This window comes from Tupaia chinensis, unplaced genomic scaffold (assembly GCF_000334495.1).
Source record: "Tupaia chinensis unplaced genomic scaffold, TupChi_1.0 Scaffold147282_1, whole genome shotgun sequence".
NCBI classification, from domain to species: Eukaryota; Metazoa; Chordata; class Mammalia; order Scandentia; family Tupaiidae; genus Tupaia; species Tupaia belangeri.
The window spans coordinates 3,087,823-3,139,625 of record NW_006207133.1 but is presented as its reverse complement, the minus strand read 5'-3'; the positions used below and the strand labels follow the sequence as shown (position 1 = coordinate 3,139,625).

The 51,803-nt window shown below is 46.1% G+C and overlaps 2 protein-coding genes and 2 pseudogenes across 5 annotated transcripts in view; 3 read left to right on the top strand and 1 right to left on the bottom strand.

Annotated features, from left to right (window-relative positions):
• The first annotated feature begins 14,533 nt into the window (after nt 1–14,533).
• On the top strand, nt 14,534–23,668 carry LOC102498106 (suppressor of cytokine signaling 2 pseudogene; annotated as a pseudogene).
• Nucleotides 23,669–24,891: 1,223 nt separating this feature from the next.
• On the top strand, nt 24,892–25,094 carry LOC114006362 (uncharacterized; annotated as a pseudogene).
• Nucleotides 25,095–43,907: 18,813 nt separating this feature from the next.
• On the bottom strand, nt 43,908–49,854 carry DBI (diazepam binding inhibitor, acyl-CoA binding protein). The gene is made up of 4 exons (XM_006169558.3): nt 49,732–49,854; nt 48,520–48,637; nt 45,801–45,863; nt 43,908–44,204 (listed from the first exon to the last, which is right to left on the bottom strand). The coding sequence occupies exons 1-4, from the start codon at nt 49,738–49,740 to the stop codon at nt 44,131–44,133; spliced, it is 264 nt and encodes an 87-aa protein (XP_006169620.1). The 5' UTR covers nt 49,741–49,854; the 3' UTR covers nt 43,908–44,130.
• Nucleotides 49,855–49,911: 57 nt separating this feature from the next.
• CUNH2orf76 (chromosome unknown C2orf76 homolog) overlaps nt 49,912–51,803 on the top strand; it is a 70,511-nt gene continuing 68,619 nt past the window's right edge. For 2 of the 4 annotated variants that reach the window (XM_006169549.3, XM_006169556.3), the window contains exon 1: nt 49,912–50,000. Coding sequence is in view for 2 of the 4 variants with exons in the window: in XM_006169548.3 (XP_006169610.1) it covers nt 49,965–50,000 (36 nt within the window). In the remaining 2 variants the exon portion in view is untranslated. The remainder of the gene's footprint in view (nt 50,001–51,803) is intronic. The other 2 variants (XM_006169548.3, XM_027768696.1) reach the window with 1 other exon arrangement.

The following is a 51,803-nucleotide window of genomic DNA, read 5'->3' as shown; positions in this document are numbered from 1 at the left end:
TAAGAGGTGGGGATGGACAGTGTCTGCCAGTTGTCCCCCTTGGTCCAAACTGGAATATGCTGAGGTATGCATCATGCCTTAAATCCTCACTTAATGGCTCTTACTGTTGGTATTTACTCTCATTCTCTGTTTGGGTACAGAAGTTCCAAATAAAGATATATGTTATGCTACACAACAGGTGGCATCACTAATATGGGCACCTTATACAATGAAGGCATGTATGCCTCTATCGGTCTTTCTAGCTATCATCTATTTATCGCTCCACCTATCTTTATTCACAGTAGAGTGTGTGCCCATGCATGTGAGGGAAAAAGAGAAAGAGAAAGAGAGAGATTGAGAGGCGCTCCCTACACAGGGTCTGGTCCCACCATAATCCTCTTCCTCCAGTGCTCTAGTCTGTAGGATCTCAGTCACGCAGCAGTGTGCATAGCGTGTTTCAGGTGAACTGTGGTCGCCCTGTGGATTCAGCTTTTCTTGAGCAGTGTGTTACTGCTGTGCCGCAGAGTCAGCTCTGTGCCCCGTGTAAGAAAACTGTTGAAGCCTAGCCACCAAGGCATGCATGGGAGGCCCAGGATCAGTTCTCAGGCCGACCTGAACATGCCAGGCATGACTGTAGGCACTTGTGTTCTTAGCTAACTGGGAGACTGGGACAGGAGGATTTTTGACCCAGAAGACCTAGCTGAAAATGCCTATTTCGGTTTCCTTTTCCTTCTCTCTCTTATAAGAGGGGCTAGGAGGGGCTAGAGGAGTTGAGAGTAAAAGTTATTGATCTCATTTGCAGGTGTGACATTGCCCTTGTATTCAGGCCAGCCTCTGCTAATGATCACCCTGAGTTTGTGCTCTGCACAGGGATTACCCAAAGCCTGCACTGCAGTGTTGCCCCAGGGAAATAAACCTGTTCCCTTGCTTCCTGCTCTCGATTCCTCTCAGTGGCTAATTAGCCCAGAGCCTCAAACACTGAACATTCTCTGCACTGCAGGCCTTGATATTGCTCTCTTGTTCTGGCTCAGGAGTTTTTTTCTTGCCTGAGAAGACAAGCCCATTGCCTGCTTCCTCTAGCTATTGAGGAGCAGCTCTCTAGATAATTTAAAGATAAAACAGAGAAAATTTATCTCTGCTCTCTGTCTTGTTCAAACTCTTGATCTTGGACAGCAAGTCACTGTTCTCTTGTAAGAACTTTCAGTCAGAACATTGCACCAAAGCACTTGTTGATGCTAATAGCCCTCCTAGCCCCTCAGTAATCAAATGTTTTACTCTCAACTCCTTTAGCCCCTCCTAGCCCCTCAATAATCAAATGTTAGGGAACATACCTGGCCAATGAACTGTGGTGTGCCCCCTGAGGTCTTAGGTGAGTATATTATCCAGCCCCCTTTCAGATTCTCGAAGGAGTCCTTCTGTCTCTCCAGGACATGCCCCATCCTCAGCCATCCCCCACACTGAACATGCAGCATTGTGTCAACTCTTCCCTAAAGCTCTGGTGGCTACAGGACCTGGCCTGAAACTATTTCCTGAACATTACCTCAACCAAAGGAAAGAGTTAAAAGAGACTACATCCTAAGAGAGAACTTGGCATGAAGAGTCCTTTGGAAGGTTTAGAGATATGGGGAAGATTAGAGTGGCTCACTTATTCTTTACCTCTCTTCGAAATCAGAACCCTGCATAGCCTCGGTCAGAGTCTGGAGACACAGTGCCAGTCGCCCATTTTAATGCATCCTTCAGGAGTCCCAGATTTATTTACGCCCAGATTAAATGCTCTAAGTTCTAAACGACTGCTGCACAGACAGAAAGTGTGTCCATCTCCCCCCTAATGTGGGAGGTGGCTGTGACAAAAGAGAACCAGAGTGGTGCTGGGAGAGGACAAGAGAGTGCCTGAGTAGGAAAGGGGTCTGGCTTGCCTGCCGGCCCTCGAGGGCCTCTGATCTTCAAAGCTAGCCTCATGCTATTGTCACATCTGGACCTGTCAAAGGTGGTCCAGTTCCCCTAGCACCTGGTGGCAAATATTAACCTCTTTGCCAGAGGGGCAGTTTCTTCTATACCTAATTCATAGAGAAGAGCATTCTGAATGAATTAGTATATTACAGAACACACAGTCAAGCAAAGAGTGGGCAAATAGATAGCTACACAAGTGAAAGGTAAATAGGTAGGAAAAAGGAGCCCACACTAGCACACTTGTGCTAATTAATGAGCCAAATTCGGTGTGTTCATGGAGGAATCTTTCACTTAGTCCTGGAGATAGTCCTCTCTAAATGACATTTGAAAGGGTCCGGAGTGCTGTTAAGTCATCATCAATGAAGTTCAAAGACATCTAATGTGAGGCCAGCCAGTGGTGTGGTGGTTAAGGCAGCTGGATCCCACATGGCTGACTGAGCGCGATTTGGCCTGGCAGCTTGGAAAACACATAGGGCTCATGTGTGCGTGTGTGCCCCAAGTCCTGATGGGAGAAATGGAGAAGAGATCGCTGTGTGATCATCACCCTGGAAGGTGCTTCCCCTTTTTTCCTTCCCTGTCCCCTGTGAGCACACGTGCACTATAGCAAATTAAGGACTTTTTTAAAAGGTTTTTGCCATAGGGCACATGTGCTCACTGGAAAGAGACAGAGAGAGGTAAAGTGAGAAATCATCCCCCTGGTGGATGACCACACCACAATTCCTACCACAAACCCTTCTCCTCCCTTTTCCTCTTGGGATTGTGGGCATGTAAACACACACACTGGTATGATTTTCAAGCCACCAGGTCTGGGACTCAAACCACAGTCGGCCATGTAGGAGTCCAGCACCTTAGCCGCCATGCCACCTACTAACCCCAGGAAAGACTTTCAATAAGACAGACTTTTCAGCTTCATCTGTCTTATTGGGTGAATTCTCACAGTGGAGTCCCAGCAAGCTGCATCTCAAATAATTATTTAAAGGCCCTTACATTTATTTATAGGCCTGAAGATGTGTTATCTCAGCTTGCAGATGTCCAAGTTAGGGAGAGGAAAGCCTGGAGCCCACCAACTCATTTGCACATGGGCAAGGTGGCTGTCAACTCCTTTGGTTCAGTTGCGGCAAGTTATCATACAGCAAATTTCATACATTCGGAATGCAGTTACATTGTCAAAGCATTCAACATGGAGTTAGTACTGACAAGGCATAATTATGAATGAAAGTTTAGATTCAATGAGAATCAAAACACTGCAAAATAAACACATAACAATTACCCACTTCTAGATCAAGCCTGGTCTCAGAGCTGTGGGTCATGCCATTTCTTGTCAAGAGAATTGAAGGCACTCCCTCCTCCATGGTACTCACCCAGCTTCAAGTCCTGCTCTGCCCTTGAGGTTCAGGATCCAGGGTCTGCCATATTCCTGTGGCCCTTTCCTGTGACCCTGAATCCCATGCCTGTGGTCACTTATGTGGTGGCAAAGTTTCCATGTGCCAGCCAGTATTGGGAGCAGTTGCAGTTCATTGTTACTCTGTGTATTCTCAGCACTGGGCTTTGTAGGCAGCACAGAGTGAATACTTAAGGAGTGGACGGATGGGTGGATGGATGGATGGAGAACGTGAGCAATGCCTGGGAGGAGAGGGAAGTAAGTGATGCAAAAGGCCTCAGACTCTGGGGACCAGCAGTTAGCATAATGGCTATGTTGCTGGACTCCCACGTAGTCGACCGCCGTTCGCATCCCAGACCCGGTGGCTTAAAACTCACGCCGGGCGCGTGTGCATGCGTGCCCAAGATCCCAAGAGTAGAATGGAGGAGAAGGGATTGCGGTGTGGCCATCCCCCCTGGGGGGTGATTTCTCGCTTTCTGTCTCTATGTCTCTGTCTGGCGAGCGCATGCACCCTATGGCAAAAAACCTCTCCAAAAAAAAAAAAAAAAAAGGCCTCAGACTCTGTTTCTGTTTGGGTCCATATTTCAAATGCTGAGCAGAAATTCCTTTGAGGCCCCACCATGGAGTAGAGTGTAGTTGAAAGGGTCATAAACCAGAAACCTTTGGCCTGGCACTGTGGGTGTTTTCTAGACTCCAGGCACTTAGGGACAGCTTTTGGTGCTTAGAGAAGCACTACCTTATCACTCCTGCCCTCTGCCCTTGCAGTCAGATTGTTCCAGCTCCAAGCATACATGGTTTCTTTACTCTGGGGGTTGCCACAGAAAGGGGCTAGAAAGAGGCAGTAGAAACATAGGAACACAAAATCACTGTGTGGAACAGTGATTCTCAAACTCCAGTGTGCATCAGAATCACCCAGGAGGGCTGTTAAAATCCAGAGGGCTGGATCCCACTCCCAGAGTCTCTGATTTAGCAGGTCTAAGGTGGGACCTGAGAATTTGCCTTTTATTAAGTTCCCAGATGATGCTGAGGCTGCTGGTCCGGGACCACACTCAGAACCACTGGTATAGAACACTGGACCAAGAAGACTGACTCTCTGCTGTCCAATCCCTCTGTAACCCACCTAGCCTCTGCCACGGTTTCTCATCTGTGGAACGTGATAACAATTCAGTCATGGTGAGAGTGAAATGCGGTGAGATGTGTAAAATACTCACCACAGTGGCTGGCACATAGTACGTGGTTGTGAGATTGTGATTTACAAGATATACATATATGCACATCTTTACATTTATAACTATATATAATAGATACATATATTGTTACAGATATATTTGGTCTTTTATTTGGTCATTGGGAAAGTCAGGGTGCATTTTTCGCATAGAAAAACAGGAAAAATATGTCATGATCTAATATGTGCTCCTGCTTCTTGGCGCACAATCCCTAAAATACTTGGCATCTCCAAAGTGATGTGGGTATTTTGTATGCTAATAAGTTAACACAAGGCCAAGGACTCCTAGATAGCCTCAGAATGGGGCTAGTTGCCCGCTTCACAACTTCCGTGGAGGGGAAGGGGCTGAAGGGTGAGTTGATACCAATGGCCAATAAGTTCATCAGTCTTGTATATGTAATGAACCTCCGCAGAAACCCAAAAGAACAGGGTTGGGGGGCTTCTGAATAGTGGAGGTTCCTGAAGGGTGATGTGCCCAGAGAGGACAGGAAGCTCTGTACTCCCGTCCACACGCTCTGTCTCCCTTCATCTGCATCTTTGTAATATCCTTTATGATAAAGGAGTAAATGTGTCTCTCTGAGATCAATAAGCTGCTCTAGCAAATTAACTAAACCCAAAAAGGGGGTCCTTGCTGTACAGTCATTTGGTCAGAAGTACAGGTATCAACAATTGGTCTTCTATGTATATTTGATCCTATTTCTTGGCACACAACCCTTAAAACAGTTGGAATCTCCAAAGTGATGTATGTTTTTCACAATGACTGAATTGTTATCATCATTTCACAGACAAGAAACTGAGGCAGAAAGAGACTAGGTGGGTCACAGAGAGATTTTACAGCAGAGTACCTGTCTTCTCCTTCTTGGTCTGATGTTCTGTACAGTGGCATCTCAAGTGGGCATGGGCCGTCTTATCAGTCTGGTGGACTCTGTAACTACCTCCAGGTAGAAGTGTCAGAATTAAGTTAGAGGACACCCAAATGGTGTCCACCCCAAAACTGGTTGTTGGTGGGAAGAAATTCCCACATATTTTTTTAACTAGAGATAACAGAGATGTTCTGTGTTGACTATTGAGTGAGAGAGTGTCTCCCAAGCTTGGGATGGCAGGTGTATAACATAGGAGCAAGCCTCCATAACCTCTCCCATGCAGACATCAATAATCAATCAGAGTTTTCTTGCCAAGTTCTAAATATGGCTTATGAATCCTCTCATTTCTGTTCTTTAATTGCTGGAGGGTGTACATGCTCATGACAGAAAAAGAGAGAGAATAAGAAAGAGAAGGAAGGCACCCTCACAATGGGGCATGGTCATGCCACAATCACTTCTCCTCCATTTCTTCACCCCATCAAGAATTTTGAGTATACATACACAGACAACCAACATGTTTTTCAAGGTGCTAAGGCCTAGATTTGAACCATGGTTAGCTTTGTGGAATCTGCTCCTAATGCACAGCACTTAACCATTACACTACAGGACCAGCCCAATAATCAATAATATATATTTTTTGGAGAGGTTTTTTTTTTTGCTATAGGACATGTGCACTCTCCAGAAAGACAGAGAGAGCCAGAAATCACCCTCCGGGGGGGATGGCCATACCACAATCCCTTCTCCTCCATTCTCCTCTCAGGGTCTTGTGCACACACGCACACACACCTGGTATGAGTTTAAGCCACCGGGTCTGGGACTCGAGCCACGGTCGACTACATGGGAGTCCAGTGACATACCCATTATGCCAACTGCTGGTCCCAGTTTTTTAATTGGCTCAACACAGTACTCCAGGCAGCCACTACTGATCACTCAACTGGATTCAGCATGCATATTACAGCCTGCTTGCTGTTCTGGGCTGTGAGGACCACAGACCCTCCTTGCTGATGGTCAAGCTGAGCCGCACATCTTCTTCCCTATCCAAGAGACACCAGGTAGCCTCTGAGTGCTAGGTGGGCAGAAAGTCCACAGGAGGAAGGGAGGAGTGTCTGCTTGGCTCCAGGGATCACAGAACTGGCCCAGTAGGAATCCCCCAAGGAACCATGATGTTCTTTGCCAAGCACTATGAAATGCTGATACATTCAATTCCCTTGGGTGAAACAGGAAGAAAGAACTAGCTGAAAATCTTGCTCCATGACATGAACATGTGGTTGTGTCCCACAGAGAAACAGGCTGATGAACATGTGGTTGTGTCCCACAGAGAAACATAGGTTCTCATGGCCAGGTGGGTGGCATAGTGGTTAAGGCAGCTGGATCTCATGTGGCTGATTGTAGAGTTCAAGTCTCAGACTTGGTTGCTTGGGAAATGTGTGGGTGCATGTGTGTGTCCAAAATCCTGAGAAGAAAATGGAGGAGAGGGCACTGTGGCCATCATTCCCAGGGAGTAATTTCTCACTTTTCTGCTCCCTCTCCTTTTCTCTGCTTCCAGTGAGTGAGCACACATACCTTATAGCAAAAAAAATAAAAAAATAAAAAAATAAAAAGGAAGGAAGGAAGAAAAATAGGTTGTAAAACCAGTAATTATTTTCAGATTCTATCAATATTAATTTTTTCCATTAACGTTTTAATCTGCTGCTATTGGGGACCAGCAGTTAGCGTAATGGCTATGTTGCTGGACTCCCATGTAGTTGACCATGGTTTGCATCCCGGACCCAGTGGCTTAAAACTCACGCCGGGCACGTGTGCGTGTGTGCCGAAGATCCCAAGAGGAGAACGGAGGAGAAGGGATTGCGGCGTGGCCATCCCCCCTGGGGGGTGATTTCTCACTTTCTATCTCTCTGTTTCTCTCTCTCTGTCTGGCGAGCGCACACACCCTATAGCAAAAACCTCTCAAAAAAAAAAAATCTGCTGCTACTAAGGAAAATTTATGGAGAATATAAAAAAATCAAGACCATTCTACTTACCAGCTTGGAAGTGACACAGTGTGTGGCAGAAGAAACGTGGGCTGTGTGGCCAGGCAGCCCTGGTGGAGCCCCTCAGGTATAGGCTAAAGTGATCAGCTGTATAGGCCTACCTCAGAGGTTTCCTAGATGGGGGACTCATTTAAAAAAAAAAATTAAGTTTATTTTATTTCTTTCATGAAACAGAGTGTATAAGAAAGAAAGATACCGAGAAAGGGGAGGCACCCTCGACAGGGTGCCCTTATCTATTTATTTTTTATTGCCAGAGGGGACATGTACATGTGTGCGTGAGAAAACCCCACGATGAGACCTGATCACAGGGCAACTCTTTCTTCTCCAATTCTTCATCCCATCAGTATCCTGGGCCTTCCTGGGATGTTTTTCAAGCGGTTGGGGGCTGGCTGAACCCTAGTTGGCCATGTGGGATCCAGCTGAGTCTGCAGGGCTTAACCACGGTGTGACGAGGCGAGCCCATCTTTCTCTCTTTCTCTCATTCTCACATGTGTGCACAAACACTCTATCATAAATAAGGGGGGAAAAGCTCTCAAATAAGTAAGCAAATAAATAAAAAAGGAGTCACTGGGTCAGCTACAGTGGTTTAGCCGTGGAGTGCCACTCTGGTGCTGGGTCCCTGGGTTTGGCTCCCAGGTCAACTGTGCCACACTGAGCACACACACCTGTGTTCGAGCGGCTGGGAAGGCTGTGGGGGGAATTGCAGTGTGAGACCCTGTTAAGGTTTCTTATCTCTCTCCCTCTCTTATAAAATACATTCTTTTTTTCTTAAGAATTATTTTTATTTAACTTTATTTATTTATTTAAATTTGATCAAAGAGGGCCAGAGTGAGTGAGAGAGAGAGAAAGTGAGAAAGCAACCCGCCAGGTCTGGGACTCGAACTGCAGTCAGCCATGTAGGAGTCCAGGGCCCTTAACCACCACACCACCTGCCAGCTCCTAAAATACATTCTTACTTAAAAAGTTATTTTGTTCAAATCAGTATCCAAACACAGCCCATGGACTGAAATGTGTTAATTTGTTTCTTAGGGGCTCTTCTCTCTGTATTTTCTCTGGCATGCATTTTAAATTATTTATTTATTTATTTTAATGGAAGAAAGAGACAGGCCTTCCCCTTCACCTCTCAGCCAGCCAGGATCACGGGCAGGTCCAGTGTGTTCAGAGCAACGTGGGATCTGAACCCAGGCTTCCTTGTGGCCCCACCACCATCCAGTGATACTCTACCATGTAAGCCACTGTGGGGTTTAGCATAGTTTTTTGTTTGTTTGTTTTGTTTGACAAAAATGGATTGTTTGCCTTGTAGAGTTCATGCCAACCGGCTTTTTAAGTTGCATCTCTGTGGAGTACTTTAACATGTTCTTCCTCTCCCCCTGTACTTCCTGTGCTGATAGTTAGGTCTGGAGTTGTGCTCAGATTGGGGTTATCGTGGACTGTTTGGCTGGAAGACCCAGAGGTGGTGCAGGTGGTGCAGGTGGTGCAGGGGCCATGCAGGTGACTGAGGACTCTTGAGGTTAGAAACAGTTTTCATTTTGTTTACGTTTTCTCAGAGCCTCACTGGCCTGCAGTGTGGGAGGGCTGCTGTACACCTTTGCACCCAAAGACAGGAAGCTCAGCAGCTGCCTCTCGGGTGTGAGCCTGGCCTCCAATTGCTCTAGGCCTCCGGGCCCAACTCCGGGTGTGAGCAACTGGAATCCCTTCAACCAGTGAATGCGGTGCTTGGTCTGTGTCCAGTCTCTTCCTGCTTCTAAGCCCTCCCCAAGCCTGGGCAAGGAGGTTGAGCCAGCTCCAGGCACCTCTTTCCCAGGCTCTCCCTGTGCCCAGTATGGACAGGAGTGTGGCAAGACCAAGTATAAACTCTCTACTTCCTTCTCTTGGTAAAAAGTCCCAGGGGAGGTCCAACTTCAGCAGTGCAGGCGGCAGGGCGTCCATTGTGTGATACTGAAGCCACCTGGAGGACTGAGGTTCGGACCCTGAGTCAGCCTGAGGAGCGCACCAGCAGCATCCGGCTCTGGCTGGCTGGAAGGCTGAGGGCAGGATGGAAGGATCACAGTGGGACAAACCCCCCCCCTCAATAAATACACTTAAAAGCAAGCACACGAGCAGGCAATGTGGAGTGTGAGGATGAGGGTTCTGGGTGCACAGCCCAGCTTGGCCCTTCACCAGCTATGCACCTTGGGCAACTCAATTAACCTCTCTGTGTCTCAGCTTCTTCCTTTTTAAAAAACAATGTCAAGGTTTTTGCCATAGGGTGTGTGCTCTCGCCGGAGAGAAAGACACACACAGAGAGAGAAGGGAAGTGAGAAACCACCCTGGGGAGGATGGCCATGATGTAACCCCTTCTCCTCCATTGTCCTCTCAGGATTTTTGGCATGCAAGCCACCTGCATGATTTTCAAATCTCTGGGTGCAGGACTCAAACCATGGTCAGCCATGTAGGAATCCAGTGCCTTAACCACCAAGGCACCTGTTAGTCCTTCTATGTCTCACTTGTTTACTCCGTAGAGCAGGGATCATCCTAGGACCCACTCTGGGTAATGGCATGAGTAACCCTCCTGGTGCATGGTTCCCAAATGCTCCTCAGTAGTCCTCATGACCAGCTGTGTAAGCAGCCTGATTCCCCCGGGTGAATCTGCAGGAGGTGCTGGTGGAAAAGATTTGGAGCGGAGGCTGAGAAGCCCTCGGAAGGAAGGGAGCACCACCCAGTGCAGCCTCCATGGCGCTCCGGGGCCTGAGCGCGTGCTGTGAATGAGTCGTCTCTCTGGTGAACACTGCCTTGTTTCCCCAAGTCTCCACCTGGAAAGCGGGTAGTCCTAGACAGCATTAAATCCCAAGCATTGCTGAGGAGGCCCTGGCAGGAAAGGGAAAAAAGATGCGGAAAATGGAGGCTTGGGAGGGGCCAGTTCTCCCATCCTTGGGGAGCAGCTCAGGGCTGCCCCAGGATGTCTGGAGGATGGCCTGGAGGGACGACAGGTCTTCAGAGTCATTTTCAAAGGGAGGTGTGAGTGTGTGCTGGGAGAGTGGCCAGTGCCTATGGAAACGTCCAGGGTGAGATAGCGCATGCCTAGTTAGAAAACACTTTCAGGAGCCAGCAGATGGCATAATGGTTATGTCACTGGACTCCCACAAAGTAGACCATGGTTCAAGTCCAGTGGCTTAAAATTCACCCTGACGCTTGTGCGAGCGTGCCCCAAATCCCGAGATAACTGAGGAGAAGGGATTGCAGTGTGGCCATTTCCCCCCTCACACTTTCTGTCTCTGGCCAGCAGCACAAGCTCCCTATAGCAAAAATACCTCTTAAAAACTTTCAAATGATAAGAATTTCCATTTGGAAAGGAAAATTAAGCAAACAAACCTACAGCTTTCCAACACAGCCTTTAAAAGTAAAGCTCAACCATGGGAACCAGCAGTTAGTAATGGCTATGTCGCTGGACTCCCACGTGGTCGACCGCGGTTCGCATCTGGACCCGGTGGCTTGAAACTCACGCTGGGTGCGTGTGCGTGCGTGCCCAAGATCCTGAGAGGAGAATGGAGAAGGGATTGCGGCGTGACCATCCCCTCTGGGAGGTGATTTCTCGCTTTCTGTCGCTATGTTTCTCTCTGTCTGTCTGGCAAGCTCACGTGCCCTATAGCGAAAACGTCTTAAAAAAAAAAAAAAGTAAAGCTCAACCAAAGCACGGCAGTGTAGCTGTGATGGGCTTTCAAGCAAGGGAGTCTACTTTTGTGGCGGGGACAAGTTCACCAGTGTCAACCAGGTGAACGAGCGCTGCTGGCTGGGCCAGTCCAGGCGTCGGCGCGCCCTCTGGAGGTCGAGATCCCAAAGTACAGCGCGGGCCGAGCCACCCAGCCCTCTCGAGCCGCCTGGACCCTCGCGCAGTCTGGACGCCAATAGCCTCAGGAAAGCCAATCCAGAAGGAGGCAAGACGTAAACACAAGAAAAAGCCCTGGGGTAGTGGTCCGGCTAAGTGTGCACTTTTTCTTTTTTTTAAAGACTGAGTTTTGTTTGTAAATATTTTTTCTTTTCTCTCTGTCTTTTTTTCTTTTTTCCTTGAGAAGGAGAGGACCTCTCCCTCTCCGCTCTCAGTGCGCGCGCCAATACACACACACACACACACACACACACACACACACTCGGCAACAGGGTCTTCACGCTTTGATTCACCGCAAGCCTCAGCAGCTGAGATCGTCTGCTTAGGAGGAAGGAGGACCTAACCCGGATCCGGACCCCGGACTTCCCGTGTCGTCCCTCGTCTCTGAAATGTTGCTAGGGCTGCAGCACCAGCTGCCCCGGGTTGCGCCTTTTTTTGTTTTCCATCACCACTGAGCCTCACCATGCTCTCCCTCCATGGAGTGTGAGTGTGGAGGGAGAGGAAGGTGGATAACTCCCTGAGTAAGGCCACCTTGGACTCTTCCAGTCTACAGGCCTGTTGCAAAGATTTAATCTCTTCAGAGAAAAAGCTTCCCAGGGGGACTCCTCTGAAGAAGCATCCCCTCACTGCTTCTTCCCAAGGGGTAGAGGGAGGGAGTAGCTGGGGCTGTTTCAGGGTCCTCACTGGATCTCAACCCATGTGTGGGTTTGGGGATTCAAAGCCTTGTGAAGGCTACCTGCTCTTTCAAGCCGGTCTTCCAAGTCCAGCCACGTCCCTTCTCTAGCCCTGCTCAGACTCCTCTCTGGAAGGAGTCAGCACCTGGGTCATTTCCTGGGCCTGGAAGCTCCCCCTGCTGGCCCTCAGCCCTGCCACTCTGACCTCCCAGGCAGGGCCCTCATGCCTTCCCAAGACCTAGCTGAATGCAGAGGAGGAGCCACCAGTTCTACCCAACCACCAATCACCTGAGTCTTTTGCTCCTGTGGGGTCTCTCTCCCTTCTCCCTATTCAGCCCAGGAGGAAAAGGGGAAGACATGGGGCTCACCCTGAGCCCCGCTCTCCCTTTACCGTGGGCTCCCCTCCCAACACCTACCTAGGGGGCTCTCCTCTGTCCAAGGAGTGCAAACAGCCCTCGGGGCAGATTCTGTATCCCTTTCTTCTATAGTTTATGTTAAGGGTCTATTCTCAGTCTTTCTTCTTTTAAGATTTACTTATTTTTTAAATAAGAGAGTACAAGTCTGAGGGAGAGAGTTTTTTGTTTTGTTTTGTGTTTGTTTTTGTTTGTTTTCTTTTTTTTGTTTGTTTCTTTCTTCCATGAGAAAGACAGAGACAGTCTGTCTATAGTACCCTCAATAGGGTCCTGACACTACAGTCCACACCCAGCCTCAGCCAGCCCCAGATCACTGGTGATGTGCACTCAGGGTATTCAGGGATGCCTCTGCACTTGAACTAGGAACCTTCCCCTGTGGGATTACCTCACAACATAACATTTTGCAGCTGCATCCCTGTCTGGCCCCAAGACAGGTATTTCATTTTTAAAAAATAATTATTTAATTTTATTCATCATCATTATTATTGTTTTTTAATTTGGCCACAGAGAGAAAAAGTGAGAAAGCAAGTCACCAGGTCTGAGAATAGAACCCTGGTCGATCATGTGGGAGTCCAGTGCCATAACCACCATGCCATCTGCCAGCCTGAGACAGGCATTTTCAATAGGCTGTCATCATGTGGTGACTCTCCTGCACCAGCCTGGGAGTTAGCCAGGACTGCAATCCTGCACCGCCTCGCCTGTCTGCTCAGGTGGAGCTGCAGGCAGAACCTGGGCCTCTCCCGTGGCTTTAGCCACTGAGCAGAGCCCTCCCACTTCACTGCTGCGGCTAGAACCTAAGTGTTGCTTTTGGTAAGTAACGAGAAGCTTCTGGAAATCAGGAAACCATCTATCTCCCCATAAAGCCAAGCTTTCGAGATGGTTGTCTTTCTAGGATTAAAATTAGTTTGAAAGGTGAGCAAAGATATATTCAAAAGACATCTCTTTTCTAGGTCCGCAGCTCCAAAAAATTACTTAGAGGAAGTATTTTGTGTAATTCTAAGTGTCCAGGTTTTCTACTCTAATATAATTCCACACTAATAGGAATCAGGACTCTGGCATGTCCTGTGCATGTCCTGGTAGCAGGACAAGAGCAGGATGGGCCTAGAATATTTTGTTGTTAGTCCCAAAGGTTTCAAAGACGTAGTGCTAAAAGGCCAAAGGAAGCTTTTGGCCAAACTGCAATACTTGACAACAATTTATCACAATTCGCATGTCAAAATTGAATAATAATTGCAGTTTTTTAAAACAAATTCTTTTATTTAACTGTATTTATTTATTTATTTAAATTTGATCAAAGATAGAGTGAGATAGAGAGAAAGCCGCCAGGTCCAGGACTCGAAACATGGTCGGCCATGTGGGAGTCGAGTGCCCTTATAACCACCATGCCACCTGCCGGTCCCATAACTGAAGTTTTTAAGAACAAGTTTTGTCTAAGGCAACAGGAAACTAAAGATACCCTAGAAATGGAAAGGCTTCTATCAAGTATATGAAGACAGTGCTTTAAGTAAACCTCAACGTAGCGAAGGTTTGTTTCTGAAGCTACGCTCTCTGTTTATTGGTTGTCAAAGATGAACTTGGAAGTGTGAGCAAGTACGGTCTGACCCGGGAAGAGAGGGGAGGGCCCTACCAGCCTTGCTCACACAGAGCCACAGGTAGGAGGGGTGTGATCCAAGAGGCAGCCTTGCTCACACAGAGCCACAGGTAGGAGGAGGGGTGTGATCCAAGAGGTTGGGTCGGGCAAGTCTCCACAAGGGAGCCAACTGCCTGCCAGGATTTCATTCCTCAACCTCTGGGGGTGAGCTCTCCCCTCATCCTAATTAACCAAAGTCCTGCTAAAACAAGCATGCGTTTTCCCCTCCCCCTGCTCTCTCTTTTTCTCCTTCTCCTTTCTCCTCATTTTTCAGCATCTTTTTACTGTTTCCCTTGAAGGTATCAAAATAAGCATTTCTACAATCCCCAAAAAGTAAAATAACAAGTGTGAGGATGGTGATTATAAGATGGTGTTGGTATTTTAAAACAGGTTTAAATGTAAATGTAGTAGTTAGTTTTGTTGTATTTGTGGGTGTTTTGTTTCAGTTTAGATCTTTTTCTTTTTAAAGTTTATTATTTATTATTGAGGGAGAGAACAAGAGAGGAACAATAAGACCCCCAATATGGTTGTCACCGAGATCCTCCCTTCAGCACTGCAGTCTGTCAGGATCAAGAGTGTGCCTGGTGAGTTAGGGAAGACCCTGGACGTGAACCCTGCACCTCCCCCTATTGCTCCAGCATCACATAGCAGCACCACCCGACTGCCTACACCACTGTGGCTGGACCCGAGTCTCTTTCTTAAAGAGCCAGATAGTAAAACTTTAGGCTTCGCAGACCATATCGTTTCTGTTGCCGCTACTCAATTGCACTGCTCTAGTGAAAGCAGTCATAGATAAGAAAGCAAGGGGCAGCTATGTGCCAATAAAACTTTATTTTTAAAGTCAGGCAGTTTACTGACTCTGGACTAGAATAGTAGACATTTCCAAAATCAGTCACAATAAAATATAATTGTACTGGGTCGTAGGAAAAGTCATGACATATTTTTGCATAGAAAAACATGGGAAAAGATGTCATGACTTTTCTGATGACCCAATAGTTGAAATTGTTTAGGAAATTTATTAAGTCTGTCATCAGTGTTCAACTTTTTAAGACACTTGGTTCTGTTAGTGTGGTTTATTAAACTTGTGCTGTGTTTAACAGAGTCAGCATTAATGACCCCACAAGCAGTGCTAAGCATTCCTTTCCACTCGCAAAAGCCTTTCTGATATTAAAATAGCCTACCGATTGATGTTAAAGAGCTGAGTCTAACTTCACAAGTATTTCAACTGGTAAAGGAATTCTCATTAAAGGGGTGTGGCAGAGCCGGGCTGGCTCCTGAGCAAACCCGTTTCCCCCTTTCTCCTGGCACACGTGGCTGGATTACATTTCCCAGCCTCCCTTACAGGGAGGGTGAGGTGCCTGAGTTTTCCAGCCAATGGAATGCTGGCCCATAAAAACACTATCATCTTCAAAAACAAAACAAAAGCCACTGTCATCTTCGTTCCCAGGCCGAACACAGAGGGCTCCAAGTCTGGAGGAGAAGGCACAGGTGGGATCTGGAAGCAGCCATCCACTGAGCAGGAACTCTGGTTGGGGCTTCCTGTGCATTAGCAATAACATTTTATGGTATTGAGCCACTTAGATTTTTGACTCAGCTATTACAGTGAAACTTTTTAAAAAGTTTCCTTCTGTCTTTTTTTTTTTTTTCATGAGTGAGCAGAGCAGGGAGAGATAAAGAGAGAGGCACTCCAACATGATCTTCATGCTGCAATCCACCCCCAGCGCTAGCCAGCCCGAGCGTGGGTGTGTGAGTGCCTGGTGTACCCTGGGAGCAATCTGGGTGTGAACCTGGAACTTCTTTTTTTTTTTTTTTTTTTCTTGAGAGATTTTCGCTATAGGGCACGTGTGCTCGCCAGACAGACAGAGAGAGACATAGAGACAGAAAGCGAGAAATCACCCCCCAGGGGGGATGGTCACGCCGCAATCCCTTCTCCTCCATTCTCCTCTTGGGATCTTGGGCACACATGCACACACGCCCGGTGTGAGTTTTAAGCCACCGGGTCCGGGTCGCGATCCACGGTCGACTACGTGGGAGTCCAGCAACATAGCCATTACGCTAACTGCTGGTTCCCAGAACCTGGAACTTCTTATGTGAGATTGCTCTGAAGAGATTTGGGCTTTTTAACTCCACCATTGTCCAGTCCCAAACAATAATATCTCTCTTTTTTTTTTTTTCGAGAGAGGGTTTTTTTTTAGGGGGCGTGCGCTCACCCGAAAGATAGAGAGAGAGGAAAGTGAGAAATCATCCCCCAGGGGAGACGGCCCCACCGCACTGCCTTCTCCATTCTCTTGGGATCCTGGACATGCATGCACGTGAGCCTGGTATGAGTTTAAGCCACCAGGTTCGGGACCTGAACCACAGTCGACTACATGGGAGTCCAGAGACATAGCCATTCCACCAATTGCTGGTCCCAACAATAATATCTTCACTGTGATGGTGACAGATGGCAATGGAGATTTACTACTATGCTTTGTTTGGGAATACAATACTTGGAGGGTGTGGAGCTGAGGAAGACAAGGAGTTAGGATTTTGCCATCTATCTGTTCATCCCTTCAACAAATATTTACTGAGCATTTCTGTGGCTAAGCTCTGAGGATACAGAGAAGTTACCGCCCTGTCTTCGAGGACTTCATGTAAAAGGGAGCAGACAGTTGTGCTGACAAATAATTGCCCTACAGCATTTGATGGAAATGTGTCCATGAGGTTGGACAGAACTAGGAGGGCATTACCAGCTGGGGAGAAGAGGAAAACGACTTTTTTCAAGGCCATACCAGAGTGCCACAGCCTGGGCCGAGTGGGAAGAGGGAGGTGGGGGTGGGAAGGAGTAGCAAGAGGTAAATCAGGGTCCCTGCAAGCCCACTAGCCACCAGACAGGTGGCAAGAGGCAGGCACTAGAGTTTAGGCAGTATGAGCTCTGTATAAAAAGTGCAGCGTTCAGTGCAGATCTACTCTTACAGTGCAGTTTTCAGCCAATTAAAGAAGCTGCTGCATACACAGTGGCCAGGCAGGAGGACTAGAATGACCATGCGGAGATAACGGTAACAGATTGCTCAATCGCAGTTCTTCCCTTGACCGCCAGAGGGAGCTCCAGTGCTTCATGTAAGGTTCTTTTTTTTATTATTATTTTTTTATTTTGTAGTGGGTAGCATGGTCTCAGGAGAGCGACATTGAGAGAGAGAGAGAGGGAAAGTAAGACAGCACCCAACGAGGAGGGATGGCCACACCACAATTCCTCCTCCATTCTCTTCTTGGGGTTTTGTGCACACATGCAACACACACCCAGTGTGTTTTTCAAGCTGCCAGGTCCAGGATTTGAACTACACAGTAGGTCATGTGGAATCCAGTAACCTTAACCACCCTGCCACTATTGGCTCATTCTTTCAATGCATGTGTTGGAAGTCTATTGTGTGCCAGGCACAGTTCCAGTCCCACTGTCTGGTAGGCAGTCAGGGGCATCAGACTCGTAAGCAGATCATTTAGATTCCATGCATGTGGTTAGTCCACAGATAGACCCATGCTTAGGATATCATAAGAATGCAGAGGAAGACTCAGTTATATCTTCTTTTCTCTGTCCTTATTTTTGGAATTTGTGCAAGTCCTTCTCCCTCCACACAACACTAATCACCCTCCGTATTGAGTTGGAGCCAGCCACTTCCTCCATCTGAGCACAATTGGTTTCACTTAATCGTCATAGGATCCTTCTTCAAAGATTAATAAATGGAGTTTCAGAGAGGTGATGTAGCAAGTGGCAGAACCTGGATTCGAACCCAAGCCTGCTGGCACCAAAGTGAATCCTGTACTTAAACACCTGCCCTCGGGCTCGCTCCCTGAGGCTGCACACTTTACTTATCAAGTGCCAAGATCTTCTTTCCTGGCCCTAGTCCAGGCCTAACTTTAGTTTCTTTATCAAAGATCACTTGACTATATTTATGAGGGTCTACTTGGAGGCTCTCTATGCTGTTTCATTGATTTGTTTATTCCTTCACCAATACCACACTGTCCTCATTATTGTAAACTTATAGTAAGTATTGGCATCAGATAGTGTCAGTCCTCCAACTTTTCACTTCCAGTCAATATTATGTTGGCTCTTGGAGGTCTTTCATCTCTCCATATAAACTTTAGAATCAATTTGTCAATATCTATAAAGTAACTTGCTGGGATTTTGATTGGGACTGCTTTAAATCTATAGATCTAGTTGGGGAAGAACTGACATCTTGAAAATATTGAGTCTTCCTCTCCATGAACATGTAATATCTATTTAGTTTTTCTTTGATTTCATCAGAGTTTTGTAATTTTCTTTATTAAAGTATTATATGTATATTTATTAGACTTACAACTAGAATGTATTTTTTGTACTAATATAAGTGGTATTATGTTTTTAATTTAAAATTCCACTTTCTCCAGTTCCACTGATAGGAAAGTAATTGACTTTTAAATATTAGCTCTGTATCCTACAAACTTGCTATAATCATTTATTAGTTCCAGTAGTTTTTGTTAATTTTTTTTCTGATTTTCTACATAGATGATCATGTTATCTGTGAACAAAATAGTTTTATTCCTTCTTGCCCAGTCTTTATTTTAAAATTTCCTTTTTTTTTTTTTCCTTATTGCATTGGTTAGAACTTCTAGTACAACGTTAAAAAAAAAAAAAAGTAGTAAGAGGGATATTCCTGCCTTGTTTTGTTTCCTTAGTGGTCAAGTTTTGAGATCTTCACTATTAAGTATGTGGTTAACTGTAGATTTTTTTGTAGGTATTCTTATCAAGTTGATGAAGTTCTCTCTCCATTCATAGTTTAGTTTTGAATTTTATCAGGTACTTTTTCTACATCTGTTGGTATTTTTTCTTAAGTCTGTTGATGTGGTGGGTTACATTAATTGATTTTCAAAAGATATAAAGAAATAATTTTTTTAAAAAAATCTCCTTTATTCCTGATAGACTATGTGTGTGTGTGTGTGTGTGTGTGTGTGTGTGTGTGAGAGAGAGAGAGAGAGAGAGAGAGAGAGAGAGAGAAAGAGAGAGAGAGAGAGAGAGATCCTCCATGGGTCTGGTCATGCTACAGTTCTCTTCCTCTAGTCCTCCAGCCAATCAGATCTTGGGCACTTACACACTTGCCTTGCATGTAGCCGGCCAATTGGTCACCAAGTGGGATCCAGTTTCTCATGAGCAGCGCATTATCTTTGTGCCACAAAGTCAGTCCTCACTGATTGATTTGTGAGTGTTGAATCAGCCTTGCATACCGGGAACAAATCCTCTTGGTTGTGGTGTACATAATTCTTTTTATACACTCTTGGATTCACTTTGCTAATATTTCATCGAGGGTTATTACACCTATGTTTATGAGATATGGATCTGTAATTTATTTTCCTGTAATGTCTTTGTTTGGTTTTGGTATTAAAATAGTACTGACCTTAAAAAATGAGTTAGGAAGCCTTTGTACATGGGTATCCCCCCCCTACACACACACACACATACTCTCTCTCTCTTGCTCTCTTTTTAAAATTTGCCAGAGGCCATGTGCACTCCCCTTTATACTCTCTTAATGATGTTTCCTGTTATTTAAAATTCTATTTCATGGAAAAAGTTTTTCTTTCATCCCTGAATAAAAACACGATCCCTCCCATTTGCCAGGTTCCTTCTGTGTAACAAAGTGTCCTTAGATGGAGTGAAAGAAGCCACACACAAAAGAATATGAATGTACAGTTTTATCTAGATGAAGTTGTAGGGTGGACATAGGTAATCTATGACAGGAAAAAGACATCAGAGCAGCATTTACTTCCGGGAGGGAGCATGACACTAAGTGGGAACTTTCTGGACCATTAATGTCCTACATTTTGATAGCGATCTAGGTTGTGCATGTATATGGACTTGTTAAAACTTATCACATGGTACACTTAAAATGTATGTATTTGGTTGTATATAAATTTTGTCCCAAAGAAATAATAGAATTGTAAATAAACATTGGACTTCAGTGAATAATGTACATGCCTAAGTATTTGGTAGGAGTCATGCAAGCATTGACAATGTATCAATACTTCAAAATGCATTGAAAAATATTTCAGATGGCTGGATAGATCAAGGGACGAACGAGTGGATCCATACACAAGGAATCTTTAAAAAGTTTATGGAAAATTGGGAACCAGCAGTTAGCGTAATGGCTATGTCACTGGACTCTCGACCACGGTTTGCTTCCCGGACCCGGTGACTTAAAACCCACGCTGGGCACATGTGCGTGTGTGCCCAAGATCCCGAGAGGAGAATGGAGGAAAAGGGATTGCGGCATGGCCATCACCTACGTGGCCATCCCCTCTGGTGGGTGATTTCTCGCTTTCTGTCTCTCTGTCTCTCTCTGTCTGGTGAGCGCACACACCCTATAATGAAAAACCTCTAAAAAAAAAAAAAGAAATAAAAAAAAAGTTTATGGAAAATGAATTTTTTCCATAAAATAATAACTATGGAATAACTATGCATGGATTTTCAAGGGTTTTGTGTTAGAATAAACTCATACTTTAATTCCATTTTCTACACACCTTTTTGAAGTCCCTCATATGACCAAACAGCTAGAGTAAAATGCCATGATAAAATCTATGCACTGATAGATTGATGTTTGCTGTCAAATTCTTCCAACTTTTCTGTATGTTGGAGAAGTCTCATAATGAAATGGAGAGGAATAAATAAATAAATGGAATGGACTTTAAAGATTAGAGTGATTCAAAGAATGATTCCTGTTCTGGCCTCGGCCATGCAGCCTTCTGTGCAGCCTCTGGCCTCCTCTGTGTGTCCAGTATCTGTCCTGGGATCTCTGTGCTAGAAAGTGGCTTTGTTCCCCAAGAGCTGGAATGCAGTTTGCCAATGACTCATAGTCTCGGCCCAGACAAGATCTCCAGGTTCCTTTCCAAGCATTTGAGCCTTGATTATTAAGGAGGTTTGCTTCCTCCTACTCCTTGTAGTGACTTTAGAAAAGGCCTGGCGTTTGCTTCCTGCTGTGTGTTGCATCCAACCTACCCTGCCCTGCTAAAGAAGAGGCCTTGCTCTGCCTCCCTGGGAAGAAATAAGGACAGGAGTCAGCCCCGTAGTGTAGTCATTAAGCATAGGAAGCTGGATTTCACATGGCTAACCAGGGTTTGAGTTCCACCTGGCAGCTTAAAAGACACACTGGGCAGCACATGTGCCTTGGTTCCTGATGGGATGGACAACTGGAGAAAAAAGAATTGTAGCATGACCAGGCCCTTTTGGGGAGTGATTTTTTTTCTCTTTCTCTCTCTTTTTGTCTTATGGACACATATGTGCTCTCTGGCACTAAAAATATAAAAAAGGAAAAGAAAAAAGGATGGAGCTTTCCAGGGCAGGCTCAGCCCCACCCAGCACCTCTGCTGACTCCAGAGGGTTCCTAGTTAAGGCGGGGACTCTTTAGGGTTAACACTCATGACCTGCATTAGTGACCTACTGCTCCGTGGCAGAGCTGGAACAGAAAGAGAGAAGAGTCTGTGAACAGCTCCAAAGTCCAACAAGAAGAACAAACATTCAGAAATCATGCAAGGTAGCCCAAATGGAGGGAGGGAGAAAGGGAGAGATGGAGGAAGGGTGGGAGGGAGGGAGAGAAAGAGAGAGAGACTTTGCCCCTGAAGCAGAAGCCACTGAAGAGAACTTTGGAAAAACTTTACTTCCAAGAACCTGAAAATGCGAGATACGATCTTTCATAAACTGACTATTAAAACAAAACAAAATTTTTTTAATACTAGGGAACCAGCAGTTAGCGTAATGGCTATGTCGCTGGACTCCCACGTAGTCGACCGCGGTTCGTGTCCCGGACCCGGTGGTAATACTAGAGGGTATATATGTATGCGCAAGAGATAAAGAGAGAGAGAGACAGAGAGCACCTCCCGATGGGGCCTGGTCATGCAGAGGTCCTTTCTCCTCCACTTCTCTATCTCATCAGGCTCTGAGCGCATGTATGCCCATCTGGCACCTTTCCAAGTCCCAGAGCCAGTACTTGAACTCCATCAATGATGTGGGATCTGGCTCCCTTTGCACACTGCTTAAGTACTGATATTTGAGGAGAGATTTCTGACTGTTCTTCCTAGACTAAGATGCTTTCCCAGGGACCTGGGAGAGTCACATCTACAAACATTAATCTTGCCCTAACAGACTGCTTTGGTTTGGTGATCAGGGGCAGCTCCTTACATCCTGACCTTGGCATAGCATCACCAGATACATAGCCAGGCCTTAGTGTCTACATCCAGGTGAAATTCAAACTTACTTTTCCTACCAACTCTAAGTCTCTTTTAGACAAAGACTTACATATTTAACTAATAACTAACCTAATAATTTCTAAGCTCACCTATAACCTATGAACCTCTGCTTCCAGATGTCCTGCCTTATTGGGGCACAAGAGATAAAGAGAAAGAAAGAGAGACAGAGAGCACCTCCCGATGGGGCCTGGTCACGCAGAAGCCCTTTCTCCTCCAGTTCTCTATCTCATCAGGCTCTGAGCACACGCACACACCTCTGGCACCTTTTCCAAGTCCCAGGGCTAGGACAAGCCTTACATGCATTCACCGCTTTGTCTCCTGCTCTCAGATCAGAATAAAAGAACTGCTGCCTCTGAACACCTCAGGAGACACTTTCATGTTTCTCCAGATGTGGTCACGCAAAATCATACTATGAATAAACTGTTTTATAATGATAATTTCTACAGGCCTCAGCAATTTCCATCATCAGTTTGGGGGCCAGCCTTAAACCAATCTTTAAGGCCTATTCCCACTGGATCCACAGGTGATCTGTGGGTGACCCTGTCTGCATCCATCCTCTTGGACCAGGGAAGGAAGAGTCCGCAGCTCCCCAATCCCTCCCTCACACTGCCACCATCTCAGAAATAATCGCAGCTCCCCAATCCCTCCCTCACACTGCCATCTCAGAAATAAAGCAGGGACTCGTTTGGGGGTTCCTGTTGACTTTCAGGAAGGACATGAGCTCCTCTTTGACTTCAACTTGGGAAGCCACCTTCCTTTGCCATGTGAGCCTTCTCCTTTGACCCCGTGTTGCCTTAAGCCCTCTGGGAATGGCATGGAAGGGACATGGGGCCAGTGAGGGGCCACTGGGTTGGCTAAGGAAATGTTCCCAGAGGCAGTGCAGCTGGCCAAGGTCCTGCAGGAGCTCAAACAGGACGGTACTAGGGAAATGTGGCAGTTGGTAAAGCCAAAGACAAATCAAAAGAGGCACCAGAATGAACTTTCTTGATTAGGGATAGTTTGCATTCAGACTGCCTGCTAACAATATCTGTTAAAATATCAGCTGGATCAACTAATCTGTGAATTGAATACAAGATGGGAAATGTGGATTGGACTCTACCATAGGTGTCAGGTCCAAGCTTAAGCACTTTGAAAGTGTGGCTCATCTGATTGACCACTACCTTCAGATGTGCAAGGATAAGCAGACAGACCCTGAAGTCCCCCCACCACCACCCCCTCCCCAGTGGCACTGTTCACCTTTATCTGACCAACCTCTCTGCTGTGCTTTTGTAGATTCACCATTAGCAAATGCAACAGTACCTTCTGGGGTCTACCCTTGTCAACAAGACTAAAAGACTGCTTGGAAGAATATATTAGATGGGTGCAAAAGCAATTGCAGTTTCAGACTGTGGATTTTAAAGCATTATAACTAGGCTAAAATACATCTTTATTACTAAAAGTAGGAACCATTACAATCAAGACATTTTTGCCAATGAGAAGTAAATTTGTTTATTCCTGTAGCATAAAAGCCCATGCTTCAGCGTTTAAGAAATTTTTGGAAAACATCTTCTGCATCCGGCTGGTTGTGGAAGCATTTTCCCAGCAAAAAATTGTCCACATGCTTGAAGAAGTGGTAGTCGGTTGGCAAGAGGTCAGGTGAAAATGGCGAATGAGGCAACACTTTGTAGCCCAGTTCATTCAACGTTTGAAGTGTTGGTTGTGTGGTGTGTGGTCAGACATTGTTGTGGAGAACTGGCCCTTTTCTGTTGACCTATGCCAACTGCAGGCATTGCAGTTTTCGGTGCACCTCATTGATCTGCTGAGCGTTCTTCTCAGATGTAACGTTTTGCTGGGATCAGATCCCATCAAACAGTGATTGTGACTTTTTCTTTTTTTTTGGTGCAAGTTTGACTTTGGGAAGTGCTTTGGAGCTTCTTTTTGCTCCAACCACTGAGCTGGTTGGGTTTTCATATAAAACTCACTTTTTATCCCATGTTACAATTTGATCGAGAAATGGTTCATTGTTGTTGTGTAGCATAAGCGATGATACTTCATAACAACAGTTAAAAAAAAATGTGGTCAGTTCATGGGGCATCCACTTACTGAGCTTTTTCAACTTTCCAATTTGCTTCAAATGCCAAACGACCATAGGATGGACATTGAGTTCCTCAACAACTTCTCATGTAGTTGTAAGAGGGATCAGCTTTGATAATTACTCTCCATTGGTCTTTGTCAACTTCAGCTGGCTGGCAGTTAGCGCCTCCTCTAGGTCCTCATCTCATTTGCAAACTTCTTCAACCACCATGCACTGTACGCTAGCCATTCCTGAGCCAAATGAGTTGTCGATGTCATAAGTCCCTCTGCTCTAGCACCCACTTTAACCTCAAATAAGGAATTGTTCAGATTTGCTTATTGTCTAACATAGTTTCTATAGTCTGAAATACATATCAAATAAAGAGCAAGTAGTCGTTCAGATTTGCTTATTGTCTAACATAATTTCTATAGTCCGAAATACATATCAAATAAAGAGCAAGTACTAAGTCCTTAGTAAAACAACGGAAGAAGTGCACATTAAAATGATGTATAACGTAACTGCATTTATTTAAGAATGTATCCAAGATCAAAAGGCAAATTTCAACAGTGTAAACCCATAGCTTTGCACAGTGGCAGTGTCGTAGCCGATGAGGTTTATCTGAGGCGCGATTATTGCTAATTGAAAACAGTGTAAACCCACAATTACTTTTGCACCAACCTAATCAATTCCGGGGACATGTATTTCTCTTTTTCTAAACATGCCTCGTATAGAGTATCTCTGAAAGCAGTTGTGTAAAAGAGAAGAGAAGCTTGAGGGACTGCTCTGGATAACTATGTGGAACTCCTTCTAAGAGCAGCTAAAGCCAGTCAGCTGCACAGTCAGCTATGTATTTCAAGTTCCCCCAGATATTTTCACCCGAGTGATGCTTTTCTTCCTAAGGCTGACCAAGTCCAGTTAGTCCTTTTAAAAAGGCAGGATGTCCCAAGCAAAGACTGAAGGAGCAATTTATCAGAATTCCTTGCCTTTCTGAGGTCCCTCTCTCTTCATGGAGAACTCCACGCAGGAATACTGAAGAGGTGGAGGGAATCAAGGTGACACAGGCTTGACTTCAAGATTACATGCTTGGTGGCCAGAATCCATTTTAAGACATTTTATATTTTGCATTCTAATATACCTAGGAGTTTGTTAAACAGATCATGCTTGTAAGTATTTATCCTTCATTTTATGTAATTAACCGAATCAACAACAACGAAAAGTGACCTTGAAATTGTGTATTTGTCTTTTTTTTTTTTTATTTTTTGGAGAGGTTTTTGCTATAGGGCGCATGCTCTCACCAGACAGACAGAGAGAGACAGAGAGACAGGAAGCAGGAAATCACCCCCCAGGGGGGATGGCCACGCTGCAATCCCTTCTCCTCCATTCTCCTCTCGGGATCTTGGGCATGCACGCACATGTGCCTGGCGTGAGTTTAAGCCACCGGGTCTGGGACTCGAACCGCGTTTGACTAAGTGGGAGTCCAGCGACATAGCCATTATGCTAACTGCTGGTCCCTGTATTTGTCTTTTTACTATATGTATGAACTCTCTCGTGTAAATGGATTACAGTAGTGACCCATTTTAAGGGTGCTTTATTTCAAAAATATTTCCAACTGGTGCAAGTGGAAATGACTTTCTCTTTTCCTCCAAGGCTAAAGATAAGAATATCATGTTATACAGTTGCAGCTCAATCCCTGTTAATAAAAACCAATGTTGATAGAGACAGTTTATAGTTTACCCTTTGAACTAGCTGTTTCCCAACTTGTTGCTATTGATTTTTTTTTAAAAAAGAGGTTTTTGCCCTAGTGTGTGTGCGCTTTCTAGAGAGAAAGACAGAGAGAGAGAGACAGAGTCAGTGAGAGGGAATGTGAGAAATCACCACTTGCGGGAGATGGCCACACCCAACCCCTTCTCCTTCTGGGATCTTGGGCATGCATGCACATGCACCTGGCTTGAGTTTTAAGCCACCGGGTCCAGGATTCGAACTGCGGTTGGTCATGTGGAACTCCAGTGACATGACTGTTACACCATCTGCTGGCCCACCATTGTTTTTTCCAGAATGCATTGAAATTCCAAGCTGTCTTTGAATCGTCTAACCATGATGTCAGTGGTTGTCTCCCTTCCACCATGTAGAATATTTGATTTAATTTTCTTGCAGATATAGGGGCAAGCCTGTCTGCTTTTCAGTGTTTATTTACTGCTGTTATGATTTCATCAGAATGTATTAAATCAAAAAAACCTGACTGTAAAAAATAAAAACAAATTTTAAAATGATATTCAACGCTACCAAGCAAGTGGTGAGAGGATACTTTATCCACTTTCATGACAGGGCCAGAGAGTAGTGCCTCTGTGAGGCAATCCCACATGGGAAGGTTCCCAGTTCAAGTCTGGACACCTCTCTGGGTATGCTGGGGCATAATCCCAAAGGCTAGAAGTGGATCGCCGTGTTGGAACCCTTTGGTGGTTCTGTCTCTCTCTGTCTCTTTCACTCATGATAAATAAATAAACCGAAAACAAAAAAATAGACGAAGAAAAAAGGTCTGGTAGACACCTGAAGTTTTTGCCTATACAAAAAACAAAAACAAAAACAAAAAACAAACAAATAAACACAAAGGATGTCATGGCAGCAATAATTTAGCAATGCATGTTAAATCATCCATTTTGGATGGATAGATTATATCTAATGATTATATCTATTCTAGGGGCAAAAAAATTCTTAAATATCTACATATAAAGATGCTTAAGAAGTTATAATAATAGAAAAAATAAAATAATGCCTATCAGGACACTAATTAAATTACCATTTAACAATATGATGCAAATATTAAGCAGACATTTTTCCTAATACACTTCTAGGGAGAAAAATCAGGTTATAGAACTTTATATATGATGTGATTCCCACTACACACATGATTCCCATATGCTAAAAGATTATGAAAATATTTTTAATCTTTTTCATAGTTTTCAGTATTTCATAAGTTTTCTACAATGTGTGCATTAGAAAAAATATTTTAAAAAATTACACACTCCGCCCCACCCTGGTGCTACAGTTGGTGAACTTCAGCACTAAAAGCACTGAAAGTCATTGTGGGTTCAGATCCCTGGGTTGGCCTGAAATCAATTGAGTGTGTCATGTGTGCCCAAGATCCTGATGTGCTAGAGGCCTAGGGAAATGGGATCAAGGTGCTAGAGGCCTAAGGAAATGGGATCAGGTGCACTTCCCTCTCACTCTTTCTCTTTTATACACATGTGTACTCTTTATCATGAATGACATTTTAAATAGATGCAGGCCTCTGGAAATGGGATAAGGAAGAAGATTTCTATCTGGGAATTAAAAATGTGATGTGCTTAAGAAAATCGTAAAAGGCTTCTTTAAAAACTTTTACAAATTAATTTGCAAAATCTTTTTTTTTTTAGAATAATGAGGGGTCTTAAAAGGTTTGTAGAAAGGTATTCTGGAAAAACTATGCATGAATTGAATTTTTTAAAGAATTATTTTATTTAACTTTATTTATTTATTTACCTATCTATTTTAATTTGACCAGAGAGGGAGAGAAAGAGAGAGAGAGAGAGAGAGAGAGAGAGAGAGAATGAGAAAGCAAGCCACCAGGTCCAGGACTTGAACTGCCGTCAGCCATGTGGGAGTCCAGTGCCATTAACCACCACGCCACTTGCCGGCCCCTGATTTTTTGTATTTACACCATGGCTCATACTTCAATTCCATTTCTCAATGAGATTTTTGAAGTCCCCACATACAAAGACAATACAAAGCTCGACTTAGGATCACGTTGGGAGTGCTAGGTCAGCGAGTAAAAGGAACAAAGATGCAGCTGCTGCAGAGCAGAGCGCGGTTGGCACTAGGCTGGAGCAGATGTGTTGCAAAACTTCTGAGAGTGTAATTGCAGGCAGGGTTGCAAGCGGCCATAGTGGCAAAGGTAGTTGCTGCTGCTCTCTTGCAACATAATGGCACTAGTGACACATTTCCAAAATCCATGGGGAAAGTGAAGGGTCACTGGAAGAGAAGGAACAGAGAGAGGGACAATACCATTTCTAGAGCCCATACTGTCTGCTATTATGATGGGAACTTCACAAACATTGTTCATCTTCTAACCCATAGAGCAGACCTCTATGGATGTGAGATATTGTGATGATGTTGTGTAGTCAGGAAGCGACAGAAACCCCTCTCACAGGAACTTAAACAAAAAAAGAGATGGATTGTTTCTGTAATTTCCAGAGGATTGTGTACTTGCCAGGGAGAGAGAGAGAGAGAGAGAGAGAGAGACCCCCTTCCCCATGGCATGTGGTCATGTTGCAATACAAGTAAGTCCCAACATGTAGATCTGGGGGACATCCAAATTCCAAAACATGAACCTTTGGGGGACAAACCATTACTCAAACCATCACAACCTCCATCTCTTGGCTTTTCCTCTTGTTTTGTGTCAGACTCATTCTCTCCTGGTAGATGGTGTACGGAGTGGCTGCAGTAGGCTTTCGGTGGGTATCAGTCCCATCATTACCTCTGTGAGGGTTGCATTCCTTATGGGGGCCTTCAAGGAGTTTTCTTGCCCTTTCTAGTTTCTAGAGGCTGCCATGAGCCTTGGCTTGTGGCCCCTTCTATCTTCAAAGCCAGTCATGGCCAATTGAGTCACTCTTATATTACAGCCCTCTGACACCAACTGTTCTGCCAGCCTCTTCCACACTGAGAGAACTTTGTGATTACCCTGGGCCCGTCTGCATAATCCAGGATTATTTTCTATGACAAAGTCAGAGGATAGCAACCTTGCTTTCCTCTGAAACCTTAATCCCCTTTGCCATGGACCTAACATGTTCACAGGTTCTGGGCATCAAGAAATCAACATATTTGGAGAGATCTCTAGTCTGCTAATTACAGGTCTTTACAAAAGAAAAGGTTCCTGTTTGTCCTTCCTTTTTCTTCCCTACTACCTTGAATGGACTCTTGGTGTGTCCACTTTTGGAATGCAGTACTGTGATTGGTAGAACCACCTTTTGGCAGTTGCCCAAAAGACAGAGGAATTGTTAACAGTAGAATGGGAGAAGAGGTGGCATATGGAAAAACATCAGAGGTCCACTGCAGGTGTTGGTGTCCACTGCACTAGCACTGCATGACCAACTGCCCCTGGCTCCGTAGCTCACAATGACATTTGCTCATCTACTTTTAGCTCATGGGTCTCCAGTTTATGGTGGCTCTTCCAGACTTATCTGGAATCAGTTGGATTTGACTCTAGGCTATGGAATGAGGTTCAGGTGTGTTCCGCCTGTTTCCCATCCACCTGGCATCAGCTGTTCCTTGGACATTCTTCTCATGGCTGAAGGCAGGAATACAGGAGGGCGAGACAAGCAAAGCAAGCACATTCAAAGCTCTTGTTGTGGGTCAGCTCCAAGGCCTGTGGTTAAGACAGCTAGATTACAGTTCAAGTCCTGGACCCAGTGGCTTGAGAAACACGCCAGAGGCATGTGTGTGTGCCCAAAATCCTGAAAGGAAGGAGAAATGAAGGGATTGGGGCATGACCATTCCTGATTGGGGGAGAAGTACTTTTTCTTTCCCCTCTCACTGTTCCTCTGTCTCTCTCTCTGGCAAGCATATGTACCTTTTAACATTAAAAAATTATAATAAAGGACCAGCAGATAACATAATGGTTATGTTGCTGGACTCCCACATAGTCTACTGTGGTTCGAGTCCCAAACTGGTAGCTTAAAACTCACACCAGGTGCATGTGCATGCATGCCCAAAATCCCAAGAGGAGAATGGAGGAGAAGGGATTGCAGCATGGCCATTTCCCTGAAGGGTGATTTCTCACTTTCTGTCTCTCTATCTCTCTCTGTCTCCCTGGTGAGCACACACGCCCTATAGTAAAAATCTCTATTCAAATATATATATTATATATTATATAATATATATATAATTTATATGTTATATATTATATTTATTATGTATATATATACATACATACATAATAAAACAAAAAGCTCTTGTTTGCATCATGTCACATATTAATACCACAGCAAGTTACATGGAGTGGGGAAGAGCACCTCATCTATTCCAGTGGGTACTCTTTAAAGTAGCACAGTGAGGGGCACAGACACATTGTTCTTTTCTTTAAAGTTTTGTAAAAAGAATTCTTTGTTTTTTTCATGAGTGAGAGAGACTGAAAGACAGCGAGGTAGCACCCATAACAGAGTCTTGATGTTGTGACCCACCCCCGACTATGGCCAGCTAGGATCATAGCATGTGTGGCCAGTGTACTCAGGGGAGGTCTCCAGACATAAACCCAGAACGCTCTCATGTGGCTCAGCTTCATAGAGCATCGTGTAGTTATATGTCTGGGGGTATAGCATTCTTCACAGGGAGGGTGCGAAGGGCTGGGGACAGTCATCCAATATTCCTCAGTGGGCCACCAGTGAAGGAGTTTCGTAGGGCTCTTTCTTCAGGCCTGCTTGACCTGGAGGAGTACTAAGGTGATTTACTTCCTCCTGCCTCCTATTACTTAAAAGATACTGTAAACAGGCCTTGCTGTGGTGGCACAGTCAATAGGGTGCCGCTGGCACTAATGGAACCACATGGGGAGATCCTGGAGTCCAACCATGTGGACCTGAACACAACGGGTGCACCCATGGGTCTGCCTGTGATCCCGACTGGCTAGAAGGCTGGGGGAAAGACTGTGATGTGGTAAGACTCTGATGGAAGTCCCTGTCTCTCTCTCAGAAAGTAAATGTCGGGGGATGGCAGATGGCGTGGTGGTTATGGGCACTGGATTCTCACATGGCCAACCACGGTTCAAGTGAACCTGGAGGCTTGTTTTCTCACTTTCCCTCCTCCTCTCTCTCTTCCTCTTTCTGGCCAAATTGAAAATGATAATGACAAACAAAGTTAATAACATTCTTAAAGATTAAAAAAAGTAAATGTGGGGGGGTAATGATTTTTATTTAGTTAGTTAGTTGTTATTTATTTATTTTTAGTTTGCTATAAGGTATGTGTCCTTGCTAGAGACAGAGAAAAAGAGAGGAAAAGTGAGAAATCACCCTCAGGGGGTATGGCCACACCACAATTCCTCCTACATTCTCTTCCTGGGATTTTGGGCATACATGTACATGTGTCTGGCATGTGTTTCAAACCAACAGGTCCAAGGCTTGAACTATTGAAGCAGCCATGTAGGATCCAGCCGCCTTAACCTCCATGCCACTTGCTGGGCCCCAGTGAAAAAAATTCTGAAAAGACAGAAAAATGCAAAGATTAATCTGACAAATACTGAAATGTATTCATAATTCAAAGTTTAGAGATTCTTCTTACTCAAAAGAATTCTCCACACTTATAAGAATACTCTTTTTCTACAACTGGAGCATCATATTTCTGAAATCCTCAGATAACTGTAAATGCAATAATTTCTGTCCCAGAATTCAAAATTCCATACACTAGAATTTATTAAACTTACCTTACATGGCTGCAATCCTAATTACAGTATCTGTACCACTTAGGAATGGCATTTGGCTTCTTGTAAAAGTGTCCTGAAGAAAAGTGGTTTTAACTCATAAGAATCTGGGACTGGCAGGTGGCATGCTGGTTAAGGGTGCTAGATTTCCACATGGCTGACTATGGTTCAAGTCCCAGACCTGGTGGCTTGCTTTTTCACGTTCTCTCTCTCTCTCTCCCCACTCTCTGGTCAAAATTTAAATAAATAAAGTTAAATAGAATAATTATTTAACTCATAAGAATCTATTCTTTTACAGAAAGAAGAAATCTGGTAAGCAGCCCTGGAATAATCCAATACTTCAGAGACAACAGGAATCAGGATCCCTCTGTCTTTCTGTCTCCATTCTCAAGTTCTCCTCCTGGTTCAATACATCTGTTGGAGCTCCCTCCATCAGGGTTGCTCCTGTGTCTCTTTATACCTTCCTTAATACACATGTATTTTTTCGAAATCAGGGACTTAGAGAGGATGACCTTTGTGGACCAAGGAGGATGTTCTTTGGTCAAGAGCACTAATGGTGGAGGTATGATTGTGACCTAGAACTTTCCAGCTCCCGTGCCTATGCCCTTTTCTAGATTATTCTCAACTAATCTAGAACAGAATTACAGAATTACCTAGAAACCTGATAAAGCATTGTTCTGGGTGTATCTGTGAAAGCATTTCCAGAAAAGATTGACAACGAATCTGGGTAGACTAGTTAGGGAACATCTGCCCTCAATGCGTGCAGACATCATCCCATCAGCAAGGGGCTGTGGAGAACAAACGCAGAAGATGGTAGTCCTCTTGAGAGAGAGCAAGATAGACGACTTCTGCTACTTTGGAACCCAGAATTCAAGGCTCATCTGCCTTTGGACTGCAAGGCTTTCAACTAGTGCTATGGATCAGCTTTTCTGCTTCTGTGGCCTTCATACCTGAACTCAACCAGGCTCCCCACATTCTGAGATCTCCAACTTACAGGTAGCCTATTGTGAAACTTCTCAGCTGCTGTAATTACATGAGCCAATTCTCTAATAAATCTTTTCTTATACATCTATGCATATCCTATTGGTTCTGCTCCCTCGAAAACTCTAAGTAACACAGATTTTTCTTTTTAAGGTTTTTCCCACAGGGCATGTATAGTCACTGGAGAGAGACACAGGGAGCAAGATACAGTGAGAGGGAAAGTGAGAAATCACCATGATATTTGCAAGACACAGAAATGGTTTATTACCTGTTGCTGATAACATGTATAGTATTCTCAACTGGACTGGTCGCAGAAGTATTTTGTTTTGGGTAAATTCTCTTTATAAACTAAATTATATACAGTGACTGAATGTTTAAAAAAAAACAGGGGCCAGCGGTTGGTGAAATGGCTATGATGCTGGATTCCCATGTAGTCAACCGCGGTTTGAGTCCTGGACCCGGTGGCTTAAACTTACACCGGGCGCGTGTGCATGCGTGCCCAAGATCCCAAGAGGAGAATGGAGGAGAACGGATTGCGGTGTGGCCATTTTCCCCGGGGGGTAATTTCTGACTTTCTGTCTCTGTCTTTCTGTTGAGTGCACATGCCCTATAGCAAAAACCTTTCCAATAATAACAATAATAATAAGAATAATAGATAATAGTAATAATAATCTGAAAAAAAATGAAAAGCTATTTTATGATGATGATGTGGATAGTAATGTCTTTGTTTTGACTTGCATGGTTGCTGTGCTGGAAAAAGAAATGTAGTACACTGTAAAGATATGTGTGATTAAATGTAATATAAAATTTTTTTAAAAAAAGAGAAAAAAAAAAAAAGAAGAAGAAATCACACTCCCTCCCCAAAGGAGGAATGGCCATGCTGCAATCCATTCTCCTCCATTCTCCTGTTGGGATTTTGGGCATGTACACCTGCATACACACCCACCATGAATTTTAAGCTGCCAGGTCTGGGACTTGAACTGTGGTTGGCCAAGTGGGTGTCCAGGACCTAGCTACTTCAACTGTGGAAGGCTGCACATTAGATCTTGCACATGAACAACTGTCCATTTTGTTCCCTTATCCTAACATGTCTGTCTGCATCTGTAATGTCTGCTGGCCCAATGAAATGTGAGCAGATACAATCCCACCAGAGTGTTTGAAAAGATCAAACACTTGTTTTTATCAGTTGTATCTGTTATCTTCTGGGGAAAAAAACGTGCCTTACACAGCTGTTGGTCTAAGAATGAAGAGACATATTGAGCAAACCTGAAGTCATATCTCAACCTAGAGTCAAGCTCAGCTGATCTCAAAGAAGCCCATGAGGATCATGGTTGAATTGCAGACCTGTAAGCGAGAAAGACATGCTTATTTGTGTAAGGTAGTGGGTTTGAAGGGTGGTGATGGTATTTGTACAGGACGTTACAATAGCAAAAAACTGACTAATATGCTCATAAGGCTGGTCAACTCAGGAAAAAGAGTTCAGGATGCTGTTTTGTGCTCATTCTACTGAAAGTGATGAGAAGTGAATTTCATATCAGTGTGGAAAGGGAACGTATGGCGAACAGTTATGAAAAGGTCCGGGATAGATCTGGCTCCTAGTGCAGCTGGATCCAGAACCCAGATGATACTGTAAACCTGGTGTTTCTTTCCATCCACCAGTTGCCTCTGCTTCTACTCGAGGATTGGTATCCCATTTTGCTTTGACAAACAGCTTCTTCCGTGCCACTAGGAAAGATGGCAGAAACAGCTCTACTTTATTATTTATCTATCTATTTATTTATTTAGAGAGTTTTTTGTTATAGGGCACATGCATTTGCCAGAAAGAGAGAGACAGAGAGACAGAAAGCGAGAAATCACCCCCCAGGGGGGATGGCCACACCGCAATCCCCTTCTCCTCCATTCTCCTCTCGGGATCTTGGGCACGCACGCACGCGCGCCTGGTGTGAGTTTAAGCCACCGGGTCCGGGACTCAAACTGCGGTTGACCACATGGGAGCCCGTCAACATAGCCATTACACCAACTGCTGGTCCCCAAACAGCTCTACTTTATAATGTTTCTACAACTAGAGATCCTAGAAGGTGGGTGGGCTTTTCATTTGGGCCTGACAAATCAAGGTGCTCTATGGTATGGGATTGGTTCAGAGATGGTTCAGGTAATCCAAGCATTCAGCCTTCCCTGGATTTTGAGGCTGAGATCCTCAGGAAAAATATTCTCTCCTATACTCTAGGGTCCTGATGCCGGGAATAGAGATGGCAAGGTGGGGGTGGGAGATTACTGTTCAAAAGAGTGACACTGGGGGACCAGCAGTTAGCGTAATGGCTATGTCGCTGGACTCCCATGTAGTCGACTGCAGTTCACGTCCCGGACGCGGTGGCTTAAGGCTCATGCCGGGCACGTGTGTGTGCGTGCCCAAGATCCCGAGAGGAGAATGGAGGAGAAGGGACTGCAGCATGTCCATCCTCCGGGGTGGGGGGGGTGATTTCTCGCTTTCTGTCTCTCTGTCTCTCTCTGTCTGTCTGGTGAGCACACATGCCCCATCGCAAAAACCTCTCAAAAGAGTGATACTGGTGCAGGCACAAGTGAGCACAAAAGGCATATAGTCTAAGCTAGGGAGAAAGTCTAGCTACTTCATCTGTGGAAGGCCGCATGTTAGATCTTGCACATGAACCACTGTTTGTCCATTTTGTTCCCTTACCTTAACATGGCTGTCTGTGTCTGTAAACCTGCTTGCTCTTCCCATGAGAAAATAGCTTGTGCTAGCCATACAGAAAACCATATCCAGGATGACATCCTGTACCTGCTACTGTCTTTGCTAACTAGCCCGAAACATTTTTGTTTAGCAATGTAACTGCTTACATAGAAACCCCACTCCTCTCAGAAATAATTAACCTACTGATTCAGCTTCTGTAACTGCTTGCATAGAAACCCCTGGTAACTGACCCCCCCTATGAAAAGACTGCTCAGACTTTGGTCGGGGCTACAGTTCTGACTCTTGCTCCCCCCTCCCTGCCAAGCCTCAGCCTGTGGTCACTGGCCAGATAATAAAGACTCCCTTTAAACTTAATCTGGCTTTGGTGGTTGTTCAGTTCATTCGGTGGCACTCTACAACACAACTATGACCTCTCAATTTTTTTTCGTAATTGCTAGAGGGCACATGTGCTCACCAGAGAGAGAGAGAGAGAGAGAGAGAGAGAGAATTAAAGAAAATACCCTCAATGGGGCAGAATCATGCCGCAGCCTTTTTTCTTCATTCCTCCTTCCCTCAGGATTTTGGGCACACACACACCTGAAGTATTTTTGAAGCCGCTAGAGCCGGGATTTGGATGTTGTCAGTCCTGTGAGGCCCAGCTCCCATAACTACTAAACTACATGGCTAGCCCAAACCTCTCAAATCTTGAAGCCCTAAGAAAGAATTGACTCGTTGTTTTATTTATTCACAAGTCTTTTCAACTAATAATAGCTGCCATGAGTTGATGTTTCTATTGTGTATTAAATCCTGAGGATTTAATAAAGATAGAGGTTGTCCCTATTTTATAGAAAAAAGACCCTGAGACTCAGAGAAAATAAGAAATTTGCTCAAGGCTGCAAAAGTGGCCATACTGTGATTCAAAGCCCAGTCTACCTCCAAAGCCTATGGTCTGTCCACCCTGGGGTAGTTTGGAGGTTCCCCTCCCAAAGTCATGTATTTGAACTTGGATGTATTGTGAAGGTGTTAAGTAAAAGCTTACTCTCTATTGGAATCCTGGGGTGGGGGTTCTGGGTGTGATAATGCCATGAGGGCGGGGCCCCATGGTTGAGTTTTGGCTGACCTACAAGCAGAAGGAATAGGACCAGAACCAGAGAGAAACTCATGGGTATAGACCATGTTCTGCTCTGCCAAAAGTTTTGTTTCTAGCACTTTGTGATTGTTTTGTACTTCTTCTTCTCCAGGATTGTGAGTTTTGCAAATAGATCTCTATTTTCTCTTTAAATCGCCCAATCTAAGGTATTTCTGTTAGCAATGCAAAACATGGACTAAGACACACCCCAACATGTTGCCTGATGAACCAGGCTGGCCACATCCTTTGGGGTCACCCTTGGGCAAAATGATGTTAAAGACAAGGTAACGAGCCTAACCCTCCCCCCCCCCACCTCCTTGACCCTTCCACTTTGTAGTCCCCCTGTTTCATTTGGCAAATCTCCCTGATGTTGATGCCCTGGCGTGGTGGGCAATATCTCAGTGTGGCTACCTGGGCAGAACTGTAGAGGGTTCACAAGAAACTAGGCAAGCACGGGTTAATAAAGAGGGTCCAAGATGACCCTTATTTAAGGATATACATAAATCTGCTCAAGGGTTAGGGCCCAAGACTAGCTCCCAAATGAGTTTTTTTTTTTAGAATTATTTTTAATTTAACTTTATGTATTTTTATTTACTTATTTTAATTTGACCAGAGAGGGACAGAGTGAGAGAGAGAAAGAGGGAGGGTGATAAAGCAAGCTGCCAGGTCCAGGATTTGAGCCACAGTCAGCCATGTGGGAGTCCAGCACTCTCACCACCATGCCTCCTACTTTTACAACAGGGAAAAGAGATACTCCAAACTACCTCTGGTACCACCTCTGGCAGGCAATCACTGTAGATGCCCTGCATTCCTGAGAAATGACCAGCACACTAGAGTTTGCAGAGTTCATCCTTACCCTCCCCCAGTGATCGAGACTGTAAAAAGGAGACCCTCCTCACCAAAAGGTCCAAACCTGCAAACTTGCTGAGGTTTCACCTGGGTGATTCTCACTGTTACTGCTAGGCGCTCTCACCCATGCGCTGTACTCTAATAAACAGAACTTCTGCTCTTGCTCATGTTTCTATCTCTGGAAAATTCTTCTACTACTCACACACCAGCCCTACTGCCCCACTGCACTGCTGCAGCATCCAGAACTCTAGTTCCTTCACATTTCCCATCAAAGCTGTGCTAACTCCCGCACCCTTAGGGTTCCTGATCTCTAACAGAGATGAACCCAACCAAGTAGTCACAAGACAGCGTCCCAGTACAGATGGTGCACTCATACGTGAACGATAAGCTCCTCAGGGCTTAGGTAGAAGAGACAGTCTATGGGCAGCCGTGCATGGCTAAGCAGGCATGTCTGCTTCCCGGGGTGCTTCAAGAAATCATTCACATTGGGTGGCTTAAAACAATCAGTATTTATTCCTTCACAGTTCCGGAGCCCAGAAGTCCCAGATCAAGGTATCTGAGGGTTGTTTCCCTATGGAAGGCTCTGAGAGAGGATTGTTCTATGACTCACTCCTGGCTTCTGTTGGCTGCTGGCCATCCTGGCGCTCCTCAGAGTGTAGACACATCACTCCTGCTTCTGTCGGCCTCGTCTTCATGTGACCTTTTCTGTCTCTGTGTCTCAGATCTCCTCTCCTCTCTTTATGGGCAGCAGTTATTGGATTAGGGTCCACCCTTAATCCAGGATGATCTCAAGACCTTTATCTTAATTATATCAACAAAGATCCCATTCTTAGATAAGGTCACATGCACAGGTGCAGGGGTTGGGACTTAGATCTATTCTGCGGGGTGGGGTTGGGGGTGCGGGACTAGTTCAACCCATTACAGCAGAGGATTCAGGAGCTCCACGCCCTTAGGCTGTACAACATTATCTTGGCTAAGTGCAGAATCTTATGCTAGCCTTTTCTTTGAAGGTGGGGTAAATTTCCTTTTCTTCCTTCCTTCCTTCCTTCCTTTCTTTTTCTTTCTCTTTCTTTCTTTCTTTCTTTCTTTCTTTCTTTCTTTCTTTCTTTCTTTCTTTCTTTCTTTCTTTCTTTCTTTCTTTCTTTCTTTCTTCCTTCCTTCCTTCCTTCCTTCCTTCCTTCCTTCCTTCCTTCCTTCCTTCCTTCCTTCTTTCTTTCTTTCTTTCTTTCTTTCTTTCTTTCTTTCTTTCTTTCTTTCTTTCTTTCTTTCTTTCATGAAGGAAAAAGCGAGAGAGGCACATAGACAACTCTCCCAACAGCGTCTTGATGCTGTGATCCACCTCCAGCTTAAACTAGCCCCAGATCATAGGCACACACATGCCTGGTGTGCTCAGGGAGGTCTCTGGATGTGAACATGGGACCTTCCCATGTATGCCATCCTCATGGAGCACTGCATTTGGCTGCTGCACCAGCACTGAGCCTACTGTGCTATCTTTGACACTCAGTACATTTCTCTGTAAAGGTTTTACTGTTCCATAAAAAGGAAAATATTTGTAGTTGAGACCTTTGTTCACTCATTACTTAGCAAGGATACTTACTGAAAATCATATAGCATAAGAAAAAGGTGTACACCAGGACCAGCAGTTGGCATAATGGCTGTATCACTGGACTCCCATGTAGTCAACAGTGGTTCGAGTCCGGGACGTCATGGCTTAAACTCACGCTGGGCACATGTGCGTGCATGCCCAAAATCCTGAGAGGAGAATGGAGTAGAAGGGATTGCAGCATGGCCATCCCTCCTGAGGGGTGATTTCTTGCTTCTTTCTCTCTCTGTCTCTCTGGCTAGCACATGCACCCTGTAGCAAAAACCTCTCCAAAAGAAAAAAAAAAAGAAAGAAAGAAAGAAAGAAAGAAAGAAAGAAAGAAAGAAAGAAAGAAAGGAAAAGAAGAAAATACTGTACACCAACTCCTGTCTTCCGAGGGTTGAGTTGTACGAGTCACAGGGACATGGCCAAATGGGGGTTCTCTGCTTGAGGGACAGAGAGGGCCTCCTGGGCGCACTTTACTTATGCTGTGACTTGTACTTTACTTCTTTTTTTTTTTTTTTGGAGAGATTTTTGCTATAGGCACATATGCTTGCCAGAAAGACAGATAGAGATAGACAGAAAGCAAGAATTCACCCCCTAGAAGTCTGGCCACGCTGCAATCCTTTCTTCTTCTCTTGGGATCTTGGGCACACACGCACATGCGCCCGGCATGAGTTTAAGCCACCAGGTCTGGGACTCGAACCGCGGTCAAGCACATGGGAGTCCAGCAACATAGCCATTACGCCAACTGCTGGTCCAACTTGTGCTTTATAGCTCTAACAGAGCAAAGATGTGTTTTAGTTTTCTTTACACCCTGGGGTCCCTTATGTTTTGGTTTATTCTTAACTACTCCAACTTCTTTCCATAGAGGGGATAGGTGTGATCACAGAAATAAAGAAATAAGGGAAGAAACACTCTGAGCTTCTATCCTATGGGAGCTGCTAAGGGCACAGGCGTGGGTTTTCCCCAACCCGACCTCAAAGGCACGACTCTGCAAAAGCCCACGCCACTGGTTATTTCTCTTAGCTTATCCTCAACTCCAGATCCTATAATTTAAAGCACCTTTAATTATCTGGCTGCTGAAACCACCCCCTCGTAACTGACTCTGGTTAAGCCAGCACTTTAGGGGCATTCTCTTCATCCTCTTTTGGCTTTTTCAGTACTTACAGCCTTCTTCTCAGTCCCACTTCATTGATGAAAAAACTGAGGCTAACAGAGTTCATGTAACTTGCCCCATGTGTATTTAACTTGGGTGGGAACGGAGCCAAAGTTCCCTGATTTACAATCTATGGTCTCTGTGCTCTCCAGGTGTCTGGTTCTGGATCAATAGCCCTCGTTCCCAGGCTTCTGGTCTTGGAGTGACTGGTGTGGGAGGACAGGCTTGGACAATCCACACTTACTTGCATGGTTGATGCCCAAGTCTCTGCAACACTGCCAAGGTGGGGAGCAGCACTGGGTTGCCCCAGGCCAGCAGGGAGGGATGGTCGGGAGGAAGACCTCCAGTCTGAGGTCTAGCAATTACTGTGTTAAGCACTTGACCCGTTAGCCAGTGAGGGGTGAATTGTACCCATTTTCCAGATGAAGGAACTGCGGTTCTCAGAGGTGGTCTACCACCCGAGAGGCTGAAGTTGGAGTCATAAGTCTGTCTGTTACCAAAACCAGATCTGAGGTAAGTACCAAAGAGGTGGTACTCTAAGAAAAGGTAAAGACTGGTGACACCCGCTTGCTAATCCGACTTGTTCCCAAATGACGCCCTGAGAACACCCCCGCGCTGTGCATGGCTGTCGTGGGACCTACAGGAGCTTAGGGGATGTCTGAGCTGAGCGGTCCTCGCATAGGCCCCATGCTGCTGCCGCCTTGCTCTCGGAACACGATGCCAAAGCTGACTTCTGAGAAACAGGTACAACTACTCTCTTGAGAGGGTAGCGCCCTTCCCAAACCTGGCTGAGCCCCAGAATCACCTGGGGTGCTTAAAAAAGTACAGCTTGCCTGGGCCCCACGCCAACTTTGGAGCCGGGCTCTGCTTCTCTAGGTGCTCCTCAGGAGTGAACTGCAGCTCAGGGAGGGATTTCTTGTCGGCACCTGGTGCTAGCCTAGTGAGATGGGTGTCACCCTTTTCATCTGACAGGCAGTGGACATGCAGAGCTGAGTGGCAGCCAGTGGTCTTGAAGGGATGTGATAGGAGGGGACAAGAAGGGTCTCACTGACCAAGAACCCTACGTGTGGATCCACCGTTGAGCATCACCTCTGAGCCTCAACTGCTACATTTGAACAGCGGGCACAGTAATCCCCATTACATGGTAAGGAGGTGGAATTCCCACCTCTAAGGGCCATATGATTAAATGCAAGAACAGAAGCAAAGGGCTGAACAGGAGCCTGGCCCAAACAAGTCCTCAGAAAATGATGGCCACTAAATGGAGGCGACAGCCATGGTGACCTTCATGGGCTTTGGACCCAAGCTCCTTCACTTGTACATAGCGGTGCTTCCCAACCCGAGGGAGAAGACATTATCAAGTGGTTGGTCACATTGCAACTTTAGCAGTGTGTCTGCAGAGGGCCAGGAGGGCTCCTCTGCAGGTCTACAGAGGGCCAGGTGAGCCCCTCTGTATCAGGGCTTCCTTAGCCCAGGCCCATGCTCTGGTTCTGGTCAGCAGTGAGGCAGAGACATGGCACCTGCGCTCCAGTCTGCCAGCCCAGTTGCCGTTCATGAGCTAGAAACAGCTCAGGACGCCAGGCAGACGCTTCTCATCCACACCCTTCCCAGGGTTCCCAAAGGCATGATAATGCGCTCATGGACCAAGTCCTTCACTTACACAGATACTGCGAGTGAGTTTGACAGGGAAGAGATGGCTTAAAAACTGCTGGGGAGGGACCAGCAGTTAGCTTAATGGCTATGTTATTGAACTCCCATATAGTCAACCACAGTTTGAGTCCCAGACCCGGTGGCTTAAACTCACGCTGGGCACGTGTGTGTGTGCCCAAGATCCCAAGAATAGAGAAGGGATTGTGGCGTGGACATCCCCCCTGAGGGGTGATCTCTTGCTTTCTGTCTCTGTCTTTCTGGTGAGCGCACGTGCCTTATGGCCAAAACCTCTCAAAACAAACAAAAAACTGCTGGGGAAGCACTCTTGAGAAAGTGACACACACCCCACCTCATGCCAGCAGCTCCTTTCACAATCTCACTGAGTGCTTGCCTCCTCCCTTTGGAGGGTGTTATGTTAGGACTGAGCCTGGGGCCAGATCTGGTTAGACAGGACCATCTTGGACTCCACTCAAGGGTTTTTTTCCCCCCAATATTTACTAAAGTAGCCAATAGCTGAGTAAAGGAGATGGTTAAACTTGGTACAGGTGTGTGGCTATGGCTCCCTAGGCCGTCCTCAGGCGTCATGGCAGCCTTGGTGGAGTGGGGCAGCTAAGAGGGCAGGTCTGTGGGCTCCTGCCTCACATGACCTCCATCACATCACCCCAGGACCCTCACTCCCACAAAAATGACACAGCTTGGGAAGTTGCCTTACCTGGGCTACATGTCCGGGTTTCTGACTCTGACCCCTTGTTTTGCTGGTGGCTCCTCCCCTCACCAGAGTTGCAGGGCGGGAACTGGGGTAGGGCTGCCCTCACCAGCCTCTGATCTCAGGATGGTCCACAGACCACCCTAATGGCCTTTCCCACTTCCAGTGAGTGCTCCGGTTGGCTAGGATCAGATCCCACACTTATTATTTTTTTAAATTTTGCTAGAGGATGTGTGGGGTTGCTAGAAAGAAAAAGAGGGAGATTCTCATGCCACAATCCCTTCATTTTTCCTTTTGGGATTTTGGGCACATGCTCACATGTATGTACCGTGTGTGTTCCAAGCTGCTGGATCCAGGACTAGAACCACAGTTGGCCATGTGCATCCAGTCTGCCTTAACCACACCATCAGCTAGCCTAGATTCCATTTTGAAGCCTCTCCACTCTGCAGTTCCATCTCTGGTGGTGACCACACCCCAGCCATGCCAGACTGCTGTCTGCCCTGCTGTTCCTGTTTCTCTGGAGGTACAGGCTGGAATCAGGACCTCCTGCATCTGAAAGTTGCTTCTCAGATTATTTCCCAGCTGAGCAATCTTGCGTAAGTCCTTCTGAGGCCTCAACATTCTGCTGGGGCTGAGGCTGAACTCCACCTACACCCAGGACAGCAGCTTTGAAGGGACGACTAAGTGCTACCTGGCCTCAGAGCACTCCTCCAGCCTTCCTTTCCTTGGCACCCTCCCTGAGAATGAGAAAATGACAGCCTCTCTTGCAGGACTGCAGAGGCGACCAGGGGCACCATCCAGTGAGGAGGGTCTTGACAGCTGCCTCTTTTCCTTTCCTATTTTTCAGCAACCTCTGTCCTCCAAAGTCAAGCTCCAGCCTTTCTTCTTTCAAACCTCCCTGAATCCTGCTCTCCTTTCTGGCCACTGAGGCCTCCCTCAGCCACTGATGGTTACCTACCTGACTTCCATTAGGACTTGGGATGCATTATGTCAGATGCACCCTCCAGTCGTGACTGGGGCATCTACCTTATCTGTTCTAGAACTGTAGACTGGTTGTACCTCAGACGAACCTCAAACACTTGTCAACCTGCTTGGTCAGAGCCTGAGTCAGTAGCGCTCCTGAGAAAGGGTCCTAAGTCCCTGCAGACTGAAGTCCCAGCCAGGTCACTTGGTCTTTCTCAGTGTGGCTGGCATTGGGAGAAAGGAGGAGAAAAAAGTCACTTCTTGACTCCTCCTCTCTACAAAGGGCAAGTTTCCTCGTGTGCCAGGGAGTGGCTGCCTGCCTCACACTCCAGCAGGGCACAGAGAGGGCGGGCCCATGCACTTCCGGAAAAAAGTCTCTAGAAGGAGGAAGTAAGGATATGGGCAGATCAGAGTAAATTGTTTCAAGAACCCAGGCAACTAAGACTTTAAGTAACAAATGTAATTTTAATTGGTCTCTGATAAAAACTACTCAGGGAAAGCCAGTAATTGTCTCAGTCCCTCATCTGCGAGACCCAGAACCCGAACAGCCCTGAAGAAAGGGGTTAGCTGGTTATTTTCACTATTGTACATCATCCACAGTATTAGAAAAACAAGGCATTATACATCAGTTTAGGTTCAATGTGTGGCTGGCAGCCAAATCCAGTCTCTCATATTCCATATTTTTTCTTGAGCTCTTCTACTTTGTCGATATAAGCTTTCATGGCATCTTCCTTGGAAGTCCCTGCAAGGAATCAATAGGACGATTTATCAGGGAGGCAGTAGGGCCCCAACAGCCCTGGTTTAACTCTCCGAGGCCGTTTCTCACCTGTAAGGTGGGGTCCTAAACCTACACCTTAAGAGAACTGCTGAGGATTAAAGGACCTGAGTGCGGCCAGGCAGTGTTGCAGGCTATGTAACTGGACCCACGTGTAAAAGGTTCTGGCTTCATGTCCTGGGAACTCCCTGAGCATGCCAAGTGTGCATGTGCTTGTGACCCAGGGCTGGCTGAAGCTGGGGATGGACTGTGGTGTGGGGACCCTAGTGAGGGTGCTGTCTCTCTCTCATGGAAGAAATCAATAAATAAACCTAAGCTAACAAAAACCTCAGGAGCCTGGCCCATAGCAGATGCTCTATAAACCTCCAGCTCACAATGTGCGGAGGGGGCAGTCTGGGGCCTGACTGCTGGCTACACGCATTCCTCACCCAGTGGGGGAGCGGTCAGTGTAAGCCTCTCCCATGCTGGGCTTGGCCTCCCACGCAGGAAACTGTCACCACAGTGAAGTCACTTGTCCTGTTGACTCATGGCTGGCTTTGTCCTATCAAATGTTTCTGTGTCAGGCTCCTATCTCCCAGAGCTGTTAAGCTGGCAGTGAATAAAGCCAGGCATCTCTGTCTCCCCAGAGAAGAACTACAAGAAAAGTTTTGAGGGCAGCTGGGACTTGAAGGGGAATGAGGCAAGTTTTCCTCTTCCTGCTGCAGTATAAAGAAAACTGAATATATCCCTTGGGGACAGTAACACCCAATTTCCTGGATTCTATGGTGAAGGAGAGGGACCTCTGGGATTTGAAGCTTATGGGGAGGTGGAGAGCACGAGGCCTGAGAATGGAGGGGAGAGGCCTCCTGCAAATGGACAGGAGACGGGCATTCTCTTTCCAGTTACTTGCAAATCCTAGGAGTGCATTTACTGTATTGTGTCCCTCTCTGAATTCAAGGGTTTTCATGTGCAGGAAGACAGAGTACTTATTCAGAAACCAGCCAGTGAGAACAAAAGCTGCCAGGCACTTTGGTGCCAACTTTTGGGTCCTGCTGCCGCAGGTGGCACATGATTCAGTAGGAGCTCGGCTACTTCTTGGCTGCAGTTGCTCAGCACATAATAGCTCCATTCACTGAGCCTACGTGTGCCAGCGGCTTGCCATGCATTAGCTCATCCCCTCTTTTCTGTGTGCTTCTGGCTCGAAGGGAACTGGGGAGGCCTACTTGGGCCAGGAGGTCACTGGCTGACCTTGTCGGGAAGAGGGAGGTGTGGGCAAGAACCCACCCTTAATGTGAACACATTTAAAAGCCCATACCAACTACATCACTCCCCTGGGCCTGTCCCCTTAGCCCCTGCTCTCCAGATGATATCCTGCTCAGAGACGGGGGTTTTAGAAAAGGCGTACCCAGTATTAGGAGAAAAAGTAGGTGGCCCAGTTGTGTCCCCATTCTGGTACAGGTCAGGCTGGTTTCCAGCATGTGCATCACTCACTTCGTTTTCTCCCCTCACCCCTTAATACTCCAAAAATGAAGAGTCTGTCATGACTGGGATCCTCAAATGAGGGAAACCGGTGAGAGTAATTACCTTTCAGCTCATTCCAGGCATCCCACTTGGCCTTGCCCTTGAGGTCCAACATCCCTGGTCGCTCTTAAACGAGGAAAGGAAGGACATTAGATCTGCTTCAAGTTTTTTTTTTTTTTTAAATAATTCTTTTATTTAACTATTTATTTATTTATTTTAATGTGACCAGAGAGGGAGAGAGAGAAAGAAAACTGCCATGTCCAGGATTCAAACTGCAGTCAGCCATGTGGGTGTCCAGTACCCTTAATCACCACGCCGCCTGCTGGCCCCAGATCTGCTTCAAGTTTTAACAGAGAATTTGACCAATATCCTAAATCATTTTTTTTTTTTTTTCAGAGAGAGATTTTGGCTATAGGGTATGTGAGCTTGCTGGAGAGACAGACAGATAGAAAGCGAGAGATCACCCCCAGGGGGGATGGCCACGCTGCAATCCCTTCTCCTCTGGGGATTTTGGGCACGTATGCACACGTGCCTGTCATGAGTTTAAGCTGCTGGGTCCGGGACTTGAACTGTGGTCAGCTACATAGGAGTCCAGCAATGTAACCATTCCACCACCTGCTGGTCCCCTGAGAAAACACCTTTTATTATATCTATTCCTTCTAGGCTCCAGCATGGAGTTAAATAGGTTTGGACAGTAGAATTTGCCTTAAGAAACCCAGATGTAGACAATCCAAACTTAGAATCCAGAAAAAATAGGTAGAAAACTGTTGTCTTACAAGTTAAATAACTCCAACACTTCTTTTAAAAATTGTACTTTAGGGGACAGAGGGTGGTACAGTGGAAGCACAATGCTCTGCAAGGCTGACCCACAGGGAGAGGTTCTAGACTCACACCAGAAATCTCCCTGGACACGCTGGACGTGTGCAAGTCTGTGATTTGGACTGGCTGAAGCTGGGGGTAGACTGTAGTTTGGGGAACCATTGTTGCCCTCCTTAGCCCTTATGCTCTAAAACAAAGAGTCTGTCATCACTAGGCTTTACAAATGAGGGAATCTGATGAGAATAATTACCTGTTTTTCTGTCTCTATTGCTTGTAGAAGAAATAACTGAATAAACGTTTAAAAATTGTAGTTCAGTTGTAAAAAACCAAAAATGTTTTAGAATAGCCTCCCACACGGCTGGAAACTGCAAAGTTACAAAGAACAACACTGTAACATCTCTTTTCCATCCCTGCTCTCCTTCCTCCGTTTCTCCCCCAGTGCATGACTGCTATTAGTCTTCTGGGTATCCTTGGCTAAACTGTCTGTTCATATCCTTGCTCCATTTTTCTACCAAGTTGTTTCTACTTCTCGTTGATTTGTGGGAGTTCTCACCCAGGGCAAGGTTCTCCTTAGGCAATACTGTGACACCATGTGGCGGGGAAAACACTCACTACCTCCCTGCTGTCCTGCTTCACTGCCAGGCTGAGCGCAAAGCCAAGGGGAGCTATCGCAGTGTCTGCAGCCTGGGCGCTTTCTGGGATGCATTCCCAGGGAAACTGGAAAAACACCATGCCTCCAGAGCCACCACCTGACTCCCCTCCGCAGCGTGCCTAGCAGTCCTTTCTGCACCGACGGAAATGTACATTTTTAACACCCAATTCAGAAACCACCTGCCACACGTGGCAACTGAGCCCCTGAAATGTGACTGTGTAGCTTAAGACTGAACTTTCGATTTTAACTAGTCTTAATTAAAATTTAAATAGCCACATATGGCTGTGGCTACTATACTGAATTGCACAGCCTTAAGTAAAAAAGCCCCCTGATCAGGAGGTGGTAGGGTCCCATGACCTCTATCTACACGTGTGTGAAAGGAGGTAGCTCCTGCAGGGGCACAGGTCAGTCTGACAAAATACCGTGAGGCAGAAAAGCATCTTAGCCCTTTTGTCTGCTCCCACTTGGTTTGTTTCCCCCACAGGGAGCATACAGTTTATATATCTACTGGAAAGCTCATCTTCACCACTTGAGCTTCCTTCTTCAACCTCCTCTTATGAACTTTAAGGTCTGACTTGGCACTGCTGATCTTTAACTCCGGGCACACCTCCTGCTCCTTGTGGGTGGCCGCCAGCCCACCTGTTCCACCCCCACTCCAACTATAGTGGAATTAGGGGCCATGCTTGCTCTCTTCCTGGACGGGAGAAGGGGGATTTCCTATGCTGCCGTGGCCATCAACTCTTGAGTCCTGGCTGGGAATGCACTGGAAAAGCATTCCACAGTCCAGAGCACAGTCTGAAAATCTATACCAAGCTATCTGGGTAGGGGACAAATGGTCACCAGGAAGGTACGGGCTGTTGTCAGCAAAAACGCTTCCGATTGCCCCAAGAAGCCAGGTGCTTCTCTGCTCCTGGCATTAGGCTTGGCCAGGCTTCCAAGTGCTCTGACTTTGATCTTGCCCACTTAGGGCTGAAGCAGTTTAGCTCAACAAAGCCAATACCCAGCTGAGAGCCTAGAGCAAGCAAGTCTCATCCAAGTTGCTTAATCTCCAGCAGAAGAGAGGTGCTGGTGATGATCAGTAAGGCCCTTCTGAAAACCAGGACTTGAATGCAGCTACCTGAGCCACTGAGAATCCAGGAACATGGTCTCTGGAGGAACTTCCCTTGTTTAAGCTCCAGAACAGCTACCAAGCTTCCCCTGAAGAGGAGGGCCTCCTAGGTGGTTTGAGAGTGGTGTTCCAACACACTCCCAATCAAGGCTGCTGAACATGCTTTGATGAGCAGGGGCCCTCCCAATCTCGGTGCAGCATACCTGTGTTAATGTCACCCACAGTTGCTTGCTTGTAGTGGCTGTAGATAAACAGCATCTCACTGTCCCCTGGTTTGGTCTTGAGGTGCTTAACCTCCTCAGCGGCTTTCTCAAACTCAGCCTAAGTGGGAGGGAGAGGAGAGGAGAGGAATGAGGACCTTTTTCAGGTGGAAGAGGGTGGAGGTCCTGCTCAGTCTTAGCAGAGCTCGGTGATGGAGACAGAGAGGTAGCACGTCTCCTTCTCCCCAAGGGCACCTAGAAAAATTCAGTAGCACAAGCAGGAAACACAGCAGCTCAATCATGCAATGGACAACCAGGTATCAGGTGCTCTTCCTACAGCAGGTAGCAGGCCCTGAACTAAAGCCATAGGATGCAGGCCAAGACCTTGCATGCAGTGGACCGCCATTGGAAGAGTAAGCTGGGTGGCCTACTGCCTGACAACTACTGGGCCAGACCCAGGAACAGCGGGGTCCCAGCTAAGTCCTGACCTGTGGACAGAGTGGCACAGCTCCAAACAGCTGAGAAAGGCACAGGGCAAGAAGGAAGCAGTGTCAGCAGCTGGAGCCCACAAGGCCCCCTCCCCGGTAGGCCGACTGCCCAGACCTCTGTCCCAGTGTCCAAATGGAAAGGAGCAGTCAGGAGAAGCCATGGGCAGTTTCCATAGCTTGGCCCCTGCCAAGGTCTTCCACTGGAGGGGAAAGGAGGGGAAGGGAGGCAGGGAGGGAAGGAAAAGGAAGGCCTCGCCTCTATGTGACCTCTGCCTGGGTCATGACCTGTCCCACCCCGCCTCCACTAGCACATCATGCAGTCAGCCCCTACTTCTCTGACCTCCAAGCTCCCAGGCACAGCCTCTCTGTTGCCCGACTTGGCTGTGGCGCTCCTAATCCAGCCCCGTCCTTCTGAAGGGGGGTGGGGGGCTCAGTTTCCTTGCTCCTTCAATCTGAGCAAACCCTCTCCTCCCATTCCTACCCCTGCTTCACAACGAAGTTGACCCTATAGGCAACTCTCCAGCAGTTGTGGAGTGGGTAGTCGCAGTTTTAGAAATCCCCACATGGAAAGTTCTGCTCACATGCTGTGTCTACAGAATCAGGGCGTGGGCACCCGGCCAGGAGGAACTGCTAGACATTCAAGGAAGGACACCGAGGTTCTGCCCGTCGACGACCCCACACCGGCCTCCCGCCAGCTGCACCCTCACACCTGCTGGGACGCTAGTACCTGAGACATGCTGGCGGAGTTGCAAGGATTCCTGGATGACTGCGGAGGAGGCTGGGAGCTCAAGCTACTGCCTTAAGACCGGACGGGCAACCTCCTTTAGAGCCGCTGCCGCAGGCGGTCCATTTTCGGGGCGGGCGGGCGGCAGCCAATCAGAAGCCAGCTCTTCGTTGGGGGCGTGCCCAGCCTCCGCAGCAGCGCCCGCTCCGCCGGCACCCACGTGGGCCGGTTAGCGCATGCGCGGCGGGAGCCGAAGGGGACGACGGGAACAGGTGCGGACCGCGGAAGTAGGGCTCTGCGCTAGTGAGGGACTGTTCAGTCCTGGGCCGATGTGTGAACCGGCCCCCAGGGAAAGTGGGAGAGGGCAGCGGCAGAAAGGCCGAGGCCTCTAAGTTGTCTTAAGTCTGGTGGCCAGCTTGAAGAGGCTGGAGGTTACTTCTCTGACCCAGTAACCTGTCTATGCTGGCGAGGGAACGGGGCCAATGGGGGTCTAGAACAGACCCTGCAGGGGTGGGCCCTAGTGAGCTGCGCGATGGTGGGAAAGTGGACTGGTTCCCGGAAAGGCGGAGCCATAGGCCTCGTCCTCTATACTTTTGGCGTGTTCAGATGACCCTGTAGTCGTAGAACTTCTAGTGAAAATAGCAGTTAATGCAGAAGTTCAGGAGAGGGTCGTCTAGAGTTGGAAGTTTACAGCTTTAAGGCTGTGTGTGTGTGTTCACAGAGGGTTTTGAGCAGGATGGTGTGACTGGAGAGGGGGAGATCTTTTGCAGAGTTGTTTCAGAAGCTGATCTCCATGGGAGCAGAAGAGAGCAGCAATTCAGGAAGATGGAGGAGTTTGCCAGTGATGTTGAAGCCACTAAAGGAAGAATTTTTTATGGCAGTGGTTATAAAGGAGTTGGGAGATGGGAGAGAAGAGATGGGAAATTCTCTGGAAATCATTAAAAAGGAGATCATTCTCCAGTTTCTCATTTGTGGCAGGAGGGCTGCACTACCTCCATCCTCCCTTCCCTTGTTTATATCTGTAGGGTGTTTACAAAGAAATACCTGAGTTTTTAAAAAATGTGTTTATTGCTGGACTCTCATTTATTCTGGTGGGAAGCCTTTAGACTTGGCTTCCTGACTTTAATGTGGGTTAGACTTTTGAAATGTTAGGAAGGAGGTGGAGACACGGTAACAGGGAACACACGTAGTGTTCAGTCTATGAATAATTAATTTTGTGTGAGAATGGAAAACCAAGAAAGTTAGTGTATCTTGGGATTAAATTTGGAGAAATTACACTTGAAGTATAAGACGTGCAGGTTTCTAAAATGACAGTTTAGAGTTGCCTTTTCATTCAAGGCTGAGACAAGACCAGGCTCTCCTTTGCTGCACTTGGTGCTTACAACTTCATTGATGGAAGCTCCGATTATTGCCTGTGTGGCTCAGATTTACAGCTATGGGTATCTCCTAGTTAGTAGGTTTTCACATTAGGTTATTGGCAAAGACACTTGGAAAAGGTTAAGTACTTCTGTAATTTTCTTTAACATTTACCAGATATCATTTGGTATGACTAAGTTTGATGGCAGAGTCACATGATTAATATTGTACAAAGCGGGGCTAATTTTTGCCATTAACTTGGCAGTTTCCCTTTTAAGTAGTTTTTATTGTTGGTTACTGGTTTGAAATACATTTTTGTTAAAAAAAAATTTCTACATAGTGATTTTGTCCTCTGGTGAGTCTTTAAAAGTCACTTAAAGCAGCCGAAGTATGGGACCAGTAAGAACTGGGGGCTCCAGGAAGTAGGGTGCTAGTGATCTTGACGAGAAGGAGGAAGAAGGGTGTTTTTCCTGGTTTCAGAGCCTATCGTTGGCTAGATTTCCAAATGCCTAAAGAAACATCTCTGGCACACACTGCCTCCTTACGTCGTTTGTCTTGGACCTCTGTAGAAATGCTTCCTTAAAGCTTCCCCACCCCACCACTTAGCACTTTTACTTTTGGAAGCAGGGATGGCATTCAGCAAGCTGGCATCTAGGATTTTAAAGAATCATAAATGGGTTTATTGCTGGACTTGCAATTCTTTTTAGGTTTATTTTATT

Coding starts and splice junctions, on each gene's coding strand:
- DBI (XM_006169558.3), bottom strand. Junction 45,864..48,519: donor TGTGGGTGACATTAACACAG/GTATGCTGCACC, acceptor TCCTCGTTTAAG/AGCGACCAGGGATGTTGGAC. Junction 44,205..45,800: donor TGCCTGGAATGAGCTGAAAG/GTAATTACTCTC, acceptor GATTCCTTGCAG/GGACTTCCAAGGAAGATGCC.